The sequence below is a fragment of the Lactuca sativa genome, chromosome 4 (genome assembly GCF_002870075.4).
Source record: "Lactuca sativa cultivar Salinas chromosome 4, Lsat_Salinas_v11, whole genome shotgun sequence".
Lineage (NCBI taxonomy): Eukaryota > Viridiplantae > Streptophyta > Magnoliopsida > Asterales > Asteraceae > Lactuca > Lactuca sativa.
In genome coordinates, this window is record NC_056626.2 from 101,266,970 (window position 1) to 101,339,058 (window position 72,089).

The 72,089-nt window shown below is 38.4% G+C and overlaps 1 protein-coding gene and 1 pseudogene across 1 annotated transcript; one reads left to right on the forward strand and one right to left on the reverse strand.

The window, feature by feature from the left end:
* Positions 1–29,411: 29,411 nt before the first annotated feature.
* On the forward strand, positions 29,412–43,867 carry LOC111907846 (polyadenylate-binding protein 2-like; annotated as a pseudogene).
* Positions 43,868–45,902: 2,035 nt separating this feature from the next.
* LOC111907878 (ankyrin repeat-containing protein At2g01680) lies at positions 45,903–48,267 on the reverse strand. The gene is made up of 4 exons (XM_023903694.3): positions 47,696–48,267; positions 47,476–47,616; positions 46,828–47,381; positions 45,903–46,708 (listed from the first exon to the last, which is right to left on the reverse strand). The coding sequence occupies exons 1-4, from the start codon at positions 48,204–48,206 to the stop codon at positions 46,040–46,042; spliced, it is 1,875 nt and encodes a 624-aa protein (XP_023759462.1). The 5' UTR covers positions 48,207–48,267; the 3' UTR covers positions 45,903–46,039.
* Positions 48,268–72,089: the final 23,822 nt, after the last annotated feature.

Genomic DNA, 72,089 nt, shown 5'->3' on the forward strand with positions numbered 1-72,089 from the left:
TTCTGGGTGAGAGAGGCAGTAAAGGAACCCTAGGGGAGAGAATGAGATGTTTAAATAGGCTCTAAGTCCCGAATTTAGGGTTTTCGTCGCACAGACCAGACTCGCCGAGTCCACTTGGCCGACTCGCCGAGTTGGTCACTTACTCCTCGACCCGGATCCCGCTCGGACTCGACGAGTTCCACGTTGGACTCGCCGAGTCGCCCCTAAAAATTAGGGTTTTCTTTCCTTTCTTGGCCTTCCATATTTTGGGTTCTACAACTCTCCCCCACTTAAACTAAACTTCGTCCTCGAAGTTTGCTATGGCCCACCGCCTGCGATCTGCCTCCAATACCCCACCAATTATTCCAACACCAGTTTCCTACCTTCGCTGGTCTTCCGCCCGGTTATTCTGACTAGCATCAATCCTTGCGGATAATCATCTCGGGTCAACCCTGACCCTGAACATTCTGGAAACACAACTTACTCAACCGACAATCCTTATGGTACTCTCCGAGTACTGCAACTGAACCCATAAGGGTTCACCCCTTCTTTCCTTGCGCGATTTCCTTGCCTCCCTAAGGCAATGCTCCATAACCACTATTTCCTCTGTCACTGTGAAGATCCTATCTTCACCAAATCCGTTACTCCCGCTACTTCCAGTACGGGTCATTATAGCCAGTATCTACTGGGCATTCCTTTTTGCTATTCCTTATCTGCCTTCCGGATGAACCGAGACCACCCTGGTCCCTACCAACCAATCAACATCTGGATTACCCGCTTCCACCGGTAGCTAGTCCCAACACAACTCCTAGTCGCTCCCAGCGAATTTTGAAGACACTACGACTACCTATATCTACTCAATCTATTCTGCCATACAAGCACTACAATTCCTGGGATCCCCGATCCCCTATCTGACACTACGGTCCCTACCAGGTCTCACCTGTGCTACTAAAACTCACGGGCCTCGCCCACGGGTCTCACCCGCCTCTATCCTTCTAGTCTCACTAGTCTAACCACTCTCTCACGGGCCTCGCCCACGGGTCTCACCCAACCATACTACTGAGCAACCCTGCTCTCAGGTCTCACCTATACTGTTATTCTCATACGGGCCTCGCCCACGGGTCTCACCTAGCTACATCCTGGAGCGGCCTCTCCCAAGGTCTCGCCTCTCAAGGGCTACACAGGAAAACTCCCTATCATTCCCATCCACTACCCATTTCTGATCCCTATCTGATCACTAGGAGGTAAGGGCCTCGCCCCAACTCCGCCAACGAAGCTACTATGGAATGCTACAGCTTGCCTGCAGTCTTACATCACCTTTTATCACCGTCTGCTACTGAATGCTACGGCTGCCCCGTAGTCTGACAACACTTCCCACCACTGACTGCTAGTGAGTGCTACGGCTGCCCCGTAGTCTTACAACACCTTCCACCACTGACTGATAATACGAAAGCACCCCGTGCTATCAGTTCTCAAGATCCTCCTTCTGACTCACTCGAGTCCTACAGGCGATCCTCCAACCTGAATTCCCAACCACATACTAACCATCACCAATACACACACTTGGCTGAGGGGGAGTTTCTCAAACTCCTAACCCTGAACTCCTCAATCCATCAAACGATGTACCACTTCTTTTCCTTCTCGGAGGTCACGCACTCATTCTGGATCTACGTGCTCTTGCCTTTGCACGCTCGGAGGATTCTCCCCCACTTCGATCCTGCTTAACCCTTGCTGCTCAATGCTCGAAAAGAAATCCCAATCCTCGCTACCATTCCATATTCAACCTGCTGAGGAACCCCAAGCTTACCATAGCTAGGGATCTAACCGGTCCATTTCTACAACTATACGACCCCAAACTAGCGAGACGTACCAAGTCCCTCCCAGGCATGCTACAGTTACTGCACCCTAAGTAACCTTCTCCAATAGAACCCATCCCTTAACTACCAATCCAATATCCAAGGTATGCAGATGGCATATAACTCGATCACAATCAACCGCACAAAGATAAAATACTCATACCGATAATGATGCAGAACCATAACAATATAATCATGCACAAACAAAAGAACTGAAAACGGAAGTCACATACCTGCAACGTCCGGCGCTGCTCGCGTCTCCAAGGTAGTCATCTGAAAAGCCCTGCCTCCTACCGCAGGTGCCTTTGCACGGCCCTGACGGCCGTCTGTGATCCTCAAAGTTGCAGGGGCAGGTGCCATCACCCGTCCTGCTGAAAACAAACTGGGGCACTGGGCCTTCTTGTGGCCTCGCTGATTGTAGTGAAAACATATCAAGTCTGATCACTGTGTCGTGGTAACAGTACAATACCTACTAAAATGACCAGTCCGACCACACTTGAAGCAGCCAGACTCACCGCCGCTACCACTCCTGCACGCGCCCCCGTGCGCCCTGCCACACTTCCCGCATCGGCTGCGGTCCTGATAATCCCTTGATCTCGAATCCGATCCCTTGGGCCTTTTGCCCAAACTCGCGGCTACCTGGACCTCATCCGTCTTCCTCTTCCGGATCTGCTCCAAATCAATTTCCCTCTCTCTGGCCCGAGAAATCATATCTTCCAGAGTCTTACAACCAGACCTGCTCACGAACTCCCTAATGTCAGCCCTCAACATCTCGTGATATCGAGCCTTCTTCATCTCCTCATCCGCGACATACTACGGTACAAGAAGAGCCCTCTCCCTGAACTTGGCGGTGATCTCCGCCACAGCCTCAGTGGTCTGCATCAAATCCTGAAACTCCCGTGCCAACTGTTGCACCTCAATAATTGGCGAAAACTCCGCCCTGAACCTGGCCGAGAAATCGCTCCAAGTCATAGTGTCCAACGCGACATCATCCCCCAAAATATGACCGATCTCCTCCCACCAATCTCTCGCTCTGTCCTTCAAAAGACAGGAAGCAAGTCTGACCTTGTCCCCCTCAAGACACCGGCTCGTACGGAATGCGTTGGCAACATCAGCCAAACATCTGCTGTTAGCAATGGGGTCCCTATCCCTATGATAATCTGGTGCCCCGCAAGCCCTAAACTCCCGAAATGTCAAGGTACGCGCTCCCATCAAGGCCATCATCTCAGTACGGAAGGCTCCCAGCCTCTCATCCAAAATCTCCAATATACCCTCCTTGACCGTGCCAAAGATCACAGGAGTCTGATCTAGCATATTACGTGTAACCTCGGCGGATATTAACTCCCTCATTCGCTCCTCAAGCTGCTCGACTCCTGAGCCCGAGCCTGATCCCTCTCCGGTGCCTGATCCGCCCACTGGTCTCTCTCGCAACGTCACCATGCTGAAACACATAACACAACTACTATCAGAATACCCATCACTGCTACGAGACCAAACACACGCACTACCAGGTTCCTGGTCTTGTCTCGGCCTTTCCCGAATCGAGTACGGATCCTCTGATTTCAGTAGTACGGGCCCATACTACCTTCCACATCTATATGTACTTTCCTCAAGAACTGCTTTGACTCTACCAGGTCCCTCTTCCACTACTACTGCTCCCAACACTATCTCATCCTAGGCTTACCCTAGGGAAACCTCTGACTCCACTCAAACCAGTCCTCAACTGCTGGAGGTCTCCTTGTGATGCCAACTAGCCATCACCTGGATACCATCACATGTGACGAGGCTCAGATAATCCTTCAAGTAGAAGACTCTTCCCTATAACGGTTGGACTCAAACAAGAGCTGCGCAATAGGACCAAATCCAGCACTCTAAGATTATTCGACCTTGATCACATGTGACGTGTCGTATCCATCTAATGGCTAACTCCCATCACTCAGAATCCCACAATGCACAAAGCAAGCATCATTCAGACAAGGGAAAATCTAACCACAACATACTCAAGCAATCATATCCACATAGCAAGAAACTGCACTAGCATGCAACACAAACTCATAGACCCACACAAACTCATAAACTCAGGCATAACCTAAACAGGCTATCCTACTACTGTCTAATCAGCACTATCATGCAGCTCAAAAGCACATACATACAGGCACATAAGGCATCATCCCAAGATCCTTAGTCCTATTCTAGCATGCTGTTCTATCAACTGATAATCATAACATAAACTTGTATGGGTATTTTGGGGTACTTACTTGAGCTCGGTTGATTGCATGCACCACACCCCTTTTCTCTTTTCAAAGTTCTTTTCTTTCTGAATTCTTTTTTCTTTTCTAAAACTGTTTTTCGTTCTCAAAATTCTTTTTACAAAACTGTCTTTTCATTTTTGAAAACTTTTTATCCGACCCCTCAGTTTGAGTTCAGGCACACCCGAGAGTATGCCCGAATCCCTCAAACCAAGGCTCTGATACCAACTTGTAACGTCCCAAAATTCAAAACTAAAAATTTTCTTTTAATAAAACCTTACTTAAGCAAAACCATCAATCCAAACATAATCAGAGTATTAATTTCCAAAACACAGGTTCATTATCAGAGTAAAACATTCCCAGGCTGTCTAATCTATGGTGCGTGCCATGCGATCATCCCAAGCTGAAACCAAAACTGAAAACCGTAAGCACGAAGCTTAGTGAGTTCCCCACCCTACCACATACCATACATAACCACATACTGCACATAATGGGCCACGCCCGCTATTCTGGGCCTCGCCCCTACCTCGGGCCTTGCCCGCTACAACGGCCCCGCCGCTCCAGGCCCCGCCTGGCTTCGAGCCTCGCTTGGATGCAAATCTGTTTCACTTAGGCCTTGCCTCTCATAGGGCCTCGCCTGCTAACATATAATAGCACATAATCATACTGCAAAACATAAGCTAAACATATACAATGGATCATGTCCTAAGGCCTCGCCTATCCTGGGCCTCGCCCTTGTCCTGCTACTGATGAAACATGGAACCCCGTCCATGCTCCTACTGATAGTGAGATATGGGCCCAACCCACACTCACTCCTTCCCTAACTTGGGCCTCGCCCCTGCTCTGCTGCTAATGAGATGTGGAACACCATCCACACTCTGCTATTGGAGAGATACGGGACCTCGCCCACACTCACCTCCTTACCAAGCACATACATGTATCACACAGACAACATGTATAAACTATCATATAAACCAATCCTTGGGCACCCGCCCACTATCATTAGACCTCGTCCTGAATATCATACTAACATATTGTGCCTAGGGCTAACCCCCGGGTCTTCTACTCATAACTACATGGGCCGGCATTATGGTCTTAGACCCATTCACACAAAGGGAAAATCACTTGCACTGGCTGAACTTGCTGATGATCCCACTAGCCGCTGCCCGACAACTCTCTGAACTCCTGCTCCACTCGCTCCCCGAGCTACCAATAACAATGTAACACTGAGTCCAACTGACCTCCAGAAGACGACCAAATCAACTCTGGTCAAAGTCCTGGTCAAAGTCAACCTTCCAGGTCAACCCTACTCGCCGAGTCACCCTACTGACTCGCCGAGTTCATATGTTCAGAGTCCTTCCATTCGCGACTCGACTCGCCAAGTCAGTCCATGACTCGCCGAGTTTACTGATTTCCGAGTCCTGTCCTGTCCAACTCGCCGAGTCTCCACTCGACTCACTGATTCGAGTCTCAACTCGAAGGGTTTGGGGTTTCGCGACCTGACTCGTCGAGTCCAAGAACATACTCGCCGAGTCCAAGACATCCTTCAATAGACTTGTCGAGTTGTTCATCCAACTCGCCGAGTTCCTGCCCAACTTCATCTGACTCGACGAGCTGTTCATCCCACTCGTCGAGTTCCTCCAAATCTTCATGCTACTCGCCGAGTCCACTCAAAGGACTCGCCGAGTCCATTCAGATCTCCATACATGCAGAGGACTTTTGAGTCATGCATGGACTCCAAACTGTAGATCTACCCTTCCCAAGCCTATTCCTCACGTAAAGTTGAAAACTTTACGTGTAGAGAAGGAGATCTAGGCAAAATACACCATAAACTAGGGTTTAAGGCAAAGACGCTCCATAATCAACTCAAGGGCTGAAACTTTATGCTTCTCAAGACCATAATAGGCTTAGATCCGAAGTAGCAACTTCAGATCTGGCTTCTAACTCAAAAGGGTAGCTAATCATGGCTAAAAATCCCCCAAAACTCACAACCAAAATAGATCTAAAGGAGGGAAACGACTTAATACCTTCAATAACTCAGAAAGTTTCCCCAAACTTCAGATCCAAGGCCAATCCTTGAAGCTTCAATGTTTCCCCCTTCTTCTTCTTCTTCCTTCAAATCACTCCAAAATGGCTTGAAACTTGAATGCACAACAATGGAGATATAGGGTTCGTATTCTGGGTGAGAGAGGCAGTAAAGGAACCCTAGGGGAGAGAATGAGACGTTTAAATAGGCTCCAAGTCCCGAATTTAGGGTTTTCGTCGCACATACCAGACTTGCTGAGTCCACTTGGCCGACTCGCCGAGTTGGTCACTTACTCCTCGACCCGGATCCCGCTCAGACTCGCCGAGTTCCTCCTTGGACTCGCCGAGTTGCCCCTAAAAATTAGGGTTTTCTTTCCTTTCTTGGCCTTCCAGATTTTGGGTGTTACAATCAATATAATATGACTACTTGTCACAACTAGCACTTTTGGCTAGGAAATTCCGTCCTCAGGTAAGTAAGGACTATTGTGAGATTGTGCTAACACTCCTAAATGTTCAATATGAGTTCCTAAGGAGCCAGAAAGTGTTAGAATGCAAATCTCTCCAAGTATAGTGAATCTCTCCCAAATCTCTCAAGTAGGTGAAATCTCTCCCAAATCTCCCTAAGTATGTGAAATCTCTCCAAGAATAGTGAATCTCTCCCAAATCTCTCTAAGTATGCGAAATCTCTCCAAGAATAGTGAATCTCTCCCAAATCTCTCTAAGTATGCGAAATCTCTCCAAGAATAGTGAATCTCTCCGAAACCTCACCAAGAATAGTTAATCTCTCCCAAATCTCCCTAAGTATGCAAAGTCTCTCCAAGAATAGTGAATCTCTCCCAAATCTCTCCAAGTATGTGAAATCTCTCCCAAATCTCTCCACGTATCGCAAATCTCCTTAAATACCTTCCTTAGTCGAAAACAGCTCAAAACCGGAAGAGGAAACCCCAAAAGGACCCTCTTGGTCCGGACTCCTCTTGTTCCTAAACCCTCTTGGTCCTGAACCCTCTTGGTCCGGAACCTCTTGGTCTTGAACCCTCTTGGTCCGGAACCTCTTAGTCCGGAATGTCTTCTAAGGAAACCAAGAGGAGTTGCACCACAGAAGCCTCTCATCCGAACCATCTCGCAATCTCGGAACTGCTGACTCCGGACAAACTCGCCTATGGTCGCTTCCGAAAGATCAGTTGACTTCGGAACCCTCCTGTCACACCCCAAAACCATGAACGGCGGAAACGTTCTGGGGCGGAGGACGTCATGTACAGTATCACAACAATGAAAAGTAGTAAACAAGCAACAACATCATCCATTGCATTAATAATATAATTTTAATACAAGTGTGTTCTGTCAAATTATAATAGACACTAAAGTATAAATCAAAATGAAAGATGAGCCTTGAACGAGCACCATCTTCTCTGAACCTTGCATCGGTACCTGTCTATGGTTGACCTGAGAATACAAGTTATTTTGAAATAGAGTATCAACTTTAAAGCTGGTGAGATCATAAGTATTTTAGTGTCTTAATTTGTATGTAAGTATTTGTATGTATATGAACTGTAAGTATTGAAAATGTATATGAACTGTAAGTATTGAAACTGTTTTGAACATCCTAGAAAGTAGCCTTCTACCAAGGCATCTAGTATCTATGTGTGTCTCCTATAAGAGTGCGTATTTTCCCAAACTCGACTATCATTAACCAAAAATATAGTTTCTACATTACTGTGCATCGTGTGAGTGTTCACGAAGTGAATGTAATGGGAAAATGAAATAGTACTATGGTGTAATATCAAATAACTACAACCGTACTAACTACCTTAAGTCTATTGTAATCCTGAAAGTACTGTAGTATTTGTAATAAGTGAATACCGTTACTAACTACCTTAAAACAAAAAGGTATTCAATGTAACATGTGATCGACCTGTATCCTGCTACCGACTCTAGTAAAACAACGATGTAAGACGCCGTAAGAAATGACATTTGGCACCCGTAGACTTGCAAGTCCCACTATAGCGAGCATCAAGGTGTAGGATAGTCAATCCAGTATAGATCTATACGCAAACTCATACGCTCCCCAATTAAGGAGATTCAAGATACAGAAACGATCATGGCAGGAAGTGCCATGCCTCGCTTAATGGTTCATATAACTGCATAAATGTACATGATATGAATGTGCTAACTGAAAGATGTACTCTATCTCTGTCTAGCCTGTATGTACTGAAATGTTCTGTGTGTGCTAGCTGTAATGTATGTTCTCTCTATCTAGCATGTATAGTAATGTACTGTGTGTACTAGCTTTAATGTGTGTTCTCTCTGTCTCTATCTAGCAAGTATTGACTCATGAATGAACTGACTCATTGTATGATATCGCGTTCTAGTAATAGTTCTAGTATCTTCCTGAACTACCCGTATGGTAGCTTACTAGTAATGTAACTGGTACGTATGAACATGGACGTATACCCTTGCTACCCAAGGGTATTGAATGAGCTGGAAGAACCTTTATGACTATATAAGTACACATGATATATAACTAATATTTAAACAACCTTCGGACGGGTACCCGATATAACTATACATACGTAGACATGAAATTGATAATATAAAATCATAAAATAAGTTTTGTAAAACCTTTGAACATGATTTTTATCTAAGAAAAGATCGACTTGATGTCAATCTATGAAACGGGTTGAAAGCATGGGTTTGATAAAACAGTTTAGGTATAATGAAACATTTGTTTGAAACACAATTGTAAATGAGTTTGAAATGAAACATACAGAGTAAAATGAACAGTTTAATAAGGAGTTTTAAACATATAAAATGTTTATGAAAATCATTTGAAGGAAACTGTTTGGTAAAACGGCTAATGAGTAGTAAATCATCTGAATGTTGCTTATTAATCACATGTGATTGATATAATAACTAGCATGATTCTACTTGTATCCCCCCCATAAAACATTTAAAAACATTTAAAACATTGATTAAGGGGTATGAACTCACCTGTAGTGAGTGGTACTGATGAACTGAGGAGGTAGGACTGCTAGGTGTCAAGTGAAGTCTTGAACACACTCTATGATCCTAGTTAACATATAATATCACATATATGTAACAAATTAGTCTATAAACAACTAATAAACAAAGTCAAGACACCCTAGGACATGCTAAACACCTTTATCAAGTGTTATTAGCCTCTAGGATTGCATCTAAGTGTTGTAGGGAAAAACTATTGTGTGTAGGGTTCAAGGAAAACTCCATAATGGAGTTGACGGCCCTAATGTCACTAACAAATGAGTTTACGGTCGTAAACTCATGAGTTTACAGCCATAAGCTCATACTTACATGACCAATTGATGTTTGAGGCTCTATAAGACCCTCAGAAGCATTTCTACTTAATGGCATGGTCTTTGGAAGAGTTTAGGGCATTATATAACTCCTTTTAGGAGTTCACAGCCTTAGGACCAAACCCCTTGGAGTTTACGGCCGTAATCTCCCTTGGAAGGGTGTTTTTGGTGATTTTAATTCCCTAAATTAACTAAGAACAAATCTAGGCTAGTGTCTAAGGCTTTAGAAGAGTTTAAAGCACACTTTGGCCCCTTTGTTTGGAGTTCACGGCCCTAGAACTTCATGGGCCGTGAACACCTTACTCTTGGTGTTATAAGGGTGTTTGCTAGTCCTAAACACATTAGGGTACAAGTCTAAACTAGTTGCATTGCAAGAGGAAGGGGCTAGGGCATCATTTGACCCCTAAAGAAGAGTTTACGGTCCAAGATGTTCTTGGGCCGTAAACTCTTTAATATTAGTGTTTTCCTATGATTTCTAGTGTATTAAGCACATAAGAAGCTTTATAACACAACTAGATAAAAGTACTCACTTTCCGGGACGAAAGTCTGAAGATCCTTGAGAGAGAATTCAGCTTTTCTCTAGTTGGAAATGTAACTAATGAATAAATATGGCTCAGAATCCTATATATACTCTTGGGATTTTTGGCAGAAAAATATTTTATTCACGAAATGAACTCTAATATCATAGAGTTTTGAAATAACAGAGTTGCACAAACCCTAGTGCATCGACTCTCTTGATATCTCCTTAAGTGTAAATCCTGAAATACTCAAACTTATACCAAATGTCTGGAAATTTACTGCAACTGTTCTAACTTCTATTGACTTGATATGGTTTGCACAAAATGCAAATTTCGGGTTGTCACATCATCCCCTGTTAGAGGGAATTTCGTCCCGAAATTAGAATTTAGGTAAGGAAGTAGGCATGAATGATCGAGTCATGAGGTGGAAACTTCCTAATCCATTGGTTCTCGCGCTCAATAGTGAATTCGGGTCCTCGGTTGGTATCCCAACGAACCTTCACTAATGGGCGACGGCGTTGCTTCGTCCGCTTGACGTCTCGGTCGAGGGTCATTACGGTTCTAATACGAAGGCGTGGATCTCATCGAGTGGACTTACAAGAGTCCTAACGGAAAGGTACGGTTTCAAGATCGAGACGCAAAGGGTAAAATGTACGTTACTGAGTTCGCGGAGTAGGTCTAGTTTGTACGATACAGGACCGATTCTGGTAAGAATCTCGGAGGTCCTATCTATCTTGGATTTAGCTTTCCACGCTTTACGAAGCGTATTAAGCCATTCCCAGAGTGAGACTTCCTAAAGAATTTGGTCTCTCACTTGGAATTCCAAAGGTTCTTTCTCTTGCTTATCTTCCCTGTCAAGGGCCACCCCTTGCTAGGTCAAAGTCGTACGGGTTTTTGTGATTTTCGAGGAGTTCTAGATGAACTATGACAGTAGGTCTGTAAGACCTAGAATTTGGCGACTTTCTGTCGGCGTCTTCGGTGCCGACCAATTCTCAATGGTTTTGATAAATTTACAGAGTACTCAAGAATTTCCACATCACTAATAGTGAGTCTTAGAAAATTTTGACTCTTCAATTCTAAAACTCGTGTTCAGAGAACTCTGCGAAAAGTATCTCCGAGGGTAATGTTTCCATGGGTTCCTTCTTACTACGAGGGTAGATAAGTAAGTCATTACATGGAGAAATGAAGAACGGATCCAAGTAAGAAAGGCGTAACCTACTCATTTAGCTCATGAATATTATGGGCGTATTGGTCTTATCCGAAGGGTATCACTACGGACTCGAAGTGTCTGCATCAAGTTCAGAAGGTAGTCTTCAGGACATCCTTCCCTAACACTCAAACTGGTGATATTCGGATCTCAGGTCCATTTCTGAAAGTAATTCTTTCCTTGCGTTTGCTCGACCAATTCATCTATGCGAGGCAGAGACAATGATTTCTAATGAAAAATCTTTACGGAGTCCTCAATATCTGAGGTACATACGATGCAATTCGTCGACCTCTGGAAGAATAAGACCGGAGCTCTCCAGGGTGAGAAGCCTAGTCTTCCAATTCTATTTTTATGTAGTTCGCTAAGTTGCCCGGGCTGTTCTTGTATCTCCGTAGGTATTTAGACTGTAGGGCGACCTGTTTATAGGAGTCATATTGGGTTCTAAGTTTGTTCGCATGATGATGCGATACTCGTAGTCTTGGGCAGTTCTCCATCCTGAAGTTCATATTTAGGATTCATACATGGTTTCACAATCACAATCTCGTGTATACGAGTCGTATATAATTAAGATTGAAAGGGTAGTCGAATAACGGATTCTTCTTTACGCTCACATCCCATCGAGGAAAAAAAGTTAAAGTGGAATCATCAATTCTAAACCTGTAGAACCTTGATTATATATCACTCTTATGTATACATTCTTCAGCGACAGATCAACCGTATGGATCTTTGGATTGAACTTGACGTACTGTACGAGTGGTACTGCGGGGATTTCTTCGGAAAGAAAAAGAACTACGAGGTACTCCATGCATGAGTACTTCGGTGTTCTGAAATGACGGCTTCGCTAAAAAGACGTTTACTGAGAAAGAGATGTACTTATGAAGCTGGTATGGTGCGGATCAAATTGAACCTAGTTGTATGATAATGTCGGAATCATAAGGAAAATTAAAGACATGAGATTTGAACATAAGGCGTTATAGACAAACACAACCGTGCAACCATCAACAGAGTTATAGTACTTTAGACTTACTACAAGACTATTGCTGCGGATAAGGTATACTACAAAAGACAAGTATACGCAGCACGAGCATCCCTACCGACGAGATCTCGCAAAAGGTAAGACTCTGGTTGCACTAGTTTTGCATGGTTTATAAGTCTGTTACAACGGAACGCCTAAATTACATTAACGTGGTTCCGAAGCAGGCTCTCCTGCAGCTGTGATCCTAATATTCTTCCCGTCTGCGCCAGAGTTTTGCGCTATCGGGCAATCCTCCTTGAGGTGTCCAATTTCACCGCATTGGTGACATATCTGGACAACACCAACATTGGTGATGGAAGTGATATGTCGAGCTAGAGTGACGTGGACACGAGTATTCTCCTTGTTTATCCACTTTGAAATTTTCCTTTCATAGGGTCTAGTTTTAACACCACCATCGTGAGCCTGGTTGACTCTGATGTCAGGGGCTTGAGTGATGGGTCGTGTTGGTGCTCCATAGCTACAAGCATGGTGCCCTATTTTTAGGCAATTGCAACATTGCATCTCATGGCAAGTCCCATTATGATGGAAACTACACTCATCACACTTCGGGAGTTTTCCCTCGTATGTTCTGCTCGGTACGGGGATGGCAGGGGTTTCCACTTGCTGCTGTTGCATGGCTAGCCTTTGGGATTTCTTGCGTTCTTTCTGGGCTTGACGCTTTTGTTTCTTGTTCTTTGCTTTTCGGCTTTGTGAGCCTGTGACTGTTACCGTTTGACGACTTCCTGGATGGATACTACGATTGGAATCTTCAACCCCATCATCAGCATTGATTGTGCTGATAGCGCAACGGTGCGCAAGGACAGCGGTTACGGCAGCCATCACGGCAGCTGTAACTGCGGTTTGGAAGGTAGCGGCGTCCATAGGAAAGGCAGGGGTTTCGTTGCTCGGCTGATTGTTTCCGGATGAAGACATGATTCTGTAACACGAAAGATAAGGGTTTCGTGAGTGATTCTGGTTGACCCTTAGATGTACTTCGATTTTTCAAGTAAAGAGTAAGAGTATGTTTTCGACAGTTTAACCTACATCCCTACGATGCAGTCCTAGTACGGATTGGAAGTATGTTCGCGAAGGTTTGACCTACATCCCCATGATGCAGTCCTAGTACTGAGTGGAAGTGTGTTTATGAAGGGTTGACCTACATCCCTATGATGCAGTCCTAGTAATAAGTGGAAGTAAGTTCGAACAATAGTCTCAAGACGTTTGACGTTCAAGCCGAGGTATTTTTGGTTGGTGAATAACATGATCTAACCACCAAAAGAGACTTGGAAATGTCTCCGGGGCTAACTTGCTATAGTCCAATGACTTGACTAAAGCATGTTTCAGATAGACTCTAATGAAAGTATGATAAGAGTACTTGAATAAATAATGACACAGAAGTTAGCCGACTGTCAATATCTTTGATATTCATGACGTAAAAGTTCGGGAAAATGACCTGGTAAAAGGTCTTACATCATATCTAGAGAAGATAGTTCTTGACAGCATAAAGACCTAACCAAAAGTACTTACAGTACAAGATAGTTTCATAGAAAATGCCACATCGGGCATAGACAGAAAACCATCTCCTTTTTAACAAGGAAAATAAAGTAAAGCATCTACTACTGGCGACAGTCATCCCTCTGGTGAACTCTCAGTTCAGCCAGTTGACGTTCAACATCAAGTAGGTGTCTTTCGTACACCCTCTGGCGTACTCGGAGTTCTATGACTTCGGCTCGTGATTCAGCCAGTGCTTGCAGCAGGGTTTCATGGTTTCTCTCAAATCTCTCGCGAGCATCTTCTAGACGAATGGTGCGGAGGGTATGCATTCTCACATCGACGACAACTTCTGTGATCTGATGTAGGGCTGTCCTGCCTTGAATCTCATTTCGGGCCACTCTACGGACCAAGATTGGCAAGATTCTGTCTGCTGAGCTCCCATTGATCAGGTCATAAAAGCTTCGGTCACCATTAAATGGCATGGGCTGATCTTGTCCTTGGCTCCATGTTTCCAAGCATTCCACCCACTCAGGCGTCAGGCCTTAAAAAGCCGGCGAGGGTTAGGAATTGGAAAGGAGCTACCTGGGGTAGGTTCTCAACCTCGGGTTCGGAGTTAGCATCGTCCGAAAGGTCTTCATCATGGTGATCATTCACAGGGATAGGATGATCATTCTCTGGTTCTTCTTCAAACCATCCAGCAATGACCTCATTCGGAAGGTACTGGTTGCCGTGGGGATGGAGTCCAACCATGTTATCTACGCGAGAATTGGGGTAAGAAAATAATTATTAGACGAACTATCTAGATAATTATTTAGAAAATCTTCATTAGTTACATCACTATTTGTGAAGTGCATACCAGTTATATGTGATCGAAACAAGATAGGCCTTCGAATAAGTGACCTTAACTCCAAATTCACACAGAATAGGGGTAAAGCAAAATTTTCCCAGATTCTAAGTCTATAACATCCTAGTTACATATAACTTTAGTGTATCCACTTAGCAACTATCAACTTAGTAATGAAGATCCCATTTTAGTTCTCAAGTATAAAGTACTTATAGTAACACCAAATACTCCTATAGTATTTTAAGTTTAATGTTATGTTCTACTGTTCTCATTGTGGTATTGTTGGTAAGATTTTAGACTTGTTGCAACCACACAACTACACTTAGGCACATGCTAGTCAACCCTCGGATAACATAGTTGATCAGACTATATCTTCCTAGTTTTGACTATATGTCTCTAAGTCCACCTGTGTTTCCCAACAATCGTAATTCTTTTGTACTGTCCTAGTGACACTGATTTTTGTATGAATGCAGGCACATATACTTAATTAAATATTTTATTATTTAAAGTATAAACTCTTGGTCAGAGTATTTTTAATCCCATTGTATTTATAGTCTGTATATCTTTTATGGGTTGATATAATTAATTCACTATAAACAACGCTCTGATACCAATCTATCACACCCCAGAGCCATGAACGGCGGAAAAGTTCTGGGGCGGAGGACGTCATGTAAAGTATCACAACAATGAAAAGTAGTAAACAAGCAACAACATCATCCATTGCATTAATAATATAATTTTAATATAAGTGTGTTCTGTCAAATTATAATAGACACTAAAGTATAAATCAAAATGAAAGATGAGTCTTGAACGAGCACCATCTTCTCTGAACCTTGCATCGATACCTGACTATGGTTGACTTGAGGATACAAGTTATTTTGAAAGAGAGTACCAGCTTTAAAGCTGGTGAGATCATAAGTATTTTAGTGTCTTAATTTGTATGTAAGTATTTGTATGTATATGAACTGTAAGTATTGAAAATGTATACGAACTGTAAGTATTGAAACTGTTTTGAACATCCTAGAAAGCCCTATGCTTCCTACTGAGAGTAGCCCTCTACCAAGGCATCAATTACCTATGTGTGTCTCCTGTAAGAGTGCGTATTTTCCCAAACTCGACTATCATTAACCAAAAATATAGTTTCTACATTACTGTGCGTCGTGTGAGTGTTCACGAAGTGAATGTAATGGGAAAATGAAATAGTAATATGGTGTAGTATCAAATAACTACAACCGTACTAACTACCTTAAGTCTATTGTAATCTTGAAAGTAATGTAGTATTTGTAATAAGTGACTACCGTTGTGATCGACCTGTATCCCGCTACTGACTCTAGTCAAACGACGATGTAAGACGCCGTAAGAAATGACATTTGGCACCCGTAGACTTGCAAGTCCCACTGTAGCAAGCAGCAAGGTGTAGGATAGTCAATCCAGTATAGATCTATACACAAACTCATATGCTCCCCAATTAAGGAGATTCGGGATACAGAAACGGTCATGGAAGGAAGTGCCATGCCCCGCTTAATGGTTCATATAACTGCATAAATGTACATGATATGAATGTGCTAACTGAAAGATGTACTCTATCTCTGTCTAGCCTGTATGTACTAAAATGTTCTATGTGTGCTAGCTGTAATGTATGTTCTCTCTATCTAGCATGTATAGTAATGTACTGTGTATACTAGCTTTAATGTGTGTTCTCTCTCTCTCTCTCTCTCTCTCTCTATCTAGCAAGTATTGACTCATGAATGAACTGACTCATTGTATGATATCGCGTTCTAGTAATTGTTCTAGTATCTTCCTGAACTACCCCTATGGTAGCTTGCTTGTAATGTAACTGGTACGTATGAACATGGACGTATACCCTTGCTACCCAAGGGTATTGAATGAACTGGAAGAAGCTTTATGACTATATAAGTACACATGATATATAACTAATATTTAAACAACCTTCGGACGGGTACCCGATATAACTATACATACGTAGACATGCAATTGATAATATAAAAGCATAAAATAAGTTTTGTAAAACCTTTGAACATGATTTCTATCTAAGAAAAGATCGACTTGATGTCAATCTATGAAACGGGTTGAAAGCATGGGTTTGATAAAACAGTTCAGGTATAAAGAAACATTTGTTTGAAACACAATTGTAAATGAGTTTGAAATGAAACATACAGAGTAAAATGAACAGTTTAATAAGGAGTTTTAAACATATAAAATGCTTATGAAAATCATTTGAAGGAAACTGTTCGGTAAAACGGCTAATGAGTAGTAAATCATCTGAATGTTGCTTATTAATCACATGTGATTGATATAATAACTAGCATGATTCTACTTGTATCCCCCCATAAAACATTGATTAAGGGGTATGAACTCACCTGTAGTGAGTGGTACTGATGAACTGAAGAGGTGGGACTGCTAGGTGTTAAGTGAAGTCTTGAATACACTCTATGATCCTAGTTAACATATAATATCACATATATGTAACAAATTAGTCTATAAACAACTAATAAACAAAGTCAAGACACCCTAGGACATGCTAAACACCATTATCAAGTGTTATCAGCCTCTAGGATTGCATCTAAGTGTTGTAGGGAAAAGCTATTGTGTGTAGGGTTCAAGGAAAACTCCATAATGGAGTTTACGGGCCTAATGTCACTAACAAATGAGTTTACGGTCGTAAACTCATGATTTTACAGCTGTAAGCTCATACTTACATGACCAATTGATGTTTGAGGCTCTATAAGACCCTAAGAAGCATTTCTACTTAATGACATGGTCTTTGGAAGAGTTTAGGGCATTATATAACTCCTTTTAGGAGTTCACGGCCCTGGGACCAAACCCCTTGGATATTATGGCCGTAATCTCCCTTGGAAGGGTGTTTTTGGTGATTTCAAGTCCCTAAATTAACTACGAACAAATCTAGGCTAGTGTCTAAGGCTTTAGAAGAGTTTAAAGCACACTTTGGCCCCTTTGTTTGGAGTTCAGGGCCTTGGAACTTCTTGGGCCGTGAACACCTTACTCTTGGTGTTCTAAGGGTGTTTGCTAGTCCTAAACACATTAGGGTACAAGTCTAAACTAGTTGCATTGCAAGAGGAAGGGACTAGGGCATCATTTGACCCCTAAAGAAGGGTTTACGGTCCAAGATGTTCTTGGGTCGTAAACTCTTTAATCGTAGTGTTTTCCTATGATTTCTAGTGTATTAAGCACATAAGAAGCTTTATAACACAACTAGATAGAAGTACTCACTTTCCGCGACGAAAGTCCATAGATCCTTGAGAGAGAATTCAACCTTTCTCTAGTTGGAAATGTAACTAATGAATAAATATGGCTCGGAATCCTATATATACTCCTGAGATTTTTGGCAGAAAAATATTTTATTCACGAAATGAACTCTAATATCATAGAGTTTTGAAATAACAGAGTTGCACAAACGCTAGTGCATCCACTCTCCTGATATCTCCTTAGGTGTAAATCCTGAAATACTCAAACTTATACCAAAAGTCTGGAAATTTACTGCAACTGTTCTAACTTCTATTGACTTGATATGGTTTGCATAGAATGGAAATTTCAGGTTGTCACACCTCCGTCCGGACTGCTTGCTGGGCTCCATAATTATTCAGAAGACTTCGGAAATCCGAGAAAGTGCTTCGGAAGTTACTATGGACTTCGGAATTTGGAGAAGAGATTCGGAACTCGCCCAGCACCTCCGGAAATTGTAATACAGCTTTAGAAATTGCCCTAGAGTTCCAGAATTCACTATTTAGCCCCAGATTTTGGACTATTCCAGACCTTTTTATCATTTTAAGATATTTTGAGGTTGGGAATCCCACCAAACTCGTGTTGTTCTTAACTGAGACCCCTAAAACCATTATTTTATGCTAAAATTAATTATTTTAAGCATATTTTTCAATAAAATAAATTCTTGGGATTTAGGAAAACCATATCCTAAATCAAGAAAAGGACAAAAGGATTGACTATGTGATTTGATGAAATTCCTCATTTGCTATGCAAATCATAGTATTCCATGCTTTACCCACCAAATATCCATGCATGGACCACCAGATCCTCATGCGTTAAAGATTCCTTTCCTTTTCCTTATACTCCAAAGCAACAACAATGAGGGAGGTTAGACTTCACATATTCTCTCACTTTTCTCATTTCCTCTCAAAACTCATCTCCAGGCAAGAATAAGAGCTTGCTGAAAACAAAATTCTCAACTTCTCCCTGGAGTTGTAAGGTAAATTCCTCCACCCATCTAATATTTTATAATATTTCAAGATGAATCCATATTATTTTATTCATAATATATGATGATCACCCTTACGAAAGCATCCCCCCTAGGTAAGTTCCTCATACCAGCAAGAGTTTAAGCTTGAGATCTTCACTCCATAACTCCAAACAACTCCTCAACCAACTCAAGGTGAGCTTCATACCCCATCTTTTCAATATTTTAATGTTTTTGGGGGAGTACAATTCAAATCTTGCCTAAATACTTGAATAATTTCATATATACATATGTTTGTATGTCTGTGTGAAATATTATTAAATTAGTATTTTAGTAATATACTCATGAACGTAAGAATTCTTAATTTCATAAAGAACAGAGGATACTTTGTACAAAAGAGCCTCCCAACTATTGGATGTGTCCAACTCAAGCCCTTTATCTATGCTTTCATGTCTAGAAATAAAACTTATAAAAAGGAACCTTGATAAGTTGAGGCTTATTTTAGTGAGTTTTCGAAAATAGAAACTTTGGGACTATTTTGCAAACAATCAGGGAGTATTTTATAAATATTCAACATAAAAGTTTGCGTCAAGAAAATATACAAATAGAGCCTTTATGACAGAAACATTTGCATGTCATGAGCTGCTGTCATAAAACCTCCAAGAACATAAGTAATGTTCTATAGGTCATAAAACAGAAAATGCGTTTCATAACCGGCAGTTATAAATTTATACAAATTATAACTTGCCACTTTTTCTCTTGACTAAAATGACTTATTTCTCAATAAATGAAAAGGAACGAACACGAGCACCTAGTTAACAAGCACAATCAACGATATGGAACAAGAACGATATTTTTATTCAACAAGTACGGATTTCATTATTTATCTAACAAATAAAGGATCTCTAATGATTGCTCAAAAGGTTGTTAATATTCTAGTCAGACAAATCTCAAAAGTACCTAAATATAAAAATATTAGTGTACGTCTAAGTCCTGTAAGGAGTTATAACTAGAGTCTCCTGGAGGGAGAGCGGTAATTTGTGTATAGATATATACGGGGTTGACACCCCGCACCTTCGATGTTCGCTACAGCTAGACAAACCAGTCTAGGGTGACAAATGTCTTTTCCAAACCGAGGGCGCCTGAGAAACGCCAAAACAGACACTTCGTCAGATTAGTATGGTTATAACGACTCACTAGAATATGTTATATTAACTAGAAATTTATGTAAGGAAAACCTCATAAATAAATTTTGGCACGTTGTGTTGACTATCCTACACGTGACAAGTGATGGTCCGCATTTCTTGTGTTGACTGTCCTTCTTCATCGTGTAGAATGTCCACAATAGCCATGTTGATTCTCTCCTAACAAGTATAGAGTCGTAATACTGCTATTTTTACAAATTAAAAAGCGTAGGACTCTATGGAAAACGTTTGTAAATGGTTTTGATAACGATAAACTAACCCACACATATACATAGTTGGAAACTAGAACTTACGATTATTTTATAGCAGAAAGTATAGGATTTTCTGGGGAAAACGATTTTTCTATGATTTCGATAACGATAAACAAGAACTTACGAATATTTTATAGCAGAAAATATAAGATTTTCTGGAGAAAACAATTTTTCTACGCTTTCGATAACGATAAACTAGAACGTACACACACAATTTTACTCGAGAAGAGGAACACGATTTTCAACCATATTTCCTTTTTGTAAATAAGGGATTTTTCTTGAAACGGTTGATTGTTACTATTCAAAACAATTATTCTCGGACACAGCTCGCTTTTACAAATCACAGTACTTTTCAAAATCACTCCTTATAAGGATGAAGAAAAGTAATGTCATGCACACATATATCCATGATTTTCAAGTCAAGACTTCAAACCATTTCATAGAAAATATCGGGTTTTTCTGAAAGTACAATGAGAACGATTTTAAACAAGTGTAAACGATTTTATACAAAAATGCTTATGAACTCACCAACTTTTTAGTTGACGCTTTTCAAAACGACTTGTAGTCTCAGGGATCTAGTAAACAGGTAACAAGGGACGTTGATACAAGACCATTTAGTTGTAGTTTGGAATCTTTTCTACTTATGTAGCTTTTGTGTAACTCGGAGAACAAATACAATATGTAAACAATGTAAGTTTGTTATCTCAATGTATGATAATTCGATTGCTATGTTTCATTTATATTCAATTGTTATGATACTACACAATGAAGTCACCCGCCTCCGGACGTTTCCGCCGTCTTGTCCGAGGGTGTGACACTACTATAGCCTTGATTATGCCTTGACACTACTATAGTCTTAAGCTGAGAAGTCGAAGGTGGTTCCTATAATGATTTTCTCTAAGGTTAATGCAAATATACCATTTTAAATGGCTTTTAAACCAATTCAAACATTTTATTTTTAACTTGATATTTTCTCTAAGGTTATAGTTGCAATAAATGATTGCTCATCTATTTTATAAAGGGTCAAATTAAAAAATAGCCACAAACTTTCATTTGTTTGTTTTTTGTAATATTTGACTTTGTTTTTTTAAGCTTTCTTACAAACTATTAGTGTTTTTTCAATCTAATAAACTTTATATTTCATTGTACAACATGATAAAATTTTATATTTCATTATACAATATGATGATTTTATCATTAATCTTGAGTTAAGAGCATTGTTGATTATCATTCTAGATATTATTTAAAATTGGACTTAAGAACTAAAATTTCAGTCTTATATAAAAATAATTGTTTGCAAAAGATTACATTTTTTATGGTCCTTATGTTATTTTATTTTGTCGACCATATAATACACGTGTTATAATCTAGTTAAGAACTATATTAAAAATGTGTAATCCACAATAAGGATATAAAAAAAATCAAACCATTTGACTAAAAAAATATTTTATTTTTAATCAAAAAAAACGTGGTTCGCGAGTTCAGGAACCAATACTATTGTATCTCGTAAGATTTTCAAATTTCTAACCTTTAAATAAACTACAAAGTTTAGATATTCACTGGTTCCATTTTTTTTGGGTTTCCTAGAATGATTGAAAACCTTGGCAACTACGGTAATCTATAAAAGTTTATGGAAGCTCGCCATGTGATACAAAGATTAAACTCCAAACCTTGAAGATAAAGGAACAAGAGGTGAAAAATAAGATTGGGTTTCCTTAACACAATTACAAGGGGCTCATAAGTTGGTCTTCAAATTAACTTCTCTCGTGACAAGATGTAGCAATGTTGGGAATCCAGAAAACTTAGATCTCCATGCAAAAACATTGACCTTGATCGGCACCAAACAATGATTTCATCAATAATTAATATTTTCTCATCATTCGGATTCGTTAAGTATAGTAACATAGAAGAAATGAAAAATCTCTTGTATAAACTATTTGAAATAGTCATTTAAACTTTCAATTATTTCGAAAAAGAAATAATATTTTTATGAAAACTATTTGCGGAAATAGATTTCAAACGGTAAGTCCTTATGTAAGATGTCTAAAGTGACAATGCATAAAAGGTTTTAACAATATAATAAAAAGAAAAAAGGTAAATTAACACATCTTGCATACATTTTAACTCAATGTATATAACATCATCTAAACATCTTTAACTTCATCTATTTCAAGCTTCTTCTATAATTTCAATTTGAACACATGTCAAAATAGATAGATTAGGCTTGGAAAGCGTAGTGAGCTTTACCGGGGATTAACTATTGGAGTATAATAGCTTTTAAAACAAACGCATAGGAAGAAAATTTAAAACTTTTACAGTCATATTTAACCATAGATCACAAGTTCATAGAAATTTTACAATAAACTAGAGAACTGTAGAGAAAGCATAATATGTTTTACATTTCCTTTTTAACATGTTCCTTACTTTCTGTTGGATGACAGAGAACTAAAAGTAGAACTTCCCTAATGTTAAGGCACACCAAGGTAAAGATCTACCAATAACGGAAACTCTCGTCTTCTTCCTTATGGAAAAACTGCAAAAACCTTAGCAAAAGGGGCAGAGGTGGAGGGCTAGAAGAAACCAAGAGCGAAGATATAATGAGAGAGAAATCTTGGTTGGTTATATGTTCTAGGATCGACTAAGGTTTGATTTCATTTTATGCACATTTGTTTTTTATATTTATCCCTTGGTTTGTAGGATAATGACTAGCCAATCCAAAAATAATTACACTTAGAACTTTAATTCATTTAGTTTCTAATTAACTCACCGTAATATGATAAGTTAATAAGTTTGTACCTTTAAATTTTCTTTTTGTCATCTTATTCTTACATCAAGTCTTATGTGTAACGCAAAATGATCTTGTTATTTATAAAAATATCACTAACTTGTTACTATTTTCTAACAGTCTCCTATTTTCACATGTCACAATAATTATTTAGACTCATACTACTTTAATCTAACATGGTGTACATCATCCAAGACTACTCATGTTCTCATAACCAGTAGGTATGAAATAGTCCTTAGGTAAGTGATCACATATTCTTTTCGTTCTTCAAGATATCCATATAAATGTAAGACATGTAAACTTGTCAATCTCAAATGTTCAAGATTATGTTCCTGATAGTTATTTGTGTTGACCACAATAGACTAGACGATTGATCAATTATCAATTCATTCTTAGAACGGCCATGCATTTGATGTCAACACCAAATCCCATCGAGGGGCATATGGATATCACTTATCATGTTTGGACATAATTATCAAATAAAAGTTGGCTATGTAGACCTTGCCACTCACCATGTCATAACTGGATATTCTTTGTTTGGCTACCGGCTAGACTTAAAATTGGTGAACACAAATCACAAGAAACTAAAAAACAAAGAATCCCATGCATCTTCATTTCAAGTATATAAGACATTACCATCTTAGAGTTACTTTTGTTAATTGACATGAAATAATTTCTAAGTGAGGGTTACCCCAATACTTAATCTCTATTAAGTACACATGAGTATTAGTCGCATCTTTGTGCTATGTCCATCTCCATGGATAATCTACTAATTGTAGGAAAATAACACATTAATGAGGCCCTAGGAATATTTTGTAATGTTTATTATATGTTGAGTACTACTATACTTTGTACTTCAACATTTCCATAATGACTGTTTAGTCCCCAGACTTAAATAAATGTAGTATGATGGATATGACAAAAATCTATAAATTGAACGACTAATTTTGTGGTTCTATAATGTTGCCCTTAATGTGTAACTGCTGAAGTTAATGGCCTTTGCATGCCTACGATCAACAAGAGCTTGAAGATCTCTTCATTTATGCTCCAAACTCTTTATAAATTCCATGATCGTGGATGCTATTGGTGTAACATCCCGACTCCTAGGTATTTCTTTTATTGTTTATTTATTATTGGAATTTCATGAGTGACTCAACGAGTTGTGAGCCTAACTCGTCGAGTAGAGTCCGATTTGTTCAAGTGGGTTTAATGATCGACTCGACGAGTTAGAGAGAAGACTCGCCGAGTTGGCGCTGTGAGGTGAAACCCTAAATCTCTGAGGTTTGGGCCTATTTAAGAGAACTTATGTCCTCATTTCCGCCTCACCAGCTGACCAACTCCCATGTGTGAAACCCTAAACGTTTGTAGTGAGCTAAGAGAGTTATAGAGCTAATCTTTGAGTATTCTAGTGCATCTTTTGAGGAGAAGAGGAAATTATCCAGCAAGGAACGAGGAGAAAGTATTGGATCTAGTGCTATATCGACCAGAGCTTCTGTGAAAGGTAAAAATCCTACACGTTTCTCATCTTATTGGTTAGATCTCATGATTATGGATGTTAGGGATTTTACCACCTTTATTGGGAAATTGAGTGCATTGAGTCTATCAGGAGGTCTAAACTTCAGATCTGGACCTTGTGAGGTCCATAGATTCCAAAGGTCCCAACTTTATTAAGCCATATAAGAGTTATCGTGCTTAAACACCCTTATTAGAGTTGTATTGGAATTTTGGATTAAAACATGCCATGCATGAATGTAAAGATTGAAGCTTTACGTGACATTCAAGCCTTGGGAGCCTAGATCTAGGGTGTGTAGTAGTATATATGCCTTAAAACGTTTGAATGTGAATTCAGACTGAAGGGACTCGCCGAGTCAACGAGCTAACTCGACGAGTCGGCTAGGGTTTTCCCCAATGAGTCTAGACAATGGTGACTCGGCGAGTTAATGGGACAACTCGACGAGTTAAGTTACGTTTTCGCGACACTCTGAGGAACAGCGGGGACTTGGTGAGTCACGTAGGTGCACTCGGCGAGTTGGGTCAACATGGGCAGTTGACTTCTGTTGAGTTTAGGGTTTGGTGAAGAGAGGGTTTATGGGGGGCATGGAGGGGTAAAATGGTCTTTTACCCATCTCAAGAGTAAGAAAGAGTTTAGCGTGAGTTATATGACATTGTGATCTTTATGAGTTAATTAGAGATGCTTATTACGTGTAGGCGGAGATTAGACTGTTCGAGGGGTATCTAGTTTTCTTTGCTTACTTACGAGGTGAGTCTTCTCACTATACTTACCATGAGTGGTATCTATGTGTGACCAGAGGGTATTTTGTGCTTAATTGAGTCATGTCATATTATGCATTTTGTCTGTGTGATATATATACAATATTTTGTGTTTTATTGAGATAGGATCGAAGGGTCCAAACCGAGTTGTGGGACCAGAGGGTTTCCACTGAGACATGACCGGAGGGTCCAAACTGAGCTGTGGGACCGGAGGGTCCTCACGGAGACACATGACCGGAAGGTCCACACCGAGACGCGTGAGACCGGAGGGTTCATGCCGAGTTATAGCCATGAGAGGCTTATTATTTGTGTATGTGGTATTTTGGGGAACTCACTAAGCTTTGTGCTTATCGTGTTGTGTGATATGTGTTTCAGGTACTTCTCAGGATCACGGGAAGGCGCCAGCATGATTGTACACACCTGCTTGAGACTTTGTTGAGGATTCTGGGATTTGACTTTTATTTGTGGATTTATGTTGACATTTGAGACACTTGTGGTTTTATGAAATATAATATATGAGTTTTATGTGTTTTAAAAATGAAAATTTTGGTTTGAAAATTTATGGTGTTACAAGTTGGTATCGGATCCTTGGTTTGAGGGATTCAGATGCACCTTCGGGTATGTCTGAACTAAAACTGTGGATTTGAGAAAAGTTTCAAAAGAAATGATTTTTCTAAAACCGAGTAGAGTTTCTAATAGAAAAAAGATTAGGAGCAGTGTGTACAATCAACCAGAGCCCGAACGGTGGTTTCCCAAAATACCTTTAGTTTGTTTACTTTATGAGATATTGATGAGATATTTATGTGATATTAGAAACGCATGCTAGAGAATAGGCTAGGTATTTCATATTCTAGGGCTAGAGTTGTCTGATTTGTGATGCCTTAGCTTAGGAGATGCTATTGATCAATGTTATCTGTTATTTTCCCTGAGTATGTGTTGAGTTCTGAGTTGAGGGGTAATCTATGAGAGATACCTAGATGAGCATACGAGTAGCCTACTAAGAGCGTAATCTGATATTTGTGAGACATAGCATACTTGTGAATTAGAATCCTAGGAGGAGGACTTGGGATGACTATAGGTTAGGGGTGGAAGGTAGTATTCGGGCTGTACCACTGAAAGCACTAGATCTGTATGCAATCCAAATAAGAATCCTTAGGGTATTGAGGAGCATGTAGGGGCGAGAATCGAGTGTGAGTACGCTTGAGCAAGTCTCTGATAATTATTTTGTGTTGCGTTTCAGAGACTTCATGGTGGGTACACGCCACAACCCTGAGAGCAGTAGGACCAGTGATGAGGAGATCTGCAGGATCATCCATAAGGAGGTGGCCACACCCATTCGAGAGGCGATACCAGAGATGATTGGGTCTATTAAGACCACTCTGATTGAGCCATTTGACGAGTGATATGCTGCTGTTACTGAGGCTGGTGTTGCTGCAACCACAATGGTCGTTGCTGCTGCCAGGCCACATGGAGGTGACTCGTTGTTGTTTCAGGAGTTCAGCAACACGAAGTCACCGGAGTTTGATGGGACACATGATCCGAATGTTTCCATGAGATGGATCGCTGACATTGAGGGATGCTTTTATACTTTTTCGTGCCCAGAGCATCTGAGAGTCCGGTTCACCCTGAACCAGCTTTGTTTGGGAGCGAAGGACTGGTGGAAGTTTGTGACGACTGATTTTACCCCGATAGATCATGATGCAGCGACTTGGGAGAGGTTCACCAAGTTGTTTCAAAATGAGTATGTTCCCTAGGTGGAGAGGGATCGTTTGGCACAGGAGTTTCTATCTCTCAAGCAAAAGACAGATTCGGTGACTAAGATTACAAGGATGTTCCATGACAGGGCTTTATTTTGCCCTGAGCACGTGTCCATTGAGCAGCCGCGTGTGAGTTGGTATTTGAGCATCTTGAGGAGATCCATTCAGGAGTTCATGGCGAATTTGTCTTATCAGATATTGGCTGAGTTGCAGACCAATGCCAGGAGGAGGGAAATTGAGTTAGAGATTCAGTCTAAAGAGGAGGCAGAGCAGCAAGGGAGAGATAGGAGACCGACACAACCGTAGCCGGCAGCTAAGCGGGCTAAGCTCGCTGATTCGAGGACTGGAGTCCTGATGGGCTACAATTGTAGCAAGTGTGGCAAGGTCCATGAGGGATCTTGTCGGTCGGGGATTTTCTACAAATGCGGTAAGGAGAGGCATATGGCGAGGGACTGACCTAATGGATTTTCTGTTTGCTTCCATTGCAACCAGACGGGCCATCGGAAGGCCGAGTGCCCTCAGCTCATTCAGGGATCAGCCTAGGGTTCTGCTCCTGCTGCTATTCGTGCTATAGATAGTCGGCCAGTGAAGCCCGAGATACCGGGGGCTTGCGGGAGAGCTTTTCAGCTGACAGCGGAGGAGGTCCACGCAACACCTGATGTTGTAGTTGGTCTGTATTTCCCTCTTTTCCTATTATTTTGAGATTTATGCATGATTATATTGTGTTGTGTGTGTGTGTGTGTGTATATATATATATATATATATATATATATATATATATATATATATATAGGCATTTTTTTGTGAGTTCTATACCCGCTTTGGTGTTATTTGACTCGGGTGTGAGTCGATCCTTCGTGTCCTTAGCTTTTAGTCCTTAGCTTTTCAGCATTTGTAATCTTGTTTTCTACACTCAATGAGCACTAATTAGCAATGGACTTTTTATATGTCTCGCTTTAGGACTTTTTATATCGATAAATTAGCAATGAAAATTCTTCCATTTAGGCTTAATTATTGAATTTATTTGAGTGCTTTAGATAATTCATTTCATATCATATTTTATTTAAAGAAGGTTTGGAATAAATGTGTAGATAACAAAAAAAAATTGTGCTGGTATTTATATGTGTATCAAAGGGGTTACACATTTAAGAGTGTATAAAAGGAACTTAAAAATAAAAATATATTTAGTGTGTGAATAAAATTTATTATTTAATAATAAACATGTTTTAAGCTTTATTTATTGAGACCTAATATAAAAAAAAACATGATTATATATAGGGGGGCCTTGATAGGTTATCTACACATCATATAAAAAACTATCGAAATTAATAGCTCATTTTTGGAGAAAATCCCAGCTGCCAAAATCACTTTTCTCTCTCTCTCTCTCTCTCTCTCTCTCTCTCTCTCTCTCTCAATAAGGCAAGGAAAATGAAAAAAGTGTGATCAATTTGGAAGTCTTACATATGTGTGTGTGAATCAACCATTGAGATTATTGAGGTATTATTTTAGACATGTGGTTGAATGATTGTTGGTTTATTATCTACTAATTATATCTATGGATTTGAGATTCATATAATTTTAAGTTGTTGCTTAGTTATGTATTGAACATTAATCCCTAACATTGGTACCACATACTCTTTTAGAACTATACTGCCAAATTATATTGGTTTTCGATTGTTTTTAATATGTTCTTTTATGTTTTTGGAAATAGTAAAAAAAACATTCCTGGCATAAATGAGTTTTTGGTAAAAATAGGGAATTTTTAAAAATGGTTTGTACAAATAGGGAAATTTTTTTCCTTTGTAGAAATGGGTCTTTTTGCTTGGCCCGACCAATTGAGTCGTTGCCTTTCTTAGTTTAAGAATTAAACAAACATTGAATTTTATATGAAAATGGTTTCATAAAGGGTGATCATTCATGTAGTTAGGCATAAACTGCAATATAAAGAATTTAAGGATTTAGTTTATGCACACGTTGGAGTAAAAAAAACAACATATAAGTTGAATATCTCACGATGTTACGAGTTTGGTTGAAATCTAATATTTCATGAATCATAAGTGACTCAAGTCTAGACGTGATGTATTATTTGGCCGAGAATGATGAAAATGACTACGCCCAAGTTATTATCGTAGTAGAAAAAATTGTTCAAGAACAAGTAATGCCTCCTACTATAACTAGTTATGTAGATATTCTACGTAATTTTGAAGTGTCAGAGCCCAATCCCTCATATATAGCATTTCCTTTACCTAATGATGATAAATTTGAAGCAGATAATGACTTTGGATTTGAAGAAGCCAACTCATAGTATAGTAAAGATACTAGTACTGAGTTATTTAGTAATGTTAGGGAAGATTCTGATGATGATGATGTTTTTGAAACTCAGGTTATGAGCTTTATGAATGATGTTGGAGATGTAGGTGACGATGTCATAACCGATTTAGAAGATAAAATTCATATAGATGTTTGGAAAGAATCAGAAAACAAAATAAGGTTAGGAATGCAATTTGAAAGTAAGGTACAAGTCAAGTGCAGTAACACTTTGGTCGATCAACCACAATAGAGAGTTTAAAGTGTACAAAAGTAAAAGTAATTTATGGGTAGCAAAGTGTAAGACTCTAGGAGGTGAAGGACAAAGCACAACTACTATGAACTACATACCACGTTGTGCATGGTATGTTCGTGCAGTTAAGAAGAAAAATAATCAAATGTGGAAGATTACACGTTGGTTAGACGCTCACAATTGCTTTGGATCATGTATTGGAAATAATAATAGAAGTTTAAACTCTTTAACTATTTCCTCATACACACTCCGTTCAATTGAAATTATATGTTGCTTATCCAGTGAAACATATACAATCATATATTAAAAACCTTCTGAATGTTGATGTTTCTTACTGGAAGGCATGACATGGAAGGAGAAAATCCATAGAGACTAGTTATGGAACATGGGAGAGTAATTTTGATGAGTTTCCTAAGTACATTACAGCTTTGCAAGCTTCAAATCCTGATACAGTTGTGAAGTGGTTTCATAAGCCAAATGACTCCTCAAATGTTGCAACATTCAAGTATATTTTTTGGGCTTTTGGACCTGATATTGATGCATTTCGTCTATGCGGGCCTGTTATTTTTGTTGATGGTTGTCATATGAAGGGTTCATATAAGGGGAAATTGCTTGTTGTCGTCACAAAAGATGCTAACAATAATATATTACATGTTGCATATGTTGTTGTCGATGAAGATTCATCACACAGTTGGTGTTGGTTCTTATACCAACTCAGACATTTTGTTGCTCAAGATAGAAAATTATGTGTGATTTCGAATAGGCACCAAGGAATAATCAATGCAATAGAGAATCTACAAGAATGGGAAGAGCCATTAGCATACCATCGATTCTGTCTTCGACACATTAGAAGTAATTTCATGAAAAGGTACAAGAACTTTAGTCTTAAAAAATTATGTTGGACTATTGGGAGCACCACACTGAAAAGGAAGTTTGTTACAAATATGAGAGAAGTCAAAAAAACTCAAACTTGAAGCTTGACAATATTTAAAACAAATCAATAAAAGTCAGTGGTGTCTTTTATATGATGAAAATCGTAGATGGGGTATCTTGACAACAAATATCTCTGAGAGTATGAACAATGCGTTGCGGGGAGCAAGACATCTATCGATTAGGGCATGTATTGACCTTACATTCAACAAAACCGTGCAACTTTTTAGAAAGCATAGTAATGTTGCAATGAATTGCAATATACCTCTACCATCATGTATGTGGCATCTATTTTGTAACTGGGACACTCGTGCACAAAACCATAATTTAACCAAGTTTTGGTCACAATGAAGACGTCTACAAAATTGTTACAAAGTTATGGATAAATGGCACCGGAGGAAATATGAATTTGTCCATTATTTTCAACAAACATGCACATGTGGAAAATGGCAAATAGAAAGATTGTCGTGTTCTCATGCTCTTTCAGTTTTTCTGTATAAAGGGGATAACCCTCTTTCTATTGTGAATAATGTGTACCAATCAATTTCAAAAGCATCGTATTTTTAACAAAAACTCGCTCTTTGTCCTGCATATGAAGGCCAATAGAATTGCTTTTTAACGTCTGTAATCTTGTCTTCTATACTCAATGAGCACCAAGGTATCACATCTTCAGTAACTCTCACATGTATTTTTTGTTTTCTTGTTGGAAAGATATCATATGGTATTTCTTGAAAGATCGAGCCTTTTTATTCTTTATCTTCCACAATAATACCGGCTGGTGGTTCAATGGACTCCCATACCTCTTAAGTGTCCATTATGGCCTCCACCTTTATTGCACATGTAGTGTAGTTCGTAGGTGCTAGCAATGTGCATTGCAATGAAATACCACAGTTATATGTTCCATGTTGCGCCACTGTTGACATATTTTTGAATCTTAGATACTCTGCACATGAACATGAACATTCAAGCTCTGATACAAAATGTAGGACACAACCTATATATCAAGGATCAATCGAAGAACATAGCTAAGCACAAGATGGAAAAAATACTCTTATTGTTTGATACCTAAATAACAAATACAACTCCTGATAGGCTGAAAAAAAAAACAAATTAAACTAAAAGCTACCTAATGCATGTGTTCCAGTCAAAACGACCACTAACAACATCTGCAATTGTGAGTTTAATGAGATAATTGAATGCGGCGATAAATTAATTCAGTTGTCAATTTGTCATTCAATGGATGAAACGCTACCATTGTTACATACCTTTTGAGATTCAATGAATTTGAAGTTCAATGATATGTATAATTAAAGTGAAAAAAATAAAAGTTTCTAAATAGATTTTGATATTTAGGATGTATTGTTTTCAACATTTAGCATGCATGGTATAGATTCCCAAGTGTTGTCTTAACATATCTCTAAATATTATTAAAAGAGAACTTTTAAATCATAAATGAAACAACCAGAGTCCTTGATTACATTTCATCAATAGTTTTTCCGCCCTATTATCATTTGATGACGTCATACACTGTTTCTTTTCATCGATGCTTAGGTGCTCCCGTATCCTCTCCATAGTTTCCAAACTTGGACGTCTACACTGTGTTTAGCAAACACACATCATATTTTCCTCTAACTTTTCCCCTCATTCAGTTTCCTTTTTTTTATTACGGTCATGCGTTCTCTGCCGACAAACCCCATAACAATCTTTCTTTGTGTCTAAACCCTATATTATGCCTTATATCTCCTTTCCTAATCTGCCTCCTTCATCAAGTTTTCACTGGAAGAATGAATAATTTCCTACAAGTAACATATTTGCAAAACCCTAGCAATATTTTTTCATTAGGGTTTGTTGAAAAACGATTTGGAAATGTAACTTTTAGTTCTTTTGATCAGTTTTTAGATGCTTATCCATAAAAATCAATATATTTCTTTTGATGTTCTATTGAAGCGTAAGAAAAGAAGTAGTTTTCATGTTTTGTAATTGTGTTTTCGTGGACTTGACCCCTTCCCTATCGATATCGATTTGCAGGTATTTCCATAAAAACAAAATCTGTTTTGATGAGTAATTGACTCTCGAACAATGTTAAATTGATGAGAGGGTGTTTGTTTAAAGGCAATTTCGGTAGTCATGTTCTTTATTTGAGGCAAAAATTTGTAAGCCCTTTTCAATTTTTTTCTTCTTTTCTGTGATATTTTCCCTATGCTGAAATGATCTTTCATTTTTTCTCCACAATGGATGTAAATGAAGAAAAGAAATGTAATGAGGTTTGATTACCTCACCTTCTACAGAACCACCACACACACATACACCATTTGTTCTTGATTTAGTCTACAAACACTTTGCACTTTAGTTATCTGCTTAAAATTGACAAAACCACTACCCACTAACTCAGGAACTGAGTTCTCATATTTGTGGGCATGTTTGTGTTCTCATATTTGTGGGCATGTTTGTGATTCGCAACCACATACAATTTCATTTGGTTTCTTTTCTAGATATTTCTATTAAAGTTGGAAAGTAATTAAAACTTATAAGAATTGGTTGGTGCTTGGAAAGCAACCAAAACATAGATAGGTTGGAGAGAAAGAGGAATGGAAATCCATATTTGTATGCGTTTTACCTTTTCTCATTTTTTTCATATTCAGATTTCACCATTTAGAAAGTTTGTTGTTACTAATTTTTTGTTTATTTATTATGTTGATTTCTATATTTAGCACCAGAAATTGTTGAAGAAAAAATGTTTTTTTTTTCAAAAGTACAATTTCATCCTTTGTTTAAAATGATTTATTTTTTATTAGGTGTATTTTTATTTTCTAAAAAATAAGCATGTTCTGTTTATGAAAAAAGAATGATTTGATTTTAAACCTTAGCGATCTAAAATGAAGCATTTATATGTAATTGTAGTTTATCAACATATGATTTGTTTCATTGTTGCTATTCGAAGACTGAATCGACTCTTTAAAAAGGTTTTGATGGCTTCACTTATGGTTGTTATTATAATTGTAACTTCATATGAAAGCATTTTACTAAATGGCATCATTGTTTAACATTTTATGATTTCTAAGATTGTAGTTATCGGACTTCCAGAAGAGAAGGGGGTATCTTTCTTTCCATGGTTTTGTTAGACCTGACAAATCTTGAGATTACATCATTGTTTATCATTGGAGATATAATGAGGAGTGACATATACCCTTCTTCATGATGCACTTGGTCGACTGTAAGGTTAAGCCAAAAGATTTTTGAGAAACATCAACTTACTATAATTGATTTCTTAGAAGTAAGAGTTATATTTGTTATCCTATGTCAGAATAGAAATACACTTGAAACATATATTAATTCTTTTTTTTTTAACTTATTTACTTTAAAGAGGAAAATCCTTGACATGCTTTATAAAATGTCATATTAAGATTATCCATCTTGTTGTTTTCAAAGCTTATGCTTAACAAATATGCATTCAACATTCACATCAATTATACTTTAATTTTTCTTTGACCGGTAATGTATGATGCAACTGCTGTTATACTTCATGATGGTTGGCAAGTTGAGGTATATGTTTGTCAATGGCCTTTAATATTTGATCGGTGAAATATTTATAGTTTCAAAAATTTTCTTTTCTGTAATTAATTTTTAACACTATTTTGATTTAATATAACTTAAAGGAATGACATAAATAATAAAGAACATATAACTGATGTTATCCCTGTAACATCCGGAATTTCAAGTATTATATTTATTCGTTGAATTTCAAGTTTTGTGGAAGAACTCGGCGAGTTGATGCATAGACTCGCCGAGTAGAGACACGAATCATTATCCGGGTGGATGGATGGACTCGGCGAGTCACCCCAAGGACTCGGTGAGTCCATGCTGTTTAATCAAACCCTAATTCCTCGAGTTTGGGGCCTATTTAAGGGGCCTTATGGCCATCATTTGTGGCTACCAGACCCTAGAGAGAAACCCTAAGTGAGATAGAGCGTTTGTGAGAGGAAAGGAGTCATTTCTTGATCATTGTTAGTGTTTTTGCAAATAGAAGAGAACCAAGACAAGAGGAGGCTGAAGAGGGTGCTATTCCAGTGATTCTAGGGCTCAGAGACTTCATTTTGAGGTATTTCATTTGACCCTTCTTCAGTTTATGGTGTAATTCTTAGAGTTAGGGCCTTTTAGCCCCTTTAGAGGATGGTTATATGGAGTAATTGGTCCCCTCTCGGGTTGATGCTGTAGATCTGGACCCAAAGAGGTCCAGAGACTCTTTTCCCTTGAGCTTTATGAGTGTCAATGGGAGTTATGAGCTTTGGATGTCATTTTAGAGGTCATATCTTCAAATAAGGCCTTTGAGCCTTTGCATGAGCACCAAGATGTTAGCTTTACGTGATTATAATGCTTTGGGAAGCTGGATCTACGGTTTAGAGGAGCGGATCTGACCTCACGAGGTCAGTTCAGCTTGAGCATGGCATGAACTCGCCGAGTTCAATAGCCGACTCGGCGAGTAGGACGACGGTTTTCCCGATAATCACACAGTTGGTGACTCACTGAGTTGGGGAAGTGACTCGGTGAGTCAGAGGGAATCTAGAGGACAGAGTGCACGATGGTACTCGCCGAGTCAGGAGCCGGACTCGGTGAGTTGGGTCGGGACATTTCACAGATTGGGATTTGTGATGATTTGCAGAATTGAGGATTAACTCAGTAAGTCGAAGGAGGACTAGGAGAGTGAAGAAAACGTGTGGACTCGCCGAGTCATAGTTGTGCACTCGGCGAGCTTGGTCAAGGTTGACCGTTGACTTTGTTGACTTTTAGGGTTAGTCAATGTTTGGACCTTAGAGTCATCGGAAGGGTAGGATAGTCTTTTACCCATCCTAGAGGATAGAGAGATTAGCCTAGCCCTGAGGGTTGTATTAATTAGAGTATCTATTTCATGTGATTAGGCAGGGGCTAGACCAGAGTTTACCGAGTCAGAGATTTACTGAGATATCTGAGGTGAGTCTTCTCACTATACTTTACCTTGAGTAGGTAATCAGAGTTATGTGATACAGTGTTGTATGCTATATATGCATTATGTGTTGTACTGCATTATTCTATGTGATTTATGATGTGCATGTTTACAGAGTTAGAACCTGAAGGTTCACAGAGATAGAACCTAAGGGTTCACAGAGTTTGGGTGCACGGACCCACAGAGTTATAGCCCTGAGTGGCTAATATGTGTTATATATGGTATTTTGGGGAACTCACTAAGCTTTGTGCTTACAATGTTTCGTGTTATGCGTTTCAGGTACTAGTGAGGATCGCAGAAAGGCGCCGACTTGATCAGTACACACACGGGATTTTTGATGTTATGAGATCTTGGGATTGATATATGTTATGAATTGAGTTTTAAACAATAATGTTTTTATAAATAATGAATGAATTATGTTTTGAAATTTACGATGTTACAATCCCTTTCTCTCCTAAATAACCTGCAGATGGCACACTAACATTGTGATTATAAATTTGTTCCTTATTTTAATAGCGGGAAAGATGGCTTAAAACAATCACTGACTCCCTATTTACCTGAGCTTATAATTACTTCGCTGGTCTTTTATGTTGGATACCAAGTCAAACAAAAAAATATCGCAACTATAATGCAAAACTTTAATACTTAATCGTGTTTTCTTGCTATGGATTTAAAGTATGGTATTAAAAAATTAATTATTCATGATTTTTTTTTTCCATTGCAGTGTTGTCAATGTCATATGATACCAAAGAATATGCATTCATTTTTAGATGGTTCCTGAGTATGGCCACTTGGTTGAAGCTATCTTGAACCTTTCATCCATTTCCACATATAATTAACTTTATGTAAACTATAGGCCATAATCATTGCTTTTGGTAGCAATTATATTTGATGCGTAATGTTTCTAGCTGATCAAGAGGCCTTGGATTACCTTTACAAAAGTTACTCAATCACAACATTCTATGTAAGTATATGACATTCAATAATTGCACATGTTAGGACATTGTTTTCCAGTCCTATACTTCTGTCATTTTTGGACCATATCAGACCAGGTTTTCAAATATGTGTATTTCAAAAAAAAAGACTTGAGTGGATTGTTTTGGAGCTCAAACTATTATTTTTTTTACTGAATTTCTTTGTATAAATGTTTGTCTATAATTTAGATTAGAAAAAATATGTATGATATTCGGTTTTTATTTGTTGATTTTATGGGGTTGTAATGGATTTTAGGAAGTCTTGAGTAGATATAAGGAAATTGTCCCTCATTTAAAGCTTGTAGGTTTGAGATCTTATATCTATAGTATGTTCTAGAATGCTACATAAAATTGACCACTTTTCCATTTCAACCTCTATGTTTGTATTTCATGTTTTTACAGGACCAACATCATTCATGTCGTTGAACATGCTATGACTATTGTTGAACATAGCGGGGGCCAGTATCAATTGCTGTTATTTATTAAAGATAGGCAGGTGATTTTTTATTGATTTTTATAAATTTAATCTCTTGCAATTTTAAAAATTTCATAATGAACCTATAATTAAATTTAAGGTAACAAGAAGTGCCTGGTAATTTGAGTCCACAAGAACAGAAAATAGTCAACGCCATAGTCTGAATCAACAACAGATGATGACTTAAACAAGGCATTCAGTGAATACGGAACAATCACAAGTGTTGTTTTGATGAGAGATGCAGAAGGCAACTCCAAATGTTTTGGTTTTGTTAAATTTGAGAATGATGAAGATGCTGCTAAAGCAGTAGATGGTCTTACTGGACAGAAGTTTGATGATAAAGAATGGTATCTTGGAAAAGCCCAGAATAAGACAGAAACATTACAGGCACTGAAACTACAATTTGAACAGACCATGAAGGAGGCTGTTGACAAATCACAAGTGCTGAATCTTTATATTAAGAATCTTAATGATACCATTTCTGATGAAAGCCTCAAGGAGTTCTTTGCTCCTTTTGGTACCATAATTTCTTGCAAGGTCTGTTAATCAATAATCATTAGATACAAAACTAATTTCATAAACTGGTCATTAGTTATTTAATTGTATATGTTTAATTAACAGGTCATGCGGGATCCCAACGGAACTAGCAAAGGATCAGGCTTTGTTGCATTTTCCATTTCCGAGGAAGCTTCTAGAGTTGTAAGCAGTTATTATTATTTTATTATGTTTGGATATTTTATATTAGAAGTTAAAATTTTTGTATCTAATTTTATAGTCGTCCGAGATGACTGGGAAGATGATTGCTAGCAAGCCTCTTTATGTTGCACTTGCTCAACGCAAAGAAGACAGAAGGGCAAGATTGCATGTTTGTTTACATTTTTTTTCGTAAACTGAATTTGTGTCCATTTTTTTAAATAAAAATTGGTGATGGTTTAAATTGTATGAAAGTAGGCACAATTTTCACAGATGAGGCCTATTGCAATGACACTAGCTCCTGGTGGTCTCTGCATGCCAATGTACCCCCTGGTGGTCCCGGTCTTGGTCAACAAATGTTTTATGGTCAAGCTCAGCCTACCTTCATTCCTCCCCAAGTAATTCCAATTTCAATTCCATCTTTTTACGAAAATAATTTTGAATTATGGTTTTTTTATTGTGTGGATGCAGCATGGTTTTGGGTACTAACAACAACTTGTGCCAGAGATCAGGCCAATAGGGGGTCCAATGCCCAACTTCTTCATGCCAATGGTTCCGCTAGGTCAGCAAGGACAGCGTCAAGGTGGCAGGCAAGGTGGCATTCCCAGTCAACAGAATCAACAACAACATGTTCACCTTATGCGACAACAGATGGTCCCACGTGGGCGGATGTACCGTTACCCACCGAGACGTAACGTTGGTGAAGTCCCAATGGGTTCCATTCCATACTGAAAGCAAACTACCAAGATCAAGCCAAAAACACACACTGCACTCCTACGTATTTTCACAGAGAGAGAAGATGCAGCAAAGCTTTTTGTCTATTTCATTAACTGCTAAAAAGAGGAAACTTCAAAAGTACTTTAAACAAAGGAAATGCAAGCTACCTAAAAATGTGGACAACCTCCCACTTCTTGGCTACAACCGGAAAAACATAAAACGTGGCCTACATGGCCTAGAAATATTCAAACCTCAAACTAGGAAACAAACATGACATAAGATACCCTTTAGTTTCTGAATTATACCAACAAATTTCCCCTTAATTCAGAGACTTCATTCCAAGTTTTTGCCTCATCTCCTTGAACAAAATTCTAGCTAGTGGCTTTGTAAATACATCTGCTCGCTGCTCATGACCTGCAATGTGTTTCACAACCACATCCCCTCTTTCAATGCATTCTCTAATAAAGTGAAATCGAGTGTCTATATGTTTGCTCCTCCCATGGAAAACCGGATGCTTTACTAATTCAAGAGCAGATTTGTTGTCGATAAAGATTGTCACGGGACCAATCTTTTCCCCTGTTATCTCTTTGACCAAACGACGAAACCACACCCCTTGACATGTCGCCATATTCGCTGCCATGAACTCCGCCTCGCAAGATGACAAAGCTACACATTTCTGCTTTTGAGAATTCCAAGTCACCAAACTATCATTCAAGTAAAATGCCATTCCACCGGTACTTCTTTTTAAGTCACGTGCATGATTGTTATCCGAAAAACCAATCACCTCATTCTTCTCGGTATTTCGTGCATAGAATAGTCCAAGATTAAGGGTTCCCTTTACATACCTTAGCGTTCTTTTCACTGCTTGATGATGAAGTTTAGTGGGCTTCTCAAGAAAACGACTGACAATTCCAACAACATATGATAAGTCTGGTCGAGTATGGCACAAATACCTCAATCCGCCCACAACGCTCCTGTATTCAGTGGGATCCACACATTCCCCTTCTTCATCTTTTGTCAATTCCATCTTGTACTCCATTGGAGTTTCAGCTCCATTACATTCCTCCATACCAAATTTTCCCAGTAAGCCTTTCGCATACCCAGTTTGCTTGAGACTGATTCCATTTTCACTTTGCGCTACCTCAATACCCAAATAGTATGACAACAGCCCCAAGTCGCTCATCTCAAACTCCTGATTCATCTGTTGTTTAAAGTTGTTTACTTCTCTTTCACTTCCTTCGGTGACAATGAGGTCATCAACGTAAACCACGACTATCAATATATTATCTCATGACTTTCTGGTATATACAGCGTATTCATGAACACATCGAGTGAATCCGATCTGTTTGAGGTACTTGTCTAGGCGAGCATTCCAAGCCCGGGGAGCTTGGCGTAGACCATACAACGCTTTCGATAACTTGTATACCATTTGACTTTTAGCTTTGTTTACAAATCCCTCCGGTTGTGATACATACACCTCTTCCTCCAATTTCCCGTGCAAGAAAGCCGACTTCACGTCTAAGTGATGCACTCGCCATCCATTCTTACCCACGAGAGCCAGTAGAACTCTCACTGTTTTGATACGAGAAACTGGAGCGAATACTTCGTCAAAATCAATACCCTGTTTCTAAACATAGCCCTTTGCCACTAATCGAGCCTTGTGCTTTAAGATGTTACCGTCTGGGTCTCGCTTTAACTTGAAGACCCATTTGAGGCCAATTGCTTTCCTTCCCTTTGGTAGCTTCACCAACTCCCATGTTCTATTCCTTTCGATGGAACTTAATTCTGATTTCATGGCTTTCACCCACTCAACATCTCTGTTCGCTTCTCCAAAAGTGGTTGGTTCTTGTTGATCGAATGTGAGTAACAACTCTTCTTCTTCTCTGTAAATGTCTGACAATCGACGATATCTGTTTGGTGTACCACCACCCGTTGTCTTTGAAGTAGTTGTTTTGGATCCAATTGAGCTTTGAGGTGTATTAGGGTTCAATGAGGTTGTATGTGGACTGTTTCTTGGAGTACCAGGGGATTGTTCACTTGGACTATCGTCATCAACGAACTGGGTTTGTTCATTTGGGCTAGATTGAATTCCGATTTGGGCCTGCTCACTTGGGCTCAAATTTTCTGATGGTGTATCCCCATAGCTGAAGCCCATTGGCTCATAGGGCACGTCTCCATGTGCCTCCTCATATTGACCATCACTATATCCTTCAATTATTAGCCGACTTCCCAGATTACTTTTAAATTTTTCTGAACTTTGCCATATCCACCCTTTATCTTCATCAAAACATACATCCTTACTCACAATTATTTTACCGGTGTTAGGATCGAGTAGCCTATAAGCTTTAGTTCCCAGTTCTGTTCCAAGATAAACACAAGCTTTGCTTCTATCTTCCAGCTTTCTAAGATGACCTTTCACAATCTTTGTGTGAGCTAAACAACCAAACACCCTCAAGTGTTCGATATTGGGTTTTCTTCCAGACCAACACTCGTATGGCGTGATGTCGTTTAAGGCTTTTGTAGACACTCGGTTGAGTACATATACCGCGTGTCTTGCTGCTTCTCCCCACAACTTTTCTGGGACAACTTTGAATTTCAAAATCGTCCTGATCATCTCCACTACAGTTCTATTCCTCCTCTCTACAACCCCGTTTTGTTGTGGGGTGTAGGGCGCTGTGTAATGACGCTTGAGGCCGGTTTCATCGCAATAATTTTCGAATTCTTTTGACAAAAATTCACTTCCTCTGTCAGTTCTGAAAACCTTCATCTTATCTCCTGTTTCGTTTTCTACCAGAGTCCGAAATCTTTTGAAAGTGGCATACGTTTCATCTTTAGTGTTCAAAAGATAAATCCACATAACTCGAGTGTAATCATCCACAAGAAGTAGAAAATATTGTTTACCTGATGGTGTAACAGGCGTTATTGGTCCACACAAATCACCATGGACCAACTCGAGTCTTTTTGTTGCTCTAAAATTTGTTTGAGTTGGTTGTGGATTTCTCACTTGCTTCCCGATCAGACAGCCCTCACAAGGATTCGATGGAACTCGTACAAGTGGCAACCCTAAAACAACTTTCTTTTCTGCCATCTGTTTAATGGAGGCAAAATTCACGTGACCTAGACGAGCATGCCACAACCAATTTTCTTCACACTGTTCACCCAGCAGACACTTTCCCTCAACCTCGTTCAAGATAATTTTGCACAACCGATTAGGCAAACTTTTGACCTTCATTAACAACCTCCCGGTGTGATCATGAACCCATAAGAAATCTCCAAGAAGGACTATCTTATCACCTCCTTCAGCCAACTGACCCAAGCTTATAATATTACTGCATAAGCTTGGAATATAATAGACTTCCCGGAGCAATCTTTGTTTGCCATTTTTACACTGGAATAAAATCGCCCCTTTTCCTTCTATACGGACTCTTGAGCCATCTCCAAATCTGACATAACCTTTTACTTTATAATCAATTTCACGAAACTTTTCTTTTTCCCCTGTCATGTGATTACTAGCCCCATTATCCAAATACCACACTTTGGATTTGTTTGTCTTTTCCCTATCAGACCTCAACTTTGGAGTGACTCTCTCCTCATTCAAAAATACTTCCTCAATAACTTCATTGGTATTGAACGCGGACAGCAACAAAGCAGGTTCATAATCATTATTCATTACTTGGTTGAGGTTGGCTTCTTGATTCCGTTCTCGACGAGGATTCCGACATTGAGCAGCATAATGCCCAAAATCTTGACAGTTATAACACTGTATTCTTCCCCTCTCCATGTTACTTTCTGATCCGCAACCTCCTTCACGATTCTGATGAAAATTGCCACCACGTCGCCCTCCGCGACTGGACCAGGTACCACCTCTCCCCCGGCCTCTTCCTCGACCACGAAAGTTGACATTTGACCGGTTATCTCGCTGAGATGGTTTCTGATTTTCATTTCTCTTTTTCTTTTCTTTATCAACCTACTCTTGGTGAGTTAACAAAAGCTTTCTATCTGCTGTTTCTGTGTTCTCACTGTGACCCCGGATTCGCTCTTCATGAGCCTTCAATCTCCCTACGACCTCTTCAACTGTCATCTTCTCCAAATCAGCAAATTGTTCAATAGTTGATGCTATTTGAACAAATTTTGACGGTACCGCACGGAGTAGTTTTTTCACTACATAATCTTCTTCGATTTTGTCACCCAATGCACGTATGTTACTGACAACATTATTCACTTTCATAGTGAATTCATCGATAGTCTCTGTGTCCTTCATACTCAAGATTTCGAACTCAGCCTTCAAGGTTTGGACTCTCGCAGTCTTAACCCTGTCCGCCCCCATGAACATGGTCTTGAGCGCTTCCTACGCTTCCTTGGCCGTTTGTTTCTCCGCCAATGACAACAATAGATCTTCCGGTATACCTTGATAAATGGCCGCCATTGCCATGTTATCCTTCTTTGTCTCGACAACTGTGTTCGAGGTACGAGGTTCGACTGCATCCCAGACACCTTGAGCCTGCATAAATACACGCATTTTGATTGCCCACGCTGTATAATTACTTCTCGAAAGCATGGGGTAGTGAAGGGTGATGGGTCCGTCTTTTTCAGCGTTTCTATCACTCATATTCTGTGTGCGTGGTTGATACTTGGTCATACACCAAGTTTAGCTCTGATACCAAATGAAAGCAAACTACCAAGATCAAGCCAAAAACACACACTGCACTCCTATGTATTTTCACAGAGAAAGAAGATGCAGCAAAGCTTTTTGTCTATTTCATTAACTGCTAAAAAGAGGAAACTTCAAAAGTACTTTAAACAAAGGAAATGTAAGCTACCTAAAAATGTGGACAACCTCCCACTTCTTGGCTACAACCGGAAAAACATAAAACGTGGCCTACATGGCCTAGAAATATTCAAACCTCAAACTAGGAAACAAACATGACATAAGATACCCTTTAGTTTCTAAATTATACCAACACATACGACATCGGAAACGGAATGCAACTTTGTGAGCCAGGAATGGCACAGCTGATTCCGATCGGAGCTTTGGCTTCTGGTCTTGCAAATGCTTCTCCAATAGAACAAAGAACTGTAAGCCCTTTCTTTTTCGTTTTATTTAAATTTTGTTTTTGTTGAATTTGGATCGAGGGTAAAAGTGTAAATATGATGTATTTGGTTGTGTGTAGATGTTGGGGGAGAGTTTGTACCCGTTGGTGGAACATGAAGAGGGTGACTCAGCGGCTAAGGTAATAGTGATGATGTTGGAGATGGATCAGACAAAGGTGCTTCATTTGTTGGAGTCTTTGGAATCTTTAAGGCGCAGGTGGCTGAGGCTATGGATATGTGTTGAGGAATATGGGTGGTCATGGTCAGGGTGGAGTTGGAAGCCCTGCTGATGAGTTTGCCGCTTTGTCATTGAATGATGACATTGTTTCTTAAAATTATCGATGTCTGAGGTTTTGAAACCTTAGAGGTAGTTATGTTTGGATTTGTTATTCGGTTTTTGGTTGTTTGAATTGAGTGAGTTGTTACTTGTTAGGAGTTCCTTTTGACTATTTAATATTTGAGAAATTAAATATCCTCTTACTTTTCTTCCTACAAATCCTCATAACCAATTAAATGATGACATGTGTCATTTTAGTATACTAAACTATCATTAAATGAACATTAAATATGACAAATGTCATCATTTAATTGGGTAGGAATATTTGTAGGAACAAAAAATAGAAGGATATTTAATTTCTCTTAATATTTATGTGTGGTTGAATTTTGAAATGGTTTCTTATGTGTTGAGCTTGGTTGGTTATGGTTGCTCTATTTATTGTTCTTTAATGTTTCCATAATGTTGATGATATATGCTTGCTTTTGAAATATCTCAAGCTAATAACTTGACCAAAAAAACCAATAAGATATACTGGTTTGAATGATTTTTACATTTAGATTTTACATGACAGTAATTGCAATTAAATTAATAAGTACCATGTCTGTTAGGTACAAAATTGAGTAATCTAACCAACACATTTTTTATAAAGTAACCATTATTTTTATTTTTATTTTTGAAAAAAAATTACGTACATTGGAATGGGATTTTGGAGTGGAATTATCCAGTCCAACCCAAAGAAGAATTAATATTCGATTCCAATGAGTTGGTAGTTTTGCGGGTAAGTTCTTTATTATTTTACTTGTATTTAATAAATATTTAATTATAACTATAAAATTGTTTATCAGGAACACGTAGATCTTGACTGAAAAACAAATTCGAAATGTTGTATTAATTGATAGTAGGTGGTTATTTTAAATTGGTAATGTTTTGTATATCATTTTATTGCATTGCTATTTGAAGGTGAGTTGTTGTAATGATTTTTTTTAACAAAATCGATTGGAAAATTTTATTTTCAGTTTAACTTACAAGTACATTGCCTAAAATGAGAATTGGCTTAAAGTATGTTGCTATTTTTTAGCATTCAACCTAAAAAGGAAGGGTGAGTTGAGACAGTTTTTAGAAGAACAAAAAATAAATATAAATAAATAAAGGACTTTAGGGGATTTACATTGTATATTGTTTCTATGCAGTGTCCTTTCATTTTTTTATGCATTCTACTTTGATAAAAGCTATCCAATATAACATTGTACTTTTTTAAAGGGGGATTGGGACGATTTGGTATTTTGTTGCTATCTTGGGTCTGTTTAGGTGAGAAAAGGGGGATGTTGTGGGGAAAATTGGTGGTCAGAATGTTAAAAAATGTTACTATAAGTACCAGTAATAACCTTATTGCCTGAAGGTATTGTCTATAACTCTTCCTATGTTTTTTTTCACAAATGGTCAATTTCATGGCATAAAGATTGGAAAACAAGAACTCATGTCTTTTATCATGTTCCAGGTTGGTTTAATCCAGATCCAGGATAAATCGTAAAATTATGGTATCTTTTTATGTTTCATACTTTCATAGCAATATACTTCTGTTTTTTGTTCAAATATAACATCCTATTTTTATTTTCTGCTTTGCGAATAGCAATGTATTTTTAATTTTTATCAAATATAGCATTGTATTTTTGTTTTCTATTTTGTCAAATACAGAAAAATGAAAGTAGAATGTTATATATATATATATATATATATATATATATATATATATATATATATATATATATATGGTATATATTCCAAAGTACATTGTTATTTTCTTTATGTATCTTTTGTTTGTTTGTTGTGTGATCTATATTTGTGTTAGTTCCAACTGATGTGTTCTTCTATGTAGTAGCACACTAGAATATAGTGGACACTTTTGTGCTTTGATCAGTTCATGAACTTCCTATTTTATTATTATTATTATTATTTTTATTATTATTGTACCAACTTTTTATATCTTTTATATTTTATCATATGTATTTTTTTTATATGTTCCCCGCGTTTTGCGCAGGTGATACTCTAATTCATTTTAAAATCATTCGATATTTCACTTCTAACGATCACATACCAAAAACATGCACACTTCATTTTAACAAATATGTTATACATGAATTACAAACTTAATTAAAAGGAAACCACCAGCCGGTGTACACCACTCAAGTTATTAGAATCGAATATATATATTTATTACAAAATACATGCATATATGCTATATATCAAGCCGCCTTAGGATCAATGGCAAATTATTCAAACCATACGTAGTTACAACATTAAATCATACTAATATATATTATGAGATTAAATCACTGATGTAGCCCCACGTCCAGAATACCAAACTGCAGGTTTTGGTTTCGTCATGCAAGAAACCATATTAACCAGCGTTTCCTTGGCTTTCGAGTACACCGCCCTAAAGCGTATCCTCTCGAATGGAAAAGACGTAAATACAAAAATAAGGACAGGGAAGAACGAAATGGCGTACAAGGTGATGTCTGTCCACTTCCTCCCACTGCTGACAGTTAGAATGAGCGTTGATGCGAACGCCAGCATCAACATCGCCACGGAGATCGTCAACATCACAAGCCCTGCTTTCAACTTCCGACCAAGAGATCTTTCGAAATCCTTAAACCGATATGATGATGTGATGATGTTGAGAAACATGATAACTGATGTCAAAGCTGCTGAGAGCGACATTGCATCTGCTACTGTAAAAAAGAAGAACAAAGGTTTTTCCTTAAGAACTGGCTGACCCGTCTTTGGATTTGGACCTCCGGGTACTGTATACGCTGCCGCAAACGCAACGGTGGCAATCAGCACTGCAACAACTGTGTAATTTTTCGCATTCTCGGTCATCCATTCTTTGGCTTCCTTACGACGTTCATCATTTCCCTCATTAAACTCCTGTTCAGCAGTCTTGGATCTTGAGTTCAACTTCATTTTGTCCAAGGTTGTACATATTTTCTCTACTTTCTGCACAATCCATGAGAGAATATATTTCGAAAATTATTAGAATATGATTCTGGTTTTATCTGAATATAAACGGAATTAATGCATGCATGCATATATGTTAATTAGAACGATGAACTGACCTTAAACATACGCATATTATCTTGCAGTACGTACGCAGGACCTTTTAAATCCGAATCGACATCTTCTACCTCTTCGGCAACCATATGGAGCAAGGTGTTTGCATCGTTATCGATCTTTCCTCTCAATCGCTGCTTTGCATATCTCGTATTGACCACCATATCAAAAATTTCGTGGTTACGATTTTTGATTGCTACATGTAAAATGTTACGCCCATCTTGATCAATATGTTCGATTGCCTGAGGGTACAAAGTTAGTATTTCCTCAACGATCTGCGGGCACCCATGTTTCGTTGCTAATAACAGTGGAGTATCCGGCAAACGAGCAGCAGATTCATAAGTTATGATTTCTTCTTGTGTTATGGATGAAGTTTTTCCATATTGATGAACTTTGGATCTATGTTTTGTTAACCTTGATGCAGTTTTTTCCCATGAAGTGTCTTTTTTTACCAGGAGCTTAACTAGTTTCATTGCCCATTCGCATTTGAACTTCTGTTTTCGCAACTTCTTCAAGGGGGACAACATCCAACTGGTGTCTTCAACATTTGGATCAATTACTAGCATCAAAAAGTAGGAATTAAAATTTATTAGTCTTTTTCACAACAGCATAAGAATAGCATAGAAGTGGATATATGGTTAGTATCATCATACAGTTGTATATAATGCGCACGAAGAAATTATCTGGAGGGGGTTCTAGTGGACGGCAGGAAAGAAGTTGAAGAGGTGTCATCCCGTCTTCATCCTTTTCATGAATTAAATGTTTATGCTTCACTGCTATCTCATGACACATCCCTGCAAAAACACATACACGACATAAGAACCATTTTAATCAAAATCGAAATATGACAAGTATATATAGTTATATACTTACAGTAGTTTCTGCTAAGAATTGCTAGATGGAGTATGGTAGATCTATCATCTCTTAGAAGAAAGGTTTTCAAATCAGGTCCCTGATTTGTTTTAGTGACTTGATCATGTAGGAACTTAAAGATCTTAGTCTTGCCATGTCGAGCTGCATAGAATAAAGCGGTCTCTCCTTGCTTGTTGGCCATACTGAGCAACATAGGAGCCCTTCGTAGCATTTCCGCTGCAGCTACAACTGTCCTATTGTTAGTGCCCGCCTCATGGAGGATGGTACTTCCGCCATTATTTTGCCAAGTGAGTTTGTGAGAATCGGACAAAGGCACCATGTTCAGGAGCTGAAGCACAAGATCGTTTTTCTTGTGGTAAGTGGCAATATGGATGACGGTATCTTCATGTATTGTAACTGTATGCAATGGACCCTTGGGAATGCTTGCACATATGTCGAGCACTTTGTCGTCGTCCTTCTGCATCAGAGCTTCATACAACTGGGAATTAATCTTCATGTCTTCGGTATCCATGGGGAGAGAGAGAGAGTGTGTGTGTGTGTACGTGTGTTTGAGTTTTGTTTATCAAGACCTTGTAAAGCCTAGTGCATATATTTATAGACACATTTGTTATTAGGAAGCTAGACATAGTTAGAAAGCACTTGTATAGTTTGTGAATAATTCTAAACGTGTATGATAATCTTCCAACCTTTCAAAAAAGGATGTCTGCCAGAGTTTTTCAAAGTATAGAAATATAGAATCACAAACTACTTATTGAATAAGATTCATAAGATACCAAATGTTGATAAACCAAAGATTTTGAGTCTAGGAAATCCGTAATGAATCGTTATATTAATATCCTTTCACTTTTTAAACAACTTTATTATTTTTGTTTCATCAAATAAGTCATAGATTTCTATATAAATTCAATGAAATATAATTTTTTTAAAGAGAAATCATTTATTTTTTAATCATTTTATATTAAATAAATAACTTTTCCCAATGAACTAGTAATGTATTCTTTAGACTAAACGGTATGGACAACGCCCACAACTGTTTTTCTGACGTGACCAAAGCCTCAACGCCGTGGTAACGGCACAAACACCATCCCTCCTCCCCGTTTTTGCACGTTAAAAGCCTCCCGTGGTTTTCCGTTACCACCACAACTTCCTGCAACGCCGTTTTCTTCTTTTCTCTTCTAAAAACATGGAGCGGGCGTTGCCCACTCCGACCAGTCTTAATGAGGTTGCGTCGGCATCCACAATACTCTTGGCCAATATAGCCGTAAGCATATACACACCTGCTCCTAGTACCCTTAAATGGAGACTAATGGAAGTATGAGTGGACCTTTTAGAACAAAAAAAAGTTTTCATAAAATTTAGAAAAAAAAACTTTAAATGGAGACTAAAGGAAGTATGAGTGGACATTTTAGAACAAGAAAAGTTTTCATAAAATTTATAACGAAAACTATAAACATCCATAATGGCAAGTTCAATAAAAAAAGTTGAATTAGGTGGCGAGTCTAATGAATTAAACTCTACAATTATGAGCTGTTACCTTAGAGCATCCACAATCCATTAAATTTATTAGAGTTTAATGGATTGACACATCATCATTTTACTTAATATACAACTCTACATTAATTTTTCTACAATGCATTAAACTCAATATAGTTCAATGAAATATATATTTAATAGTTTAGAAGGTTTTTTTTTTTTTTTTTTTCTTATTGAAGAGTTTAATGGTCATTGAACTCCATGTCCATTGAATGTCAACATGACATCCTACAATAATAAAGTTTAATCCATTGAATGCCAATTAGGCATAACACCTCATTTAACTCTCTCATTGAACTATACATTGTAGATGCTCTTACATTTAATGGATTTGGAGTTCAATGGTCATTGAACTCTTCAATAGATAAAGGGAAAGTTTTTAATTCTTAATATATACTATAAATTACCTTTTGCAATATTCTACTGAACTTTGTAGAGTCCAATGCATTATAGGAAAAAATGATTGAATTGTATAGATTGTAAACATATGATGTGACAATCCATTAAACTCTATAAAATTCAATGTATTGTGGATGTCTTTATTTGTACAAATTCAAATACATACTATAAAACCTGAAAATTAGTACCGACTTTGCTTAGTAGTGTGTGGTCAAACAAAATTTCTTTTGTCACTACGTACTATCTAAGATGAGATGAAATGGTGCATTGTTATTCCGATTCATTTTAATTTACCCATGGAATTCTGGTATGTGTAATTGCATAATTCGGAATGGCTAAAACCTTTTATGATACACGTCATATAAAATTTATTATATGCATCCCATAGATTCAATTTAAAATCTTGGGTTAGATGTTTCATCCTCTAGAATATGTTAAAGCTGAACATGTTATTCACAAAAGGCTAGCTATAATACAGTGAAGTTGACAAAAGTCGTATAACTGTTTGATTTTGTAAGAAGGAAGAATAAACAAATTAATAAAGGTGAGGATGAATAATCAAAGGTATCTCACTTATACAAAACTGCTAGATAGGGTTTAAACAAAAAGAAAGAAACGTGATTCACAAAAAGCTAAAGGACGTGCGAATCACAAAATAAAAAAATACCAAGGCCACAGCAACAAGATTTTAAAAGAATGATGTTTTTACACTTTTGCATGAATCTTGTTGCAGTGTATGCCCTTCTTATTCTTTATTTATTTATTCGCTTATCGCATCCACTCTGGGTTTTAAAAAAAAGATCCAAAAATTTCTTGAAATGGTCTTAAGATTTTTGTTACAACATTGAAACATGACATGAAGAGGTCCAACTGAAGCTTCCAAACATTTCACCGTTTCAAATTTGACGCTTCACTTAATATACCTTGTTTTTTCTTATAATACATTTCAAAACTATATATATATATATATATATATATATATATATATATATATATATATATATATATATATATATATATATATATATATATATATATATATATATATATATATATATAGGGTTAGGTTAATATGAGACGGCCTAATTTTGTGAGACCGTGAATACGCATTTTTTAATTTTTTTTAGTTAATTCAAGTTCCGAAAATAATATTTAAATTTCTTTTTGATTTTTCCATTTATTTTATATTTTAAAATCTTTTTTAGAATATGTACAGTGTAATATTCTATTTAGAATATTTCACGTATTTTAAAAAAAAAGATTTTTTTAATTATTTTTTTATATTTTTTTAGTTAATTAAAGTTCCGAAAATAATATTTAAAGAAATAATTTTTAGATTTTTTAATTTTTTTGCATTTTAAAATTATTTTTTAGAATATGTCAGTGTAATATTTTATTTAGAATATTTCACGTATTTAAAAAAAAAAAAAAAAAACGGGATTTTTTTTTTATTTTTTTTATTTTAAAATTATTTTTAGATTTGGTCTTACGGTCTCACACAATTAGAATGGTCTCAAACGAACCTGAACCTATATATATATATATATATATATATATATATATATATATATATATATATATATATATATATATATATATATATATATATATATATATATATATATATATATATATATATATATATATATATATATATATATATATATATATATATATATATATATATAGGGTTAGGTTCATGTGAGACGGCCTAATTTTATGAGACCGTGAGACGCATTTTTTTTTATTTTTTTTAGTTAATTCAAGTTTCGAAAATAATATTTAAAAAAAGAATTTTTTTGATTTTTCCATTTATTCTGCATTTTAAAATTATTTTTTTAAATATGTCAGTGTAATATTCTATTAGAATATTTCACGTACTTTTCAAAAAAAATGGAATTTACTTTTATTTATTTTTTATTTTTTTTAGTTAATTCAAGTTTCGAAAATAATATTTAAAAAAAGAATTTTTAGATTTTTCCATTTATTCAGCATTTTAAAATTATTTTTTAAAATATGTTAGTGTAATATTGTATTAGAATATTTCACGTATTTTTCAAAAAAAACGAAATTTTTTTTATTTATTTATTTTTTTTATTGTTTTTAGTTAATTGAAGTTTCGAAAATAATATTTAAAAAAAGAATTTTTAGATTTTTCCATTTATTTTGCATTTTAAAATTATTTTTTTCATTTGGTCTCACAGTCGCACAAAATTAGAATGGTCTCAAATGAATCTGAACCTATATATATATATATATATATATATATATATATATATATATATATATATATATATATATATATATATATATATATATATATATATATATATATATATATATATAGGTTCAATAGAGAACCATAATTAACCAAGGAACCAATCTTTTTTTCAACTTTTAGAATTTATTTTTTATCAAAAAAACTAAAAATACAGAAATTCATAACTTTTTATCATTTTTCCAATGATATAAAATTCGATTTTTTTACGTCAAATTCACAATGTGAATCTTCGAATATTCCCAACGTGAATCCGGATTCACACGGTGAATCCGAAAAATATTTTTCACATTCACAATGTTAATATATGAATTTAGATTTTTTTAGATTTTTTTTTCAATAAAGAATAAGCTCTATAAATTGAAAAAAAGATTTAGTTTCTTGAAGAACCCATAATTATGGTTCTCTATTAAACTTTTCCATATATATATATATATATATATATATATATATATATATATATATATATATATATATATATATATTGATGAGATTAAAACTTAATCTAGAAGATCGATTAGATCTTAAACAGGTAAATAAATATTAAACAGCAAGAACGAACGCAAAGCAAAGAACAACTCAAGAGTGAATCAAACGTGTCGAATGATTATAAAATAACCCTCAGAAGAGCTCGATCAAGAACATCAACTGTAGAGGGTTGGAGATTTACAAGAACGATAAAGAAATCTGTAATACTATCGTAATAATCGTTACTTCTTAATCCTTAACCTAATATGCATGCAAGCATATCTTTGTATAGTAAACCTAGCAAACTCACGGTTGGACAGGCCCAAAACCGGAGTACAAAACAAATGGACTAACAGCCGAGCCCAATGACGCAATCTTCAAACGAGTCTTCAACTCAACAATCTCCCCCTTTGCGTCAATTGGAGCGAGATCTTCACTTGTTACTTGGGCCAGCAGTAGCACCAGGTACCTTCTTCTTCACAGTCTGAAACAGACGAGATATCAGAGCAAGTATCGTCTGCCTGAATCTGATGTACCATTGGATCATGTCGTTGAAGTACTTGACATCGTCTGCTGCATTCTCTTTACACCTTCGGATCGATGATCGACAGAACATGCTCAAGACAAGCATTGGTGTAATGATGTTTATCCGCCAAAGCAAAGAGACATTTTTGTCCTTCTGCTCTAGTGAACATGACCGAATTACGTCTCGAATCGATCTTGCCCATCTTCATTTGATTGAGATCACTGGCCGATCCCACAGGAGCTATATTCGGTTTCTTCTTGAAGACTGTGGCTATCTCCTGATCCATTAGGGCAACCTCCATGATGTAACAAACAATCATCCTCTTGAGATGGTCTATAATAGGACCATATTCTGCTTCGTTCGTCAAAAGGATGTTGTGCAAAACGATCCAATCATGAGGGTTTAAGTTTGGTAGATCTGCCAAAGATATAAGATGTTCGGTTCTAGCAAACCCTCTTATCACCTTGAACCGAACGTTGATGAATCTCCCTTCGGTATAAGGTTTTAAGACCCGAACGTTCATGATCTTCTAAGCGCTCCATGTCTGATATTGTGGTTGAGCGGCCTTCAGATAGAACTCGATAAGCTCCCTATCGACCTCAGGGTTCGGATGAGGGACTTCAAAAATGTTGGAGAAGGCATGGAAGATAAACGCCTTTCGAGTCAACGGCATATCGAACTGCGAATCTACAGAGTTATTGCAGTCGAACGATATCACCGGTTCGAGCCATAGGATGCTAGGAGTATCTATGGCCTCCTTGATCATTCTCTCCCGAGTCCAAGCAGGGAAAAGAGTCTTCCTGCTCTCGAGGAGATCGTGGGCTTCTTTCTTCTTGCGTTCGACTTCTTCAGCTTCGCGCGCCACACGAACATTGTCATTTTCCACATTGCGACTGTTTTTGCGTTTAAGCAAGTCAGCAATGGTTTCCTTATCATCTTCATCTTCTTTCTCAGCTATGTTCTTTCCTTTATCCTTCACACCCGAACCCGAAGCTTGACCAGTTGGAGGTGGTTCGGTTGTGTGAGCAGCTGTTGAGGAAGGAGGTGGTTTCGATCCAGACTTCTTCCTTTCTCCCCCTTGTTTCGGATTGAACACGAAACTAGGTAAGCCTTCGATTTTGCTAAGAAGGTCCATGGCAGGAGTAAGTTTTTCAGCAAGGGTTCGCCTTACCGAATGATTGAGAATCGGATCGTGTGCTTCCAGGATGTTGGATAGGGCAGCATGTACATCCGAAACACAAGTTTTTATAACCTCCCGTTCGGATCGAAGAGCTTCAATCTGCTGTTGATAGTTTGAAAGCTGAGTGCTCTTGACCGTAAGGGCGGTGGTTTTGCTTGCCAGAACGTCCATTAATGAGTTTTCAGCTGCGAGATCCTCTTGAAGTTTAGCGAGGCGCTCATCAATGGAGGCACGAAGGGCCGAGTTGTCATCGCTAATGGATTGGCGAAGGGTAGCGAATGACTGTAACTCCGTTGAGACGAACGTGGCCAATTGTTTAACGATTGGTTCCAACGTTGTCTTTGTGGCGTCAGCACTCTCCTGTAAGGACTTCAACAGGGAAGAGGCGTCAGTGAATAGTTTATCGACTTTTGCGGTCGCAGCCTCACAGGCTTTTGTGGAGGCGTCAATGGCGGCTGTGGCTGAAGCAACAGAATCATGCTGAGCCCTGGAGAAGGCGTCAACAATCTTCTGAAGAGCGGCTTCAGAGAGAGAGGACTGAGTGTTGGTGGATGACGCAAGAAGCAAATCAACCTTCTCGTTTAGCTCCTTTAGATGTTTCTTTGTTACTGGAGCATCGTCCTCATCGTCACTTTGAACCTGAAACGGACTAAAGTAGACCGAATCGAAGGTCATATTTTCACCGCCAAGGAATGGGTTATCTCCATCCGAGGCATGATCTGGAGATGGTGGGGGTGGTGAAGCTGGGGGTGTTGTGGTTTGGGTAGGTTCAGGTTGAGTGTTGGTGGGGGTAGTTTCGGGTGGTGTTTGAGTGTGGGTAGGTTCGGTTGTATGCTGGGTTTCGGTTTGAGGTGGTTCGGTTACGGGTGGTGTTTCAGTTGCACTGGTATGAACCCCCGTATCAGATACGTTGGTTGTAACCTTTGCAGTTGTGGTAGTGGTATCTGTGAAAATGGGTGGTGGTATAGGGAAAGAGGTTTTAGGTATGGTGGTGGCGGGGTTTATGGTGGGAATGGAAGTAGGGAGGGTTTGAGGAGGTGAAGGAACTGGTGAGACATGAATTTCCATGTCTGGGGTAGGTGATCGGGGTGGGGTGTTGCCTCTAGGAGGGGTTTCGCCTCTTTGAGAGCCGTCCGAACCCGAACTCTTGTTTTCTGAGTCACTCGAAGAGGAAGTGATGACAAGCTTTCGCTTCGGTTGAGTCTTCATTCTCTTCGGTTGCGGAGACTGAGCAGGTTTTGTTTGTTTCCTCTTCCTGGGAGAAGGACCTTTAGGAGCTTTGGTCACTTGCTTCCCTTTTTCCGCCTTTTTGCCCCTAACAGGTTTGTCAGCATCGTGGATTGACTTGAGCATTTCCTGTGTTAGAACCCTAGGACCAGACGCCTTGAATTCCTTTATCGTCCGGATGATCCTGCTGTCGGACGGAACATCGCCGTACATTGTCTCCGGAATAGAGCCAATGAAAGAAAATTTTGATGCATCAGAAACGATGATCTTCGTGGTATGAAAAGTACCGATCGAAGACATCGATGCACCAGCAGCAGTGGGAATATCGAATTTGTCCATCGCCCATTTTGTAATGAGAATCCAGAACCGGGCATACCACACCTCAGAATGTCGTGATGAAGAAGAAAGGCTCTGGATGAGCTGTTGCCAGAGAACCAACCCATAGTCCAGATTTACGCCGTTGTAAACGCCATACATAATCGACAGGAACAGTCGACTTGCACCATCGGATCCTGAGCTCCGTTGAGATAAGCCCTTGAAGAGGACTGTAAACATGCCGTTCCATTGTGGCGGCAAGCAGGATTTCTTGAACTTCGCGACGGAGGTAAGCGCCTCCGTGTATCCCATGTTGTAAAACATGTTGTAGAGATGCCCAATCGGAATCATCTTCGGATTAACTCGTGAAGGATCAGCAACCAACCCTAGCAGTGTACCAAATCGTTGTCGAGAAATAGAGGTCTTGTGATCAGCAACCTCGAAGAACACCCGCTCGACTGCTTTGTCGTAATATGCAGTCGTATACACCTGCGAGAGAATCTCCATGGGCACAGACTCAACCCTAGAGAGAGCTGGAGCGATTTGTGAGTACTTCAGGCACTCGATGATCGGTGACATATAAGAGTCGTACGCCAGAGGGTTTAGGTCGATCACCAAGCATTGGTGAGGACGAATAGGAAGTATGTGTGAGGTAGCATGGACTGAAGATGATTCTGCCATTGTGGAAGGTTGAAGAAGAAGATGAACAGTGAAGCTTTTGGGAGTTTTTGCTCTCTTGGAAATTCCGGATGCAGTAAAGAGGTAAATGGGAGTATAGACTGCCTTTTATAGTGGGTGAAAGGAGAGAGAAAAATCGTTTCAAATCTTCTATGGAAATCCGAAAAGGTTTCCGGAATGACAGATGCGTGACAGTTAAGGCATGCGATGATCACGTAGGAGAGAGAGTGTCAGATTCCTAGGATCACGCCGCACAACAAGCGCCGTTTCAGAACATACCGTTTCAAATCCTCACGCGCCTTTAAGTGCCAGAGAGGTGTCACTTGAAATTCGCACACGCGTCCATGATGTCAGTAAAAGTATGGGCGTTCCAAATTCACACGCGTTCCCTTTTTACCGTTGTTTGAAATTCAATCCTTTTAACTCCCGCCTGAGTCAGCAACCCTTCGTCTTATCTTCGAAATGTCATCTTTTGAATTAATTGCCCACGAGGATGATTTTTGACCACAACTTGATAATTAACCACCAAAGGAAAAATACAGCCTGTAATTATTAGTAACGGAATTTTGGAAAATCAAAGATTTTCGTGCTAAAAGTGTAAAAAAAAAGAAATAAAGCAACTCTTTTTAGGAATAAATGTGATGTCAATAATGACACGAAACAAGTGATCCCGGGCACGAATCTCTTCCTTCAAGATCAAGAGAGACCTTAAAGTGTTTATGTGGATTCCCGTTGAATGACGATCAAACATTTATTAATAAATGTTGAAAGGCTTCTTTTAATTAGGCTAAGTAAGGGTGGCTTTCGCTTTGATTCAGCAATTCTAATCTTGAAATAAGAAAGAAAGTGAACAAAGTACTTGTGAGACCGGTGTAGTCTTTTGAACAAGTAGGTATGGATTTATTTTAAATATCTTGGAAAATATAAAATCTCAACAAAAAATAAAAACTGAATCCCAAGGGAAGAAATGTTATGGTGTTTAACAATTTCATAGGAATCACACAAAAATAAAAATTTGAGATTTCAGTAAGATACATCCGTCAATTCTTTGGTGAAAACTTGAGCAAATTTATTGTTCACCGTCAATTCAGATTTGGTGTTGAATTTTGGGTTTCACGCAGCTCGTAGTGGCACGAAACTGAGATCATAAACACAGTTGTTGTGTAACCATAAACCTCAGTGGTAATTTCTGAGAGTCTCAAGGGTTACGTTGATGAAACGAATGTAATGGAGAAATGTAATGGAGATGGTGTAAGAAATTAAAGTACCTCTGCTGCGAAAATAAGGACCAAGCAGAAAACTCTTATCTCATGTGAGAAGAGAGAGAGGTAGCTCACGATTAGAATAAATGTGATAGCCTAATTGGGAAGACAAGGTTTGTTTATACCAAGTCATTAAGGCTATTATTCAGAATCTTATGAGGCTTGGGACACATACAACAGCATGCTTCTAGGGACACTTAAGTAATCCAACAATTATATCCCCATAAACGAACGAATATACAAACAAAATTAAAAGAGAAAAATATTTTTGGTGTTTTTGATATATATAAAACAAATAAAAGAAAAGAAAATAATAATAAAAAAAATAAGCAAGAAAAAAAATAAGACGTAGAAAGAGTAAGAGAAAAAAACTTTGGAAAAATTTAGAAAACCGAACCCGAACGTTCTGTTGGTTTCGGTTGAAGAAAATTTTTGAAAAACCGAACCCGAGCGTTCGGTTGGTTTCGGTTGAAGAAAATTTTTGAAAAACCGAACCCGAGCGTTCGGTTGGTTTCGGTTGAAGAAAATTTTTGAAAAACCGAACCCGAGCGTTCGGTTGGTTTCGGTTCAAGAAAATTTTGGAAAACCGAACCCGAGCGTTCGGTTGGTTTCGGTTCAAGAAAATTTTGGAAAACCGAACCCGAGCGTTCGGTTGGTTTCGGTTCAAGAAAATTTTGGAAAACCGAACCCGAGCGTTCGGTAGGTTTCGGTTTTGGAAAATTTTGAGAAACCGAACCCGAACCTTCGGTAGGTTTCGGTTTTCAAAAATTTTAGAAAACCGAACCCGAACCTTTGGTAGGTCTCGGTTTTGGAAAATTTTAGAAAACCAAGGAATTTAGACATGCAATCAGAATATACTTTTGACAATAAGAGAAACAACTTTGTACATGAAATATACAACCAAGAAAACTACCTTTGTGGTGATGAGCGAGCCAGATTATTTAACCGAACCTGAATGTTCGGTTAATTTCGCTGCTTACGTTTGAGGTTGAGAGGTAGTTTGAGGTACTGACTCTGATTCCATCATACCTAGCCCTTGTAAAATTCTGTTGAATGATGCTTCAGGAAGAGCTTTGGTAAAGACGCCAGCCAGTTGATCAGTGGTTCTTACAAACTGTACTTCGACGTTTCCATCTTCCACGTGATCTTTGATGAAGTGATACCTCAGTGCTATGTGTTTGGTTTTAGAGTGTTGCACTGGGTTATGACAGATCCTAATTGCACTTTCAGAGTCACAATATATTGGGATCTTCTTCATATTGAGTCCATAGTCTCGAAGTTGACTCTAAATCCAAATCACTTGGGAGGTGCAGGATGCAGCGGCTGTGTATTCAGCTTTGGCAGTAGACAACGACACGCACGTTTGTTTCTTTGATTGCCAGCTAACCAACTTCCCGTCAAGGAATTGACAGCCGCCAGTGGTGCTTTTTTTGTCGAGTCCACATCCTCCAACGTCTGCATCTGAGTAGGCTTGAACGAAGAAGCCTGAGTTGGATGGATACCATAGACCTAAGGAGGCAGTTCGCTTGAGATAGCGTAGAATGTTCTTGACTGCAAGCATGTGAGGTTCGCGTGGGTTTGCCTGAAATCTAGCACAGTAACACACAGAAAACATGATGTCAGGCCTGCTAGCAGTAAGATACATTAGTGAGCCTATCATTTGACGATAGAGCGTGATATCAACAGCCGGTTTGTCTAGAGATGGAGTTAGTTTGGTGCAGAATGCCATTGGGACTTTGAATTTGGAGTCTCCCATCATACCAAACTTTGCTAGGAGAGTCTTCGTGTGAGCTTCCTGATTGATAAAGATGCCTTCGGGTCCCTGTCTAATATTTAAACCAAGGAAAAAGTTAATAGGACCCATTGAGCTCATTTCAAATTTAGTCTCCATCAACTTTCTGAATTCAGCTGTTAGGCTGGGATTCGTTGAGCCAAAGATGATGTCATCGACATAAATTTGAACTATCATAAGGTGGTTACCTTCCTTTTTGCGAAAGAAGGTTGGGTCAACCGAACCTTGTTTGAATTTGGACATCTTTAAGAATTTAGTTAGCGTTTCATACCAGGCTCTCGGAGCTTGTTTGAGTCCATACACAGCTTTATCCAGAATGTAGCAATGATTTGGATACTTTTCGTTCACGAACCCAGGAGGTTGCTCCACGTACACTGTTTCTTCTAGTTCTCCATTAAGAAATGCACACTTGACGTCCATTTGGAAAACTTCGAAGTTTTTGTGAGCAGCATAAGCAAGAAAGATTCTTATAGATTCGAGCCTAGCTACAGGAGCGAAAGTCTCTTCATAATCAATCCCTTCCTCCTGACAATATCCTTTTACAACCAGACGAGTTTTGTTCCTTATCACGTTCCCTTCCTTGTCCATTTTATTCCTAAAGACCCATTTGAGACCAACAATCGAGGCATCTGGAGGAGTTGGAATGAGGCGCCAGACTTTGTTCCTTTCAAATTCATTGAGTTCGTCTTGCATCGCTTGAACCCAATCGGAGTGATCGAGAGCAGTGTTAACTGTCTTCGGTTCAACTTTTGATACGAAAGAGTTAAACATACAAAACTCAACTTTGGAAAATAAGGATGTCTGTTTTGCCTTTAGTTGTGATCGGGTCAGAACCTTTTCAGAGACATCACCAACCACTTGAGAGATAGGATGATCTCTGGTCCATTTGGTGAGAGGAGGATAGTTTGGATCAAAGGTTGGGTCTAGTTCAGCATTGATCATTTCTTCTGGCTCGGATTGGCTTTCATAGTCGAGTGACATATCACCATGCTCCCCCTCGATTGATGAACTATGAGAAACTTGAGGTTCAGAGGTTTCTTGTGGTGCTGGGCTTTCAGGCGCTGATGCACCTTCGGTTGGTGAAGCACTTTCGGTTGGAGTTGGACTTTCGGTAGCAGTTGTAGAGCTTGGCTCCCCCTCAACATGTGAGCTTGGCTCCCCCTCAACTGAAGCATCGTTGGATGGAGGTTCATCAGAATTCGATCCTCCTTCGTTCATTCTCCTGGCAGCTTCTTCGACAATTTGTTTCATATGGTCTACCTTGTTGTCTGCTGCACCTGCTTCTGAGAGAGTGGCTTTCTCTGGTTCGTCAAATAGCTCCATAAATTTCTCGTCTAGATTAGCGATCGAGACTGTGACTTGGCCAGTTTGAGGAAAGATTTCCCCAGCTGTGTCTTCTTTGGCCTGTAGCTTTTTGACATAGCTATCATCGAAAGTCACGTAATAGGTCTCTTCGATTTTCCTCGAACGCTTGTTTAGGACTCTGTATGCTTTGGAAGTGAGAGAGTAACCCATAAAGATTCCCTCGTCGGCTTTGACATCGAACTTGTTGCGGTGTTCTTTAGAGTTAAAGATGAAACACCGTGAGCCGAACACGTGGAAAAATTTCACATTGGGCTTTCTGTTGTTGAGAATCTCGTAAGGTGTGAGTGTGAATCGCTTGTTGAGATATGACCTGTTCTGTGTAAAACAAGCAGCAGAAATAGCATCAGCCCAAAAATAAAGAGGTAAGGAAGCGAAACTTAGCATTGTTCGGGCAGCTTCACACAAAGATCGGTTTCGTCTTTCGACAATTCCGTTCTGTTGAGGTGTGTAGGGAGCTGAGAAGTTGTGACTTATTCCTTTTTCTGCCAGAAATTCTTCAAATTCCCTGTTCTTGAATTCCAGACCATTGTCGCTCCTGATGTTGCGAACGACCTTCTTGAGCTGTACTTCAATTTGCTTGATGAACACTTTCAGCTTATGAGTCACTTCAGATTTGAGCTTTAGAAAGAACACCCATGTAAATCGTGAAAAGTCATCAACAATAACAAGAATATATTTGCTACCACCGATGCTTTCGATAGATGATGGACCACACAAATCAATATGAAGTAATTCGAGTGGTTCAACAACTTTAGTGTTAATTATAGATGGATGACTTTGACGACTCTGCTTCCCCATTTCGCATGCAGCACACAAATGATCTCTGTCGAACTTGAGCAATGGAAGACCTCGAACATGACCTCCAGTGACAAGTTTGTTGATATCTTTAAAGTTGAGATGAGAGAGTCTTCGGTGCCACAACCAGCTTTCGTCAGATTGTGCTTTTGATAACAGACATATAGCTGGGTTTCCTTTGATGGGTTTAAGGTTTAGAGGAAACATTTCACCCTTACGCTCCGATTTGAGAATTACTTTCTTCGTCTTCTTCTCAATAATTTCATAACCTTCATCGTCGAATGAGACTTTGAGACCTGTACCTCCGACAAGCTGAGATACACTAATGAGGTTGTGTTGCAGTCCTTCCACATAAGCCACCTTCCTTATATTAAAATCACCATTAGTAATCATTCCGTATCCCTTTATGGTGCCGAAGGAGTTGTTTCCAAACTTGACGTTGCCACCATTTGAAAGAAACCTGTATTCCCTGAGTTCTTCTTTCCTCCCTGTCATGTGACGCGAGCAGCCACTATCGATGTACCATTCTTCGTCAAACTGCTCGTCACTTATTACCTGCAAAAATTAAGCAGATTTAGGAACCCAAAGTTTCTTGGGTCCACGTGAGCCTTTCACAGGAACAGTAATAGTAAGAGAGATGTCAACAAGATATGTTCGTTTTATTAGTGTTGTTTCATCTTTCTTTTTGATGGTAAAAACTTTGATTTTATTAGGATTAGGTGTGTTCGGTTTAGACTCTGGTTTGGATGCAGAAACCTTCTGTTTGCCCTTTTGTTCAACTGACGAATGAGATTTTTGAGAACGAACAGAATGAGCTTTAGAGCAAGATGGAGATGAATTGGAAGAATTAGAAGAATTAGATGAATGAGAAGGAGTGGGCTTAGATTGAGATGACTTCTTGGCTGGAGACTCTAGGTGACCCTTTTTCTTTTGATCATTGGTGGGACTGACCTTAGAGTTTTGATTTCCTTTGATTACAGAACCGAACCTTTGCTTTCGGTTGAAGTCGTTCTGTGAACCGAACCTTGGCTTTCGGTTGGAGTCATCCTCAGAACTGAACCTTTGCTTTCGGTTGGAGTCATCCTTAGAACCGAACCTTTGCTTTCGGTTGGTATTCTTTTCCGAACCGAACCTTGGCTTTCGGTTGTTGTGGCTCTCATGCTTTTTGACAGGATTGTTCTCAAACTTCAGATTCTTGTCTTGATGTGAGAAATATGCATTCTGGGATTGCCAGAATTGTTTCCTTTCAGAGAGATTCTTCCTGTATCTCTGGTTCCTTTCACGTTTCTTATTCCTCATCTGCTTCGGTTGATGATGGATATTGGCTTTCATTTTCGGTTTCTCCTTGGCTGGTTCACTTTGGACTGTGGGAGTTTCACTTTGAACTGATGAACTAGAGGGAACATCTTCTTTTGCTGAGCTTCCATTCTCTTGAGGAATGTCTTTCGTACCACTGGTACTTGGCACATCGAAATTATCTGGCTTGTTCAAGGGTTCTAGTATGTATCTACCTTCACTAATCCATGAAGTCCTTTCTGACAAGCCTACCGTTTCATCTGCATTATCGATTGGAGCTGACCAAAAGAACTCATCGCAGCCATCAGCATTATCTTCGTTTACAATAGCTGTGAGTTCCGCAGTCTGATGTTCGGTTACTCCTGTGACCTTGTACACTTGATTTGGAGTGGTCCTGACCTTTTGATATACAACTGCTTTTTCAGCTAAGATCGGGGACTTTTGTTGGGACAATCGAGCGAATTCCACTGAATTTTCTGAAATTAGATTCTCTTGGTTTTCAGGTTCGCTTTTCACAAATTCTGAGCAGTTAACCGTGTCCTCTACAGAAATTTCACTCATATTTTCATCCTCATTAAGCTCAGATGCATTTTCAACATCAATTTTATTTTCTGAGCTCAAGTTGGCGTTTAAAGAGTCAAATTTTTGTATGGTTTCGGTTCTCAGTTTAAGTCTATCATTTTCATCCAAAAGGTTTTTAAGCATGTCCTTGTGGTCCTTGGATTTAATGAAAGATTCAATTTTGTCCAGTCCATACATATAGGTCGGATTGACGTCATCAGATGATATCACACTCTCACAATTATAAGCTTCAGCATCGATTTCATCCTCCTTAAACTCAAGGAAGGGCAAAATCAAGCGATGGATCTTTTGTCCTATCTCACAATCCAAGTGAAGCTGAGTAATATTAGTATAAAGACGTTTTGCAATCAAACAAAAAACATTTCACTGTTTTAACAACTTTAAATTGTCTCTCTGTAAATAAATGTTTTCGTCTTTTATTTTAACTAATTCAGACTCCTTCAACTCGATCCACATGCACCGCTCCTCACTCTTCGAAGACACCCTGCTTAATTGATCAGTTAGGTTAGAATTGGTGACTCGAGTTTGAGTTAAACTACTATCTAGATGAGAGATTCGTGTATTAACACTTTTTAGTTCTTTTTCATAGGAGCATTGTGGTACTTTAAATGAAACAAAGACCGATTGTACCTTCTTGATCTGTTCATCGAGCTCGTTGAACTGCATGCTGAGCGGTTTGGCTGTAAAGCACATATCCTGCTGCTCCTTCGGTTCATTGCTTCCACCATCAGTGTTATATCCCCTCATCTGAGATACTTCAGACACCATCAAGCACCTGCCTCCACTGCTCTCCTCTTTAGCCACACAAGCCTTTCCATGCGAAGGCTTCCTCACTTCATCGTCTTCGGAGTCGGTTGACCAAACTTCCACGCCACCGAACTCGTCATCAGCAACCGAACCCTGCACAATTAGAGCATTCATGAAAGGGTTAGCGGTAGATTTCTTCTTCCTCATCTCATCGAGCTTTTTCTACAGCAAAGCTTCCTCATCCTTTTCCTCATCTTTTTCAGCCATCTTTTTGAGGACACAATCCTTAGCATAGTGGTTTTTCCCACCACAGTAGTAACAGCTTACTCCAGAATCACCATCTGCCTTCGGTTCCTTCTTGGTCTCTTCAACCTTCGGTTCATTGTTAACCTTTTCTGAACTATAACTACCCTGCCAGTTTCGGTTTTTGTTGCTGGGGAATCTCTTCTTAATGAACCTCTTGGGGTTAGACACCATCATAGCATAATCCTTAGACATGAGGTCATACTCCTCCAAGTTGAAGTCTTCATCCTCCATCACAGCTTTACTTTTTGACAGGAGGGCCATCGAACCTAGGCTTGAGACAATGTTCTTTTCCTGCAGCACAATCTTCTCCTGGGACTTGAGAATACCCACCAGTTTCGCCAAAGAATATGATTTAAACTGCTCATGGGCTTTAACTGTGGACACCACTGCTCTCCACTCTGACCTTAGACCATTTAGAAACGTAACCTTCTGCTCGATAAGCTTCCTTTCGATGTCATGTTTGATCATCTTGATGAGAAGATGATTGAAGCGATCGAACGTTTGGGTCACAGTTTCTTCGGCTCCTTGCCTAAATTCTCCAAACTCAGATAAGAGCAAGGTTTGGATAGAGTGTTCAAGATCCTCGTCTGTAGAGTACAGTTCACGAAGTCTATCCCAAACTTCCTTTGTCGTCGTGCATGAGCTTACCAACCTGAAGGTGTCGAAATGAAGGGCGAATCTGATCAATCGTAACGCCTTGATATTACACTTGAATTTATCCTTTTCATCTTGCGCAATATCTTTGACATCCTTCAGTAGATCATTATACTCCTTTTGAGTTTTAATAATCCTCGACGTTGCAGAGTGAGAAAAAGGTCCATTAATGATTGCTTCCCATATGAGGTATCCATTATCCTCAGATCCTACAACGTAGTCTTCGAAGTGATGCGCCCAGACTTCATAATCATGGGTATATAGGATGGGAATCTTCGTGGTTGAACCGATGCTGTTGGAAATATTGATGGGATTCGATTGCGACTCGTCCATTATGATCGAATAACCTGTTCAAAGATCAGACTTGTAATAAATCAGATTAGGGCAAAACAATAAATATCAAGATACGTCAATAATGAGATGACGGCTCAATAAATATCAGTTATTGCGGAAAAACCCTAATTGAAACCTTTTCATAGAAAAGAAGTGTATCGATTACACAGCCTCCTGCTCTGATACCAATTGATGAGATTAAAACTTAATCTAGAAGATCGATTAGATCTTAAACAGGTAAATAAATATTAAACAGTAAGAACGAACGCAAAGCAAAGAACAACTCAAGAGTGAATCAAACGTGTCGAATGATTATAAAATAACCCTCAGAAGAGCTCGATCAAGAACATCAACTGTAGATGGTTGGAGATTTACAAGAACGATAAAGAAATCTGTAATACTATCGTAATAATCGTTACTTCTTAATCCTTAACCTAATATGCATGCAAGCATATCTTTATATAGTAAACCTAGCAAACTCACGGTTGGACAGGCCCAAAACCGGAGTACAAAACAAATGGACTAACAGCCGAGCCCAATGACGCAATCTTCAAACGAGTCTTCAACTCAACATATATATATGACAAAACTGTAAAATTGGTCCTTATGGTTTGTAAAAAACTATGGATATGATCCAGAAAGTTTTTGACTTACATGAAGGGTCCAAAATCAAGAATTTCCTTTGATGATGGTCGCTTTAAACTTGAAATGTCTTTTATACATTTTTTATTTGTTTTTTAATTTTCTTATATTTATTTTAGTATTTTTTTAATTAAAAAATAAAAGAAAAATTCCAACATATCCCACTCCACCACCAAAACCCACCGTACCCCCTCTCTCTCGATTCCTTGCTATTTCGATATTTCATCTTCTTCAACACACAGATTCAACAACAGGTATATAACATAATATACATCTAGGTTTAAGAAGGGAGATATTATATTGTTACTGTTTCTCCAAAGGCCTATATCGAACATACTCTCTTTTATTCTAGAAACAAATTCCAATAATCCAATCAAGAACACACAACCGATGAAAACCCAAAGATCAAAACCAGTTGAACATACAAAATCAAATCAAATCGGAACCTTTATCACCCTTTGAAATCATCTAGATCCAGATTCCCTTTGAAATACAAACCATATATAAAGAAAATTAGTATTTGAAGTATGTTTGGTGCAAATCGAAAACCCCGAAGAATATTTAAACTTTATTTGAAGTTTTTTTTGTCATAGTAGAGCGAGAGTATAAGTAGGGGTAGTAGCGGATCTATGACCGAAGAAGATGAAATGGGCGACTGAGGTTCCCTCGTTGTCAATTTCCACCAAACCATCATCAACATCAAACGGATCATCACACTCGTCGTCAACATCTCTTTTTTGGAGTCGTCCAACGTCTTAGGCTGGTACTCCGCCACCGCAGAGTCCAAACCTAGTTTTATTCTCTCCTTATCCCCACCCATCCCCCCCCCCCCCGGCGAAATTCTTCCATCTCCGCTCCAATTACAAATCCAGATCCAAAATCTTGACATTTTTCTTTTAGATATTTTGTCGGTTCATCCATCCATCGATTTGTGTGTGTTTCTATTAATAGTTAGTCATAAAATACCTAGAAATTGATTTGTTTCTTCCTAATGCCATTGATTTGAGATAACACAGATTTGTCTCCATGGAAATAAATCCTTTATTTGCAATATAGAGATTATTGAGGAGAATATATAGAGGAAGTGTATGTGTGAGGCTTGATTTGCAGGTGAGAATGAGGAAGAAGACAATAGGAGAGAAAGTCGAGAGTATAATAGAGAGAAGGAAGAGGGTTACTGGTGGGGCGGGTTGGGTGTGATTTTTTTATTTACAATTAATGAAATAGTAAAATAAATTAAGAAAAATGGAAAAAAGAAATAATAAGGGCAAAATAGTCATTCATGTTCTCTTTGGACCAAAACCACACGAATTTCTTAATTTTTGGACCAAATGCATGGAAAAGTATTAATTTTGGACGTTCCATGCAAGTCGAAAACTTTTTGTACCCTATCCAAGTTTTTTTTTTTTTTTTTTTTTTTTTTTTTTTTGTAAACCATAAGGACTAATTTGCAGTTTTGTCTATATATATTATTCAACTTTTACTATGTAGTTTAAAAATAGGTATATAAATATAAAAGTAGGTTTACGTTGAGATTCTGAAAAAATAGAGTTTTTGAGATGCAACCTCAGCAATATATTTCCCATTTGTGGTTCTAACGTTCCGGCATACCTACGTAGCGTGATAGTTATAATCATAAATGATTATTCAACGTCATCGCGTCATCCGATCCTCTTCCACCCACCACCATACCAACCACCGCTACCACCACCTCTGCCACCAAACGACCCATCATAGCCACCTCCATCATCTATATCACCATCACTTTTGCCACAAACCACCATAATCATGTATGATTACTCAATCTGTGAAGACATATATGTATAATCATTTATAATTAGGCATGTATGTACAAACATGTATAATCATATATAATTATACCTCTCTGCCGTATAATCATTTATGATTAGGCATACCCTTCTACTGTTGCTACAATGGAGTATAAGAGCGACAAATGAGAAATATGTGGCTAACGTTGAATCTCAATATCTTTTTTTTCTTTAAAAATCTCAAGTGAACCATCCCATTATATATATATATATATATATATATATATATATATATATATATATATATATATATAGGGAGAGAGATAGAGAGAGAGAGAGAGAGAGAAGTAAGTTTAAATAAAAACAACAAATAGTGTGAGAACGTAAAAATATTATGCTTATGTTATTATTCTGTAATGAGTGTTGTATATGTGTAGTATTGAAGTAATTCTAATATGAATATATTAACGTTTGATTATTCATATATTCATTAGAATGTTATTATTCTATTATAGATTTATGCATGTGTATTTCTGTACTAAATTCTAATTTTAGTTTTAATCTATGACTATTCATTTATACATTGCTGAATAATGACATAAAGTTTTGGATACAAAATTCATTACAGAATAAATAGTGTTTTTATGTTCTCACACTATTTACTGTTTATATATATATATATATATATATATATATATATATATATATATATATATATATATATATATATATATATAGAGAGAGAGAGAGAGAGAGGGGGGGGGGGGGGGGGGAGAAAGAGAGAGCTAACTAATACATTAAAAAAGACCAATATTAAATTTGTTTTGAAGTTTTTTTTTTTTAAGTTAATGACCTAGGAGGGTAACGAACTTTGGTTTTGATCCACATTTAGGTAAACATGGTTTTTCGTACATGTTTGACCTATTCAAAATAGGGCAACATGACTGGTAATTAACGTTAATATTAGCCAGTTATGAACAAGTCAACCAAGTTTACCAGTCAAATTTGTACGAAAAATTTATTTTTACCAAAATGTGGACAAAAACCAAGGTGTCTTACATGTTTTGTTTGGTAATATTATCATCTTTATGCTAAGTGCAAATAGTCATAAGACCTGCTGATGTGACGTGGAAACATGTCATTGAGTCTTAGTTCCAGATCCGGAGTATGTGGTATTAGCAAGTTCCTAACATGATTCCTAGCTGTCATTAGAAAACAAAATCATTACAACCATCTCATCCCTATATGCCGTGGGAACAAAATCCGACAGTCAAGTCAAATTGATGTTTATGAGGAGATGGTTTCTCCTAGATGAAGAACCATCTTGGTGGGAAAAGTATATGTATACCATGGAGGCCAATGTATGAATGTAACATCCCAAAAGTTAGAACCAAAAATTTTGTTTTTTGTATTAATAAAACCATCAACCAAACATTGTTTACAGAAATCGTAAAGGAAATCAGAGTATATCAACAATCATCCAAAAATACATCAGATTCAAGTACAGTGGAAAATTATGGTGTGTGTATTGTGATCATCCAGAGCTCTTTCCCTTCGAACCGGAAGCACCTGAAACATAAACTGAAAACCGTAAACACAAAGTGTAGTGACTTCCCCAAAATATCTCATATCATACATATACGTTAGCTCAAGGCTGTACCGGGTCTATTTCACCCCCGAGTTTATTTCAACTCATATGTCAACACAAGGCTGTATCGGGTCTATTTCAACTCCAAGTCTATTTCAAAACAATCGGTATTTTTCAACAGTAATTGTTAATTTCACCCCAAGTTTATTTCACCCTACATACATATAGCAAACAGGTAGACAAGTATACGGGCATACAACATGAGTCACAAAGACTACAAGCACATTCAATACCTAGTTTCCTATAGTATAATAAGCAAACTTACCTCGATCCGCTACAAAACAAAAAGATGCTCGGGCTACTGAACCAAAGAATCCTCGCGCTAACCAATCAAATACAACCTTAATTAATAATTAGGTCATAAACCATAATCGAGACTTTAATTGACTAACCTCGACTCCTAGGCTAAAAGACCATTTTACCCTTCCCTTAATTGGCCCAAATAACCATGGCCCAAACCCAAAAACACCCGAAGCCCAAAAATGGCCCAAATCCATAAAGGACAAAGGCCTAACAATGGCCTACCTCATAAAAACTTTTGGCCCAACAAGAGCCTAAAACCTAGAGTCCAAAAGTGGCCCAATACCAAAAGCCCAAAATGGCCCCCTGATGAGTACACTTAGCATACTACCTAGGTACGCCCAACGTATAGCTCCGCGACCAAGGACTTACAGGGCCTCAGCTGCGTATGCTCAACATACGCTGGAGTACGCCCGGCGTACGCCCCTGCTTGCCAAAACTACATTAAGAACTTAGTGCTTTAAGTCCAAACATCCATTTTGCAAATCCAGACCTTGCGGAATTTCTTTAACGTTAAATTTGCCAACTTGATGCCTTTGTATGGCTCAAAGAGACTTAAACCCTAAATTTAGCATTCTACTTTTACCAAATGAGCATTAACCCATGCGTGGTTGATCTACAACCATCAAGATGCAAACTTTATGGGCTACAGACCTCAGAAACATCAAGAGGGGCAACTTAAAACTTCTAGAGTGACATTTACTCACTAGAACTCATTTATGGGACCAGAATATGTCCAAAAATCCACTAGATCTAGATGTAACCATAAAATAACCAAGGTTAAGACTTTATACCACTATGAACCCAAGGAAGCTGAATAAACTTTGGATCTATAAGCTCCAACTTGATCAATGCTCCTTCACCAAGATTCTTCTTTCTCAAGATTCACCAAGCACCCACCAAAACACGCACACACATATAAGGATCAAATCTCTCTAAAATGGGTTAGGGTTTCGAAATGAGGCTTAACGGGGAAATGAAGGTTGGTAATGAGAGAACCTTGGGACATAAGGTTGTTTAAATAGGTTACAAACCCTAAAAATTAGGGTTTGACCCTTGACCACGTACGCCCAACGTACTCACACAACCTCCAAATTTTAATTTAATGTCATAAGGGACCAACTTTGCAAACAATTTTCCTTCTAAGGGTCAAAATGTAAAATACCTTGATTCGAGTGTTACAATTCTACAATACTTGAATCAGACTTCGTCCTTAAAGTCCGCTGCTGTAAACAACTCTGTGTAATGCTCCCTCATCTCATCCTTCTGCTCCCACGTTGAACCCTTTCGGTGCTGCCACTTCACCTGCACGAGATCCACACCTTGTTTCGTAGAGTCTTCGTCCTCCTGTCAAGGACTGCCACTGGTCTCTCTATATAATTCAGTCCATCATCCACCTGAATGTCATCCATTAGAACTACTACGGAATCGTCAACCAAGCATTTCCAAAACTGGGATAAATGAAATATGTTGTGAATCTGACTGATTTCCTCGAGTAGATCCATACGATGCACAACCCTACCCACCCGGTCTAAAATCCTGAAAGGTCCAATGTACATTGGGCTCAGCTTACCCCGCTTCCTGAATCGGATGACACCTTTCCAAGGTGACACCTTCAGGAGTACCATGTCCTAACTTGGAACTCTAAGTCCGACCAACGCCTAACAACATACGCAAACTTACCTCGATCCGCTACAAAACAAATAGATGCTCGGGCTACTGAACCGGAGAATCCTCGCGCTAACCAACCAAATACAACCTTAATTAATAATTAGGTCAGAAACCATAATCGAGAATTTAATTTACTAACCTCGACTCCTAGGTTAAAAGACCATTTTACCCTTTCCTTAATTGGCCCAATTAACCATGGCCCAAACCCAAAAACACCCAAAGCCCAAAAACGGCCCAAATCCATAAAGCACAAAGGCCTTACAATGGCCTACCTCATAAAAACATTCGGCCCAACAAGAGCCTAAAACCTAGAGTCCAAAAGTGGCCCAATACCAAAAGCCCAAAATGGCCCCCTGATGAGTACGCTTAGCATACTACCTAGGTACGCCCAATGTATAGCTCCGTGACCAAGGACTTACAGGGCCTCAGCTGCGTACGCTCAACATATGCTGGAGTACGCCCGGCGTACGCCCCTGCTTGCCAAAACTACATTAAGAACTTAATGCTTTAAGTCCAAACATCCATTTTGTAGATCCAGACCTTCGTAATTTCTTTAACGGTAAATTTTCCAACTTGATGCCTTTGTATGGCTCAAAGAGACTTAAACCCTAGATTTAGCATTCTACTT

Bases quoted from the DNA above. Each gene is read 5' to 3' on its own strand.
- LOC111907878 (XM_023903694.3), bottom strand. From the start codon at position 48,206: ATGGATACCGAAGACATGAAGATTAATTCCCAGTTGTATGAAGCTCTG. The intron at 47,382-47,475 runs GTATGATGATAC...TTTTGATGCTAG, and splicing joins CGTGCGCATTATATACAACT to TAATTGATCCAAATGTTGAA. The intron at 46,709-46,827 runs GTCAGTTCATCG...TGGATTGTGCAG, and splicing joins ATAATATGCGTATGTTTAAG to AAAGTAGAGAAAATATGTAC.